The 60,948-nt window shown below is 42.7% G+C and overlaps 2 protein-coding genes across 2 annotated transcripts; one reads left to right on the top strand and one right to left on the bottom strand.

The window, feature by feature from the left end:
* Nucleotides 1-449: 449 nt before the first annotated feature.
* GPALPP1 (GPALPP motifs containing 1) lies at nucleotides 450-17,870 on the bottom strand. Its single transcript, XM_058018408.1, has 8 exons — nucleotides 17,780-17,870; nucleotides 12,200-12,341; nucleotides 11,109-11,204; nucleotides 7,196-7,304; nucleotides 4,535-4,669; nucleotides 4,144-4,308; nucleotides 3,624-3,722; nucleotides 450-1,212 (listed from the first exon to the last, which is right to left on the bottom strand). Exons 1-8 carry the CDS (start codon nucleotides 17,862-17,864, stop codon nucleotides 994-996), a joined length of 1,050 nt encoding a protein of 349 aa, XP_057874391.1. The 5' UTR covers nucleotides 17,865-17,870; the 3' UTR covers nucleotides 450-993.
* A 67-nt stretch (nucleotides 17,871-17,937) lies between these two features.
* On the top strand, nucleotides 17,938-39,120 carry NUFIP1 (nuclear FMR1 interacting protein 1). The gene is given in 13 exon segments (XM_058018964.1): nucleotides 17,938-17,964; nucleotides 17,967-18,018; nucleotides 18,021-18,067; nucleotides 18,070-18,541; nucleotides 18,789-18,877; nucleotides 19,975-20,079; nucleotides 20,700-20,762; nucleotides 21,095-21,171; nucleotides 27,558-27,650; nucleotides 31,249-31,511; nucleotides 32,888-33,016; nucleotides 33,910-34,142; nucleotides 36,909-39,120. Coding segments are annotated over 13 exon segments (1,989 nt in total). The 3' UTR covers nucleotides 37,248-39,120.
* The last annotated feature ends 21,828 nt before the right edge of the window (nucleotides 39,121-60,948 follow it).

Below are 60,948 nucleotides of genomic sequence, written 5' to 3'. Positions count from 1 at the left end.
CCTTTGAGTGATGACCACTGTGTAGACCAAAGCATCGAGTGCCATATCCAGCTGTTTCTTGAACACCTTCAGGGATGCAGACTCCACCACCTCCTTGAGCAGCCCACTGCAAGGTTTAACAACCCCTTTTGCTGCCACAGAAGAGGTAAAGAACTTTACCACAGAAGAGGTAAAGAACTCTAGATATGAATGTAGACTTTTTAAAATGTCAAATTTATTTCCTTCTTTACAAAAGAGCTGCTCTGGTCTGCAAATTAATGGACAAGATAAGCCTTATTTTGATTTTCACATTGTATGTGCTTAAAAAAAGATGGATTTCTGATGACAATCCCTACAAATTGAAACTCAAATTAGATTTTCTCTTCTCATATACTACCATTTTACAACCAACTCTGAAAACCTTGAGGTTTTACTACTCCTGCTACCCCTAGCTCTTCGTGCTACAGCACAGAAACTGTACTGCATACATATAAACCTGTATATATGTACAGACACAGAATTAGAGAAATAAAAGCACTGGGCAAATGTAAAAGCTGCCATTTGAGTTTATACTCCCCAGCAGAAACTCCAGTCAAGCAATGTTCTGAAGACAAATGTAAAAGGGATTTTTCCATGGCCTTCACCTCAGGCTCAGAAAGAGGATCTTAAGCGTGGCAGGAAAAAAGCAAAACTGCCAACTCCATTGCAAGATTAAACCTAGAGCTCCTTAAAATCTACCTATTTTAATTAATCATTTTTATGTGAACAACAAAAAAACATACATATCAGAGCTTTAAAGCAGCAAATTTATATTTTTTTATACCAGGACTTCCCTTTGCTAGTTTAGTTTCAGTACAGATGATCCTCCCTAAGAGAGTATTTACAGACAAGGAAAAATAGTTAAACATTAGGATATTTATTTTGGATACAAATATTTACAGAAAAATACTTATAAAAATTAAGTATTCAAATTTTAATGGACTTCACTTCAAAAAAGCTAAATGCTTTCACATCTTATAAAAACATGTTGCCTTTACTGTGCTCAAATTTACTATTCAGATCTCTGGATTTTCTTATAAGAGCTTTCTTTTGTGCTTCATCAAAGCGATTGACTTTGAGATCCTGCTCTCGGTCAAATGGCCTTCTTTCCTGAGGTTTGCTCTTCTCTTCAGATGCTTTGCTCTTCAGCTTTTTCTGGTGGATGTCCATGAGAGACTCTGACCTCTTTGACTCCTGGGAAAAATGGGGAGGGAGAGGAAGTAAAGTATTAAATAATATCAACAACATACAGAAAATTCAAATTGAAAGACTGAAGTCAGGAAGGCTAAAAATTCCAGAAAAAGAAGACAGCTTAGTAACTGTATATAGAATGATAAATTTAGCATACATGGAGTAGAAAGTGTGAGCAATCTTGGCTAGGCTAAAATAATAATAATTCACTGATGTAGATGGCCACAAATTTGTAGGTAGCCATGATGTTGTTGAATCTCCGCAGACAGCACAGATAAATTATAAACATGTTGCAAAATAAATATAAAAGTTGCTCTGACATTATTGGCAGAATGAAGACACCATGTCAAAAGAAAGATCTCAAAGTACAGGCCAAGTTTCCTATACACATCCCCTAAGCACCTGGATTTGGTGACTGCTAGGGGCAGGAACAAGCTAGACACCCTTTCAATCTTCCATGCAGCAGGATGGGTTTTTACATGTGTGCTCCTAACTTTGGATCATCTGTTGAAAGCCCACAGGACAAAGTCACAGGCTTGAGCTGGAGCATGTGTTTTGCCAACTCACTGGCTTTAGCTGCATTTCTTGGAGAGCATGATCCAGCTCAAACACAACATAGAACTCCAGCTGATTTCACACAGGAGCAGGATTAGCTCTCCCAAGACCATGAGGTCCCACATTTACTCAGGTACAGTGCATTTGTGTATCTGTTGCTATAGGACACAAAAGAACACAAGCACACTACTGTTCTCAAGGTGAAGGAAAAAAGGGAAGTTTATTTTCTGACTCTAATATTTATAGTTTTACAAATTGTAGTGACAGTGGATTGGAGGGTGACAGTGACACCTCTCTAATGACACTGGTTAAACTAACAGTTTATCAATTCTTTCTTTCTCTATCAAAGAATGCAAAACAATAAGTTATTTACAAAAAGTGTGTAAGAAAATATACTACAAAAATGTCAACATCAGAAAGCTTAAAAATCTTAAAAAAACAGAGTGACATGTATCTAAACCAATTCTCTCATCAAAAAGTGCAAAAGTTGAACAGCTGTCTTTTCTCATGATTTTCCTTCACTACCTGTGCAAACACTTACTACATTACACATGCAAATAAAAGCTTATGCATGAGTTAGGAAAAGATTCTCATGGAAATTAGACAATACTTATTCATGATGCAACTGTGCCAGCATTGACAAAATTGCACCAGAGAATGTATGTTGTATCAGCATTGAGAGAAGAAACTACTTTAAGAATGAAATCTATTCTAGTGAAGTATCCTTAGTAAATGTTAGTGGAGAAAGAAATAGGAAAGAATAGAGAAAAAAACTTTAAAAGAAAAATAGCCACAACAACCACCTGAAAACCAGAAAAGAGATTTAACAAAAGAGAGAAAACAAGTAAAAAAACAACCCAAGAAACAATGTTCTTAAACTTTGAGACAACTCCATGAATCTTAGAAACAGCAATGGCCTGTGCATGTTTTATTCCACCAATGGCAGAGAGCAAAACCCATTGTTTTACATGAAAATTATTCTACTATATTCATAGTGACAAGAGAAACAGACACTAAAGAAGAACCTTAAGACAGAATGCTAATAGCTCTGGATTTGCAAGTCTCAAAGTCAGGAGAAACATATCACTTAATGAACTACAAATAAATTATCAGAAGTTAAATTAATTATCAGATAAACATGTAAGATAAGCCAAAGATGTGATTCTCAAGTTAATTTTCCTCTCAAGAGACAAGATGCCTTCTGTAGGAGTTCAGGCCGTACATCAGGGAAGAACTGGAAACAGAAGCTGTAAGGCAGGCAGTGGTCCACACTCTTTGAGGAACAGGGCTGACTGACAGAAAAGTGAGAGGGAATTTGACATGGAGTTCAGATTTCTAGTAATCAACATCTGCCTGTGAACATTATCTGCTCCTGTAGAGACTGAAAAAAACTACATGTGGTGATGTTCCTGTAATGAGTAGTTAATGTAATTAATGACAGGGGGTAATTAATGCAGTGACCATCAACCCTTTTTTAGGTTAGTGCATATGTTGGCCTAAAAGTTAAACCTGCATTGTTGTTTGATTCTTGGGATGTCAGTAATTGGGTGAAGCAAGCTAATATTTGAACTAAGGTCCCAGCAACCATGTCCTGACATCAGAATGATTGAACGAAAGCATCATCTAAAACTGAGGCAATATACACAAACCCAAATTCTGTCACTTTGCAGAGGACCCAGTCCTGCTCTTGTTGATGTCAATGCCAAGCATTCTGATGTCTTAAAACAGCAGTAGGTTTGGGCACTAAAAGGGAAAACTGTAGTGGCATCACCATGGAAACCAGAAGCACTAGAAATGAGAACCAGAAGAAAAGTGAAGAACTAAAAGAAATAAAGGAAGTATTTTGTGATTACACTTACATTGTATGAAGACACCTGCTCAATAAGCCTCTTGTCCCTCCCAGATAATACCATTTCTTCATTATCCTTACTGCTTGACTTTTTTGCCTCTTCTCTTTCCTGGTGAGTAGAAGAAAATCACATGCTACAGTAATCAGAATGTCTGAAGCAAAAAGCAAGCAAATCTATATCTACTTTAATTAAATCTGGAGGGTAAAGGCCATGATAGAGACTATCAGATATTTTCTGCTCAGCTTGATGGAAGAAGAAACTGGACATGCTAATCGGAAAGTCAATGAGCTGATAGAGAGTATCTGATTACTGCAAAAAGGGAGCAGAAATAAATGCATATCAATGATATATAATGCTGTTACTTCATTGCCTTTATCTTTAAACCTGAATTAGTAAATTTTAATAACAAAGAAAAATCTGGGAAAGAAAATTTCACCGACCAACCCACAGTATCTTTACTTTGTTTTCACAGAACATCAGTAACACCTACTGCCTGCAAGTGTATATGAATAAATAAATAAATGCTCACCTTGGCTTTTCTCTCTCTGTCAGCTGGAGTATCTGTCCAAATAGATCTATCACCTGATTTGTCATCAGCTCGTCTCTTGAATGTTCTTGGGCCAAATCCAAAGCTTTTCAGCTCAGGTGGAAGCTCTGTCATCCATGATTCTCTGGTAACTTGTTTGGGTTCATCCTTTGCAAAAGAAGTAGGGGTGGAGAAGAGAGTGAAAAAAGCATAATCAAAAACCACTGCCTGAATCTCTTGGCTTCCAGCAGAAATCACAGACTCTTTTTCTTTACCACCTGCACACACGTAGCATCCCAAGTAGAACTGCAACCAGGTTTACACAGAAATAGGCAAAGAGAAAGACAAATGCACTCCAGCAACAAAATACTATAAATTAAGAAATCCAACTCACGCTGTCTGCTGCAGTAAGCTTTTCTTTCATTCTCTGAGCTCTGCGTTCAAACTCTTTAGCCACATCAGACTCCACTGGTCCTTTTGCAGGCATTGGGCCTATTAAATTGTCTTCATCCTCGCTGCTATCTGTCAGCTTCCAAAAATAAAACATTTCTTTCAAACACAGTGCTAAGAGCATCAAGGAACACTTCAGCTCTATAGAATTACAATGACTTTGTCTAGAAGAGCATATAAACCTAATGTAACGCATTTCCCACACAACAAAAACCTGGATTAGAACTCCAGATTAGACCTGTTCTATCACTTGAACACGGATACTTTGTCTCCATTTTGCCAAAAGCAGCATCTCTTGTCTGAGGCAAGACTGCTGGTAGAGGCAGTGGCAGCACACAAAGCCCTGCTGCTTTACATTGCTCTGCTCACAGCCACGCAGCCTCTGTGGCCGTGGGTGAGTTTGGAACACACAAGCATACAACTTCCTTATTTTGGGCTTTACCATCACCAGCAACACTTGGATGCATTTCCCTAATAAGGATCACAGTTTCACACTGCAAGAACTGTCTTGAGCTCAGATGCTGTAAGGATGTCAGAAAGAATGGAGTGCAAGGTAGGGTACTGGTGGCACACATGATACTATGCCCCTGCAAGTACAGCATCTCCAACTAATCCTTTGGCTCTGTCATTCACTTCTTCGATCCCTCATGGATCCCTTCAGGAGGAATTTCTTCACTGCAAGGGTTATCAAGGGTGATCAAAGAACAGGCTGCCAAGGAAGTGATGGAGTCACCATTCCTGGAAGAGTTCAGAAAATGACAGGATGTGGCCCTTAGTGCCATGGTCTATTTGACAAGGTGGTAATTGGTCAAAGGTTGGACTCAATGATCCTGGAAGTCTTTTCCAACTTAAAGATTCCATGATTCTGACATTGCATTCTAAGGAATTTTTTGAAGAAGGGCTAAAAAATTATAGTTGTTAGGGACTAGATGTCAATAAAAATCTTCCTACTTGCCAGGGGTTGTACAAAAAGGTCACTGGTGCCTCCCTCCAAGTTCAAACAGTACAGATGTGGATGGAAGCAATACTAGACAGAAAATTGTGATGCCACAGTGCCCTGGGTGCAAAACTAACGTGCCCAAAATTTTAAAAAGTGCAACAATATCTACAAAAATGCAAAGATTTTGCTACAGTCTGACTGTGCGTGATAAAGCAATGGGAGTAGGATGACAAGGCTGTGTAGCCAGGAAGCACAAATTGAGAATACACAAGGTGGTGATTCATTAGATTCACTAAAGCAAAGTGAGGAGTCAGCATGCCTCTAAAGATGTACTTGGATACAAAATAATTAAATACATTTTTTAAAAAGCCAACAAGAAATTACTCATATTAAAAAATAAGAAAAAGAGTATTATTAGGAAGAGGTAACAAAAAGATAACTATTAGGGAGAGAAAAAAGGTAAGTTCTGTAATACCTGTAAAAAAGCTAGAAGATGTATTTATGAGAAGAGAGACTTTTTTGTTTGCAAAATATAAAAGCAGACAGCAGACGTCTCTGCCTCAAGAGATTTGTCACTATGATAAATTGCTTAATCATTATTTGGAGTTATAAGACGATGAGTACTTCAGAAATGTCAGATAATCTTTCTGCACGATGAATTACAACACCCCTCACTGTGGGAGGCTGGAGAATTATATGCTTTGCAACTGCTAACCAAAAAAGTGAAGTTTCAGAGCAGTCTTTGCATCCTTCCTTCCTAGTGTGTCTAGCATCTCCCATAGTATCTGGGAGTTACTTGTAAAAATGTGTGTGTTTTTAAAATAAACAGAATAACCATTAATTCTTCCAAGGAATTAACATTCAGTTTAACACAGCACGAGAGAGATTCACTTGCCTAAGCACTGGTATCCAGCACCATTTTTGGTGTCTTAGTGTCTCCTGCCTGACGTAAGAGGTGCTGCTCAAGAAGGGTATGACCTTCTCTTAAAGTGCTACTCCCTACCTGCCAGGCCCTGCCACAGGCAATTTGTATCCCTCAGAACAGTACTGAAAGCCCATGTTCAGGGAGTTCAACCTTCCCCATAGCTGCCTTTTATCACACATCTTGTTCCTCACTGTTCTTTAGGAGCACATGCATTATTCTGCAACCAGAACTTCTACCTAGTTTTTACCTAACAAGACCAGAAAAGTCAAAAATTGTGAACCTAAAAGACAAGTCAGTGTCACTGTCCTGCACCTGACTCCCAGTAACAGGTATTGTCCTGCAGCTGCTAAGAACAATTTAGTGACACTGTAATGCCATTCTTGATTGTATTCTTTTAGATAAACTTATTTAAAGGTTGTAGCCACCAGTAAACATCTTTAAGGAGGTGAAGATGTGTTTTCTGCCTGCAGTTTAGGACGCCAAGATTGCTTGTGTTCAGTGAGTGCACCATCTATTTAACAACAAAGGCAAAACAAACCAGGCCAGTCTTTTTTGTTTCTTTTTTATCAAAGGCTTATTTATGCTCAAGTATTTGACTCCAGCAAAAATATGCCAGACACTTTATGGTCCAAAATTAAACTGTCATCCTGAGAAGTATCTGGCAGTCTCTTTCAGGCTGCAACTTGTTTTACCATTTCAGATAGCTTGTACTAAAACAAAAGGCCTCTCTTTGCACAAACCTGGGGACGGGATTCTGATGGAACAGACGGTCCTATGAAACATCTGCTACTTCTGGTGTCCTCTGAAGCTTTCCTAAAGCCAGGTGGTAATGCAGGACCTATAATGGGCCTTGACAGCGGAGGGAAAAAAAATTTGTTTTTTCAGTTGAGGGGGAAAAATCAGTATAAAAATCAAACATCAATGAGAAGTATGACTTTCCTTCCTCCCCACACCAAGTGTGCCCCTATGCACATATACTGTAGAAATAACTGAATGAGTGTGTCCATTTTCCAGGAGAACCTGTGCAGGCAGATTTGATGCACAAAAAAAAAAAAAAAAAAAACAGAACCAGGAAAGTCCACTTTTTTCTTCCTTAGCTTCTTTCACCAGATTCAAGAGCAATGAAAGGTGATAAGACAAATATACATTCCTCCTTCACAATCAAACCCAATTTCCTTGTTCTTGTCTTGCTCCTCAGTTTCATTGTCCTTTAAGAAGCAGAAACAGCGAACTGCTCTGATTTTATTTTACCTTGGAGTGGGAAAGAGAAAGAAAGTTTTGTAGTCCAGGTAACTTCACTGATTTGTTTTTAAGCAATAGCTCTGCAAGAAATGGTAATCAGCTGTCTCCACAAATACAGAAAGGTGAGAATCTCTTTTCAGTGGTGAAAAGACTACTACAAACTGAGCTCAAAGAAACATTGCTTGCTGTATTGAAAGTCTTTTGAATGCGGGTTCCTCTTAATAATCCACCATAATAGTCTTTAAAGCTAGTAAAAACTAATTAAAAGTTTAATTAGTTTAAAACTGTCACCTGAAGACACATCCAGATGACAGTAATCTCACAATGTAAGAGGAGACTTTGTTTATTGCAACCTTCAGTTGTGAGCTTTAGGTTATTAAATGTAACAACACCTGAACTGAATTTGCTAATTATGGCCTTTACTCAATCCCACTTAATCTAATCAGGACAGCCCTGCTGTAGTGATATTGTTGCCAGGGTGTAAAGAGGGGAAATAAAAGACTCCCTGAAGAACCAACCACAGATACACAGACATGAGCAATAAATATGAGCTCAGGCCAGGACAAGGCCACTGGTAAGGTTTTGAAACCAGGCAAGAAGTCTGGGTTAATTTTGAAGTTCCATCTCCACCTAGCTGCTACAGTTTTATCTTCCTTCCTTCCCGACTACTTTCTTGTTAAGACCATGTTTTAAATTCCTAATGTAATTTAAAGAGTTTAAACTTATACAGATATAGCAAAAAGAATCTTTTATTTTAGTATACAAGTACCTTTAATCTGCATGGAGAGATAGAGAAATCAAACTATAAAGAAAGCTCTCTCCTGAAATTTATTTATATGAACATCTCTGTGGTGGGCTGTATCTTTACAGCCTGTGAAAAAGAACCAGTCCCAAATGCTCTGTCTTGATTCTGTCACAGCTCAAAGGCCCTTTAGGGAACAGAAAAGTTGTTTTCATATCCTTCCTTCCCATCCTTTCCATTCCTTATGCTTTTTCTTTTCCACTACATGAATATCTCCTCAAGTCTTTCCTCAGCAATACAGAGTTGACATGATCCTTGACAGTTTCCTGGATGTCCAAAGGGTCTCTGAATAAGTGAATTGAATCTAAATACTAGTAATATTTTAACTCTGATAATATATTTACTCTAATAATATATTAACTACTAATAAATAACTGGTAAACACATTTTACTGCTGTAGGTAACTTCAGTACCAGTACCATGTCAAAAAATATCCCCAAACCTATGGACTAAGTGTTAATTTAAGGACTATTGCATTTCATACATGGCAAAGACTGTTCTCCTGTAGTTGGACTTGGAAGTCCTTGCTAATGCACATTTCAAGATGGGTGTTTCAGCATTCTTCTGATGTATAACATAAAATTTTTTAAGATCACCTTCACTCTTTACCTTGATGTGTGAACACTTCAGAAATATTTATGAGTGCTGTACTTCTACCTAACACTGATAAACAGCAATATAATCTTCAAAGTTGAAGGAAATCTTTTCACATATATATATTTTATGCTGGAATGATTCAAACCATTCTCAACAAGCTGCAGATTGCCACATGAGCTGCCCCTAATCATGAACACGTTGCTTTGACAAGTCTGGAAAAGATGTAAGAGAATAAAAGCTTTCCTAAAAGAACGAGTATGTCACACAGAGCTGATAAACAGCCTGTCCATACACTGAAACAAACGACCTGCATTTGTTTCAATTATTCATGGCTCAGTTGGCAGCTGGCAATCTGCTCAAGGCTAAGGGCAATGCAGCAGGCAGACAGCAGCCTTGTGTCTGCGCCCGGCACGGCTCACACGCCTCCCAGACTCCCAGGTGTGCGGGGGCGGAAGACAGACAAGGCTCTTCCCACACATCTCACTGTTCCCACCTATTCAGGGAATCAGGCTGGGTGCAAAACAGCTCTCCTCAATCTGCTTTCTCAGGGTGTGCTAGGAGCAATTGTATGGTGAGGTAGGGAAAAGCAATACAGTGAGTGCCAAGTGCCTTCTACTGCTTTAATCTATTGCAGACACAGAGCAGACTCCTGCCTCAATGTCACAGAATACTCCGGGTTGGAAGGGAACCACAGGGACCATCAAGTCCAGCCCTTGAGTGAATGGCCCCTTCCTCTTCCATTTTGCCATGAGTATTCATGTCAAAAATCAAGAAAGTAAGAAGGCTACCTGTGCTGATATTAGAAGTTACAAACATTTATTTTTTTAATAAAGAATACATTATTTTTAATGACCTGCTATATTTTATAATTAAAATAATGCTTAGTGGATACACAAGAAAAAGTAAAAAAAAATTAGTTGTTTATGGGACCATCAAATCACCAAACGATCCCACTGAGCATGATACCCACAACTACAAAAGAGTTTTCTGATTACAGCAAAGTGTGACCAAATGTACATAAGAACGATATTTCCAAATAACCTCAGTTACATAAATTCTTGCTTAGTTACATAAATTTTATGCTGCCAAGTATCATAAAAAATTATGGAAACTTAAAAAAAAAAGAAGAAATAACTTTGAATTTTCTTTTGAGATGGTATATTTCACACATAGCTCAACAGTAAATTGAGACACTTTCCTGGAACTGAACACTCATACCTGACAAGCAAGTATAATTTTATCTACCAACTCCTATTGCTCTGAGGAAGATAAAAGTGATCAAGGGACTCTTGTACTTCTCATCAGGAAGTATCCCCTTGGAAGCACCCATTCCACTATGAACTGTAACTTCAAATTATAGAAGGAAGTGTCCAGATTAATGTGAAGACTAAAAGGCTGTGAGACACTGTTGAGTTCTGTACAGAAAATCAATATATTTTGGGGGGGAAGTATTTTATAATTGTAAGCAATCAAATGGAAAACTTCCTAATAGAGACCATAAATAATGTTTATTTGTGTAGACCTGACAGCTTCTTTTCTAGAAACCTACAGTGTTCATAGTAGTTTTGTACCTGGAGACATGTGAACAATAACCCTTGATGCATTAGCAAAGGACATGGTATTGCACCACACACAAGGTAACTGCCCCAGCCCCTCACAGATCTGAATGAACACCACAGAACTACAGGTCCTTGTACCTATAATTTGTTTTTTCTCCACTGATCTGAGACCTATCAAAAGAAATGGAGGAAATTTGACGTCCAAAATACATCTCAGAAAATTTACATGAGTTCTTTTACTCTCCTTCCAACCTGGTCTAGGAGCACCAGCCCTTGGTACTCTGTTTGAAGGGAATGCTGTTCTTGTTCTCAGAACATGGAGGAAGCATTACCTCTAATAATCTCAATCTCAAGTGCACAACTGAAATGTTCTGTAATAGTGACACAAAACATTTAATCTAAAATAATTGTGTTTTGAGGAAAAGAATCCAAATATAATTCCATTTTAATTACCTCTCTGGAGAATCATCCTGTTTTTTAAATCCAGGAGGAAGAGCTGGCCCAAAAAAGCCATCATCATCATCGTCTTCATGAGTTCTTTTTGGCTTTCTGCAAATACAGATTTCACTTAATAATTACCTTGACAAGCATAGCAATTACCTATGTTTTAAAAAGGAAAAAACCACATAAAATTATTTCATAGGGTCTTCTCTACTAAATATCCTGCTGTTACCATGGAAACAGTGCAAAAGGATCCAAAATGATTTGAAGCAATTAAAAAATTGGGAGTATAAGATTCACTTCAAAAACGTTCTGACATTTAAAAAAGAAAAAAAAATTTAAAAACAACATTAAGAATGCTTTTGCTGTAGAAAGAAGTTTAGTATAATGTTGAAATACCATTCTCTAGTCACAAAGTAATTTAAAATTCAGTACTTTCCCCATTCTTATATGCTGTCTGCATTTTGAGTAGTATTTTTCCTGTTCAATTCTAATTAGCTGAAAAATTATTGACTAAGAAAACAAGAAAAAAAAAGAATAATAATTACTCTAGCACTCATTAAGATGGCATAATGACCTTCAAGTCTCTTGTACAAGGGTTAGAGCAAACACACACAAATTCTTAACACAGCAATTGTAAGCAATCAACCCAACAAATGAGAGTAATTGCAGACTCCTGTTACTTGCTATACAATTCAGTTTTTTTTCATTAGAGTTGACTTAACTGAATGCATAAATCCATAAACAGGTCCTATGGCCTCTCAAAGAAAATCAGTATACCAAAACCAGTGCAAACCCACAAGTAACAAATACTTATGCCCATGGTAAGTGGTGTCTGTCCTTAGCATAAACACGCAAATTTGCAGAACTAAAATAAAACATATAAATATAGAAATCTGGCTGCCCCAAATAACGTAATTACACTGTAGGATGTCAAACAGGTCAGCTGAACATTTCTGGCCATGGAGAACATGGATTCAAAAGTTTTACACAGGTACAGAGTTTACATTTTTTTATACAACATTGTCCCTTCTTCATAAATTGGACACATTACATTTGCAATACAATTTGTAAATATACAAATAACCCAAAAACATACTCACTTGGGTGCTGGATCTTCTGTCTCCTCTTCAGAGTCTCTGTTTGTGTCTCTGGGTAGAGGAAGAGATTCTGAGTCATCATCACTGTCAGGAGTTTCTGAGCTACAGCTGCTTTTGTAGTCTGGAGGCAGTGCTGGTCCTGCAACTGAACATCCAGAGTTATTTGGGATCGTAAAATCACAGAATGGTTTGGATTGGAAAGGACCTTAAAATTTATCTAGTTCCAATCCCCCTGCCATGGGCAGGGAACCTTCTACTAGACCAGGTTAAATAAGGATACCTACCAAATGTTTCAAATAAGTATGATCTACCACGGCATCTCCAAAACACATATTTACTTGGATTTAAGCTTATTTAATCACTGCTCTCTCCAGCATTTAGAGAAGATATCTAAACAAATTTCTAGAAGTTACTTCTTTCAGCACCTTACTTCCATCAACAACCTACACTGAACTGCTCTTAGGACATTACTGATCCATTACTACATAAGCATCCTCTGGAACAGGACTAGAAAGCCCTGATTTGTGTAACAACTAATGTACAATGGATGTGGCATAAACCAGTATATTTAAAAGAAACACTTTTATTAAAGCATTTGAAGCTTACTAGTGAAGAAACACATCATCCTTACATACACAGCGTGGGAGACCATAAATTATTAAATGGGAGCATTTGTGACCATAAAGTATTAAATTAATTGCCAGCCTGCTTTGGGAATGGTTTAATGATTAAGGTTATTATCAGTTCAGCAAAATGTGAAGAGCATGGACAGATTTAAGTACTCTGCTGAAAAAGGGATGATTTAGGCATTCAGAAAATGAATACAAAGAATTGCTGCTGTCAGAAGGCCAGGGCAGTGGATGGAGCTCTCATGCTCCAGTAAAACCTTCATGCTCTATCTCAGCAGAATTACAATTCAGACACTAACACTGCTAACGGGTCTGAGCTGCTTCTGGCACTGTGCCCACCAGCAGACACTGATTTTTAGAGATTTATTTGGCTACAGCACCACGTGCAGTGCGTCCAGAAGCAGCATAGCCACTGACCCTAACAGCAAATGCCCTCCAAAGAAGACCCCTAACACAGATACCCTCACAGGCTCAATCAACAAGGAGTCAGCTGAAGCAAGCAAAAACCAGCAATGGTTCCCAGGTAAGAGGCCTTCCCAATCCAGGGCAAGGCACCATTTACACAAACACAGTGCAAACAGCCCACGTTCCCATGTAATGGAGATTTGATTCTACTGATGATTTAGCATCCTGAGACACAGACACCATTCCCCCTCTTAATATCTCAAGCACTGAGTACAAGACTTGCAGGACAGAGAGGTGCTTTGGTGAGGAAAAGACATTGTTCCCTTTATGAACAGTCAAGGGTCAGATGAAATGATAAATGGTACCAGGAAATTGGATCTGCAGTTGAAGAACTACAATTCTTGATAGTACAAAATACAACCTAATGCATATGATGGTTCCACTGTTAGCTGACAAAGGCTAGGCAGAAATCAAGTCCTTCGAGTGAGCTTCACAAAGCTTTTAATCATGTTTAGCACAAGACTAGTTACAAAGCATCCAGCCACTGGATGCACTTCTTTATTTCCTGTTCTAATGGAAAAGACTTTGCCAGGGACATAGAAATCCATTTCAGCACTAGAAAGGAAAAAAAAAACCAACCAACAAACCACTTCTTACACTCTGAAAAAACCAAACACAACACCCTAGCCTATAAAGGTAAAATAAGTTCAAGATGAAAGAAACAAACAGATAAATGATAAGCAGGAATAAAAACTGCTATCAATAAGTCTCCTCTTCTGGTATGAAAAGCACCACTTGAATAAAAGCACTTAAAGCCCAAACAAAAACCTGCAAAACTGCTTTCTGCAGCCACCTGGTGCCCTGACATCATGCAAGCAGACTTCATTTGCTCTAAATGCGAAAGAAAAGACTTGGAGTGGAAGGAAAAAATGCAGATACAATTTGATGACTCTGATACTAGAGAGGAAGAGAGAAATTAGGAGTAGTTTTGTGAGCTTCACAGATCTAGTAAAACCAAAACTGTTTAAGGAAGGACAGTGGTCCCACTGGCATGTTGTTCAACACCAATACTTTTATCCCAATTCCTCTCTGTTGTGTTGGCAAAACTTTGCATGAGCTATGCAATAAGCTGGATCAGGGAGCTTAAAAAGCATAAAAATAATACTGCAAAACACAGCACTGCCCTGAAAGAACTGTTTGTTAGTGGAACTGCAGCCGAAGCAGGACAACCAGAAATTAAACAGAGACTGAGACTGACTAATGAAGGGAAAATGGCATTTAAAGCCTGAGGAAGAAAAAGTCATTTGACATGGTGAAAAGAAATGGAGGGGAAAGAGACTTGGGATTAAAAATTAATATGATCATGGTACTGACTGAGACTAACAATCAGCACAGGCAAATATACAGCTATGGATCAGGATGGTTTGGGGAGCCACAAGAAAGAGCAGAAAGGAAGGAAAGCAAATTGCTAAGCATAAATTCTGTGAGCAAAGAAAGAAAAGGGTGAGGAGGGAGGCCAAGATCTAATCAGAAGTTTGTAAAATTCACCAAAAGCCACGGAAAAGTGGAAAAATACAGATGAAAGGAGGAGCAGAGGAGAGCTCAAAGAGTTAAGAAACGAAACCTAATGAGGTGAGGAGGATAGACAGAGCAACAGAAAAATAACAAAGTAACCAGATCTCAGAACAATTCAGAACAGAGCAATAGGATAAAAATGTATGTGAAGAAAATGTCTGGGATAGTGAGGAGAGAAACAGGACCAAGTGAGACTGAAGTGAATGTTTCACAACTACTAGAAGTGACCCATCCCACTAATGAGCTGGCTCTGGTGACTATGTGCCTGAAAATTAAGTCAATTCAATTCATAAACCAAATTAAAAGCTACTTTTTGTTTTGTTAGGGTTATTTCTGCTGTATCTGGGGACTCTGAGCAAACTATCACACCATCAGACATATACTGGGAAGCTCTCAAGGACAGACAAGGCCTTTCAGCTCCAGCGCAGTGGTAGATCAACTCAGACATATCAACACATCCGTGTGTGGCCTCAATGCTGAAACACACAAAGCTCCCTTCTGTGCCTCTGCCTATTTTTAGCCATTCCCTAGCATTTCTTTCCTGCTGGAACAAGGACAGCCCAGAGGCAGGGACAAATGGGCCAAAGGAAGTACAATTCTTCCAGCAGGAGCACAGTTAGTCCAGCTTCAAAGCACCATTGTGAAGTGAAGAATCAGCAAATAAGTGTATCCCATGGGCTGGACAATGGAGAAGGTAAAGGATTTACTAGGGATGAGCTTTGGGGTCTGATCAGCTACCATTTGCTTCCACCCTGCTCCTGATTAAGGGTCACAGAAGTATTATTAACAACCTCTCTGACAGCACAGGCAATGTGGTTTGTCTCATGGTAAGAACACCAGTGGGTATCATGGGACAAAGTGAGTGGATGCTTGTATCCAGAGGGGTGGCAGAGTGGGGCTCAGGGAGACTGAGATCTTTGCTGCTGGCTGTGGTGCACATCAGCGTGCACAAGGGTAAAAATGCTGTGGGACACTGGGCCAACTAGTCACCCAAGGCTGCAGACAGCTCCCAGGTGGATTGTCTCCAGAAGGAATGTGTTAGCAATAAATCTGATCATAATCATACACAGTCACTCTCTTATTTCTTGTGTCTGTCTGAGAACCTTCTCTTGTGCCTGAGAGTCTTCTCTGCCACAGACTGCTCAAAGTCCTACTTTCTTGCTGTTGGGAGACAGAAACTATGAAAGTAGACTAAAAAAAACAAGTGCTCTTCAAGAAAAGCAATGAGCAGCTCAAGTATCAGTGAGACTACTGTGACAGGAAAAATATTGGAAAAGCTGCTCAGCTTTCAAAGGTGAAGCATTTCTTAAAATAGTTAGAACACATAGGAGAAGTTGTTACAGAACAAATTCTAGGCCCATTTGACTCAAGACCCAGCAAGTGTTGTAGCACAGAAGGTGCTGGTGGCAGCCACACCGTGTGATTTTTGTCACTCCAGGTGCAGGGCTCCAGATGGAGCTGCAGTTCTGTACAGCAAAGTGTGTTATGCCAAAGTACTTGCTCTCCCTTCTTCCTCTGCACTGCAGCAGTCTGCCTCATGGGGTGAGCAGGGACACTGTGCTGCTGTAAGTCAAAGTCAGAAAAAGTTTGTGAAAATTATAAAAACAAACAACCTGCCAGTAGCTGGAGTTTGGGGGTTTTATTTGTTTGTTTGCAAAGGTAAATAAATTCCTTTACCCACTTCACACAGGAATTTCCAAGCAGATCTTGGATCAGCTGCCAGAGCAACTGTAATACCATGGAACTGATCTACACAGGGACAAAGAGGGGACAAACTCAGCTGATTAACCTAAACTAGACACTGATGAAACACCCAATGTCACAAACCCATGGCCTAAGGACAAGCTTAAGTTGTTTTGTTCATACATGATACAAATACTTGCAGCATGCTCAGTGGGTTGATGGAAAGTGAATAAGGCATTAACACAGATATAGCCAGGAAAGGCAGCACCAGCTCATGCAGCCAGGGCTTCTCCATAAAGCAGAGATCCGGACACAGAGCTTGATGTTGCCATGGTGTCAGCTGATGCAGCAGCTTTGTCCCTCTTGCTACTGCTCCCTCTTCTGGATTAAAACATTAGAGAGCAGACAAGCACAACAAACCTTTCCCATCAAAACTGCTTCCTTTGGAGTAACCGAACGGTCAGTGGCACACTGCTAGAAACTGAATATATGAACTAGCGCCTTGAATCTGGATTAAAGGCAAGGAGTGTAAACGCTCAAAGTGCTGCTTCCAGAGATATTACTGACAGAGGACATGCAAGAATTTCATTGGGGAAACTGAGCTCCACGGCAGAAGAGCCAGCCTGGCCGTCAGCTGGTCCCGGTGGCATCCCACCTCTCATGTGACAGCTCTCAACAGGACAGACCCCGGCAGGTAAGGCACCACAGCCCCACTGACCGGCAGTCTGCTCCACATCCTGAGGTACTGTGCCTGGAAAACCACAGCTGGTGAAGTGGTTTGGCTTGGCAAAGGAAAGCCCGCTGCACAGGCCCGGCCTCCTCCTTTCCTACCCGCTAAGTTCACACTTGGAGCTGCTGAAGAGCACAGGCGTCAAAGAGCACGGGAGACTTGAGCGGGACGAAAGTAAGTGACCGAAAGCAGTATTTTTCTAAAACTAATTTTAGAGCGTTTCATATCTGTAGCATTCCATCGCATACGGCGCTTGTTTTTTGGTTATTTTGGGGTTTTTTTTCCCCTGAAAAAGTGACTGTCATGACCGTCCCGGTGAGTTTAGCTCCATCCAAGCGCCGCACTGGCGGTGTACACCCCGCGCTGTGGAGCCCCGCTCTCCCGCCCACGGAGCATCCCGCTCCCTGGAACACGGGCTGCAGAGCCGCTCTGTCCCCCTCGCAGAGCACCTCCCACTATGGAACACCGGCTGCAGACCCCGCTGTGCCCCCACGGAGCACCCCACGCCGCGGCACAAGGGCCGCAGAGCCCCGCTCTCCCACCGCGTCCCTGTGCTCTCACCCTGGCTGAAGTCCTCGCCCGGCTCGGCCTCGGCGCGGCGCGGGAAGCCGGGCGGCAGCGCGGGGCCGATCAGCTGGCGGGCCATGGCTCGGCGGGCAGCCCGGCCGCGCTCCCCGTCCCGCTCCGCTCCCCTGCTCCCGCCCCTGCGGCGCTCCCGGATGACGCCACGGCCGCCGGGAAGGAGGGAGGGAGGGCTCGCCTTCCTCAGCCCGGACGTGACGCGTTCAGCGGCCGCCACCGGAGGGCCCCACGTGGTGGTGCGGGAGCGTCGCGGAGCGGGGTCTGCACAGCCGGGCGGCCTCTCCGGGCCCGACATGAACCCCTTCGCCTGGTACCCGCCGCCTCCGCCGGGGCTGCCTCCGCCGGGCATGCCCCCACCATTCTTCTGCCCGCCGCCCTCCTGGGACGCGAGCTTCTGGGCTGCTCCCGTGCCCTACCCGCCGCCCGGCCGCTACCCGCCGCCCGACAGCCCCTACGCGTCCGCCGACACCTACTCGCAGCCCAAGAGCTACTCCCAGCCCGCCGAGTCCTACTCGCAACCCGCCGAGAGCTACTCGGATCCCGCCCAGAGCATCCCTCCCGCCGAGAGCTACTCTCAGCCTGCCCAGAACTTCTCGCAGCCCGAGGGCTACCCGCAGCCCGCCGAGGGCTACCCGCCGGCTCAGGGCTACCCGCAGTCCGAGAGCTTCCTTCCCCCTCATGGCTACAGCTCGCCGGGCGCCTGGTTCCCGCCGGCCTACGGAGCGCGGGGCCCGCACCCTGGTGAGGGGCAGGGGCAGGGGCCGTCCCTTGGGCCGTGGGCTCCTTCCCATCCCGTCCGATCCCAACCCATCGGCAGGCAGGGGCTGCAGGACTCTCCTCCAAGCACGTTGGTCATGCAGCCCCTCTCTTATCTCTTCCCTAAATCCTCCTCTGTTGCCCACTGAGGTAGGCGGAGGGGGGGGGGGGTGTTTTGCCACGTGTATCTGTGAATGGCTCATTTTTTTTTTTTTTTCTCTCTGTTCTGAAGGTGGAAATGGTAATTTCTCCCAGAAACGGCAGGGCAAGCAAGCGCCTGCGTTTAGTAAACATTGCCCAGAAGAAAATAACAAGCCAAAGGTATGGAGTGGGGTCCCCAGCGCAAGAGGGACATGTGTGTGTTGGCCAGGGAAAGGCCATGAAAATGATTAGGGGGTGGAGGTGAAGGCTGAGGGAGATGGGGTTGTTCATCCTGGAGAAGAGAAGGCTTTAGGTAGAACCCTGCATCATGATTTCAGTACTTTAAGAGAACTTAGGAGAAAGATGGGAACAGACTTCATAGTACAGCCTGTAGTGGTAGAGCAAGGAGTAATGGTTTTAAACTGAAGCAGAGTAGATTTAGATTCGACATAAGGAAGACTTTTACTGTGAAGGGGATGGGATATTGGCACACATTGCCCAGAGGAGCTGTGACTAGCCTGTTTCTGGAAGTGTTGAAGGCCAGATTGAATGGGGCTTTGAGCAGCCTGATCTGATCTAGTCATAGACTGTCCCTGCCCATGGTGGTGGATTGGAACCAGATGATCTTGGAATGTTCCTTCCCACCCAAACCATTTTGTGATGGTGTCAGTCTGATGGAACTTGTCCCAAGGCACTGTAAGAGATCCCATTCTCCTGTCTGACCTGCTTGCCCTTAGAAGAGAGCAAACATGTGACAGTCTGTAACTCTTGAAAGATACATGTCAACCAAATTGTTACACAGGTTTATGTCACCTTGCTGTGGTGATGCTCAACTGCCTCAAGTAGTGCTCTGTTACAAGGTCAAGAGCAGGCAGCCAGATGGCACTGACGTGTGTAGTGGGAGAAGGCAGGGTCTGTGCTGCCCTCTGAACTTGTGCCTTCATGGGAGAGCAGTCATGGTCTGTCTTGGTAGAGAAGAACATGGGGCTTTAGCCTAAATCTCAGAGCCCTCTGCAAGTCCGTGCCAGCCAACTGGTGTGTTTGCAGAAGCAATAATTGATTAAAACGTGGTAATGGGAAGAGCTGAGTGCAGGGTGCTTTGTTTAGAAGATAAGTAATGGGAACTTAACTTCTGTGTTATGTTACCTTGTCTTTGAAACCTTTGAAACATAACTGCTTGATTAACAAAAATAATAATAGTGTTTCATGACCAACTAAACACAGGAATATCTTGTAACTGCAATCCTGAGATTTCTTCTTCTTTTTTTTTTTTTCAGACCAAAAAGAAAAAAGAGCCAGTTTTCTCTCATTACTGTGATACCTGTGACCGTGGCTATAAAAACCAGGAGAAGTATGATGAACACATTTCACAGCATAAGCAGGTTAATGAGTTTGGCTTCTTTTATTCACACTTTGATTTTTTTCCTTTGTGCCTGACAAACAGCTGTAGTCACTCTTTGAACAGTAGACATAGGGATAAGATTCCAGAGCTTTGTCAAGTATTAGTGGGGTATGAATGCTGTATGTTGGAGAGGCTTCAGCTGTATTTTTGGTTTTATTACTGAAGCCTTTTAAACTGCTTTTCTTGTGAAGTATTACTAAGTCATAGGAATTAATTAATTGACACCCTTATAGCATGTGCAGTTTTTGTGTGTGGAAACATTTAAAAAATTTCCTTTATTGAAAATTATCAAAATTTGCAAGTACCAAAATTTGAAATTGAAGAGTCTTGCAAATTTTTATCTTAGGTAAACTTCACTTTCTCTTCAGTTATCAGATACATTGCCTACACTGGTTATTATAAAACCAGATGAAATTTAAAAGTACATTTTCTTTGTTTGCTGTTTTTACAATCACCTTTGTTGGCAAACAGGGTAACTTAAATAGCCTGTGCAACAAACTGTACATTCAACTGGCACTGAGTTTATTTGAAGTGTGCTCAAAAGCTTGTTTATAATTTGTGTAAATTGGTGTGTTTTAAGTTCTCCCTCTTATCTTGCAGTGCTCAGAAGAAGGTTGCACTTTCAGTGCCCATGAGAAGATCGTTCAGATACACTGGAAGAATGTAGGTAACCCTCTGGGCCCAAAATAGGAGTCTGTGCCATCTTTACCGTGGCCCCTTCTCTCATTCTTCAGTGGTTTCCCTTCATTCATTTGGAAAGAAAATGTATCATCTCTGAGGAGTATGTGTTTCAAGACAATATCGTGGATGAAAATTTGTTAAATACTATGGGGTTTTCTTAATGGATTCATTTTATCATCTCTGTGTACACTCACACCAGTTTTGGAGGTGAAAAGAGTGTGATACCACTATGCCTGACATAATGATGTTTTATTTTTTAATTTGTGGGTTTTTTCCTTCCCCTTTTAAGCGCCTGTAAAATACTTTTTCCTTAGGCACATGCACCTGGTGCAAAAAGAATAAAATTAGATAGTCCAGAAGAGATTGCTAGATGGAGAGAAGAAAGAAAAAGGTAAGACTTGTGGCCTATGGATTTGTTTTGCTGTATTTTCCCTATGTGAGCAGGAGATGACAGCTGAAGGGCAGGAGCAGCACATAACTTGCTGTTTCTGCTGTTACGTTGACCCTGGGAAATTCCTGCAGCAGTGATCTGTGTCAGGATGCATGAGCCAGGAGAGTGTGAGCTGCAGAGATTATAATAACTTAAAAGATTATAATAGAAGGCAAGGTATCAGCTGAGAAGGAAGCAGCTTTCCCAGATGCTTGATGTGGTATCCCAGGTTAGGTGAATGTCTCATTCCTTTTAGCCTCACTACAGGTCACATTTTAGGTCAGAAGTGTTTGTGTGGTGGTTTTTAATAGCTTAAAAATCTGGGACTACTGACTACAACTGTAATACTATGTACACACTTCCTCAGCTAAGTTGTCCCAGTAGACCACAACAGGGAGTTTTCCTAATTCTTTAAGGGCTTGATGCTTTTTTAATGAAAGAGAACAAAAACTGTGAATGATACTGTTCTCGGGTAGTCTAACTTACATTGTATGCAGGGTGCAAGGTAAAATTCTCGTATAAGCAGTATTTCTCACTTTTTCTTATCCTGTGATACAACAGGGTGTAGCTTTTATCTTGACCAGGATTGAAGTATTTATCTCCCAGATTTGTTTTTTTTCCTTCAGAGTTCAATGGGTTAAAATCCACACTTTCCCAGCAGGAGAAAGATGCTGCAGGCTTTTCTCACTTCTATTGATAATTTAGAATATAGTCTTGTAAGTGATCAGTGCAAGAGTTTTGTTTCCACGAGCAAGAGCCCTGTATGCAGAATAGGAAGTGATATAAATTTAATTTTGAGATCAGTGGTGATGAGCTAGGGCAGTGTACTAGTCACATGGGGTTTTTTTAGTGAAAATAAAACCCAGTGGTCTGATGGAATCCTACTGATGTATCTGCCTTGCATCCATGTCAGAAGACAGTTTAACATGTTCTTGCTTTGAACTTCACTTCCCTTAATACATCTTTACACTGTTTTTATTGAAAAAGAAAAATGAATAGAATTTATTGTAGAATTTTTAACTGCCTCCCATCCATTTTTTTCCTGTATGGAGAAGCAAAATTTCTCCCCATGTAATTTCATTCTTGGAGGCTTTAATTTTTCTTTGGACATGGTTTCAGCTTTTTCTGCAAATTTCTCAAAGGCAAAAGGAAATCTTACCACTATGTCAGCACATCACAGCAGTCAACTGTTGCACCTGCTGTTCATTTTTTACAAATGAAAATAATCCATAGGTTCTTAAAAGAAAAACGAAAAGCTTTTTTGATCGAGAAACAAGAGATTTTCTCCCTTTTTTAAAATGCCATCATTAACCAGACAGAAATTGGTTGTGATCTCTGCAAATATAAGTTTGGTGTTAGATTAGGCAAATTTTGGTGCTATATTAGTTCTCCTTCCAAGGTTTCCTTTTATTCAAAAGATGCTTGAGGGCTTGGTTTTTATTTGCTTTCAGTCTACATATTGCTGTTGTGGTTGTTTTTGGTGACCTAATTTTCTAATGGTAACTCCAAGGAAGAAGATCCATACTCGTATGCAGTCTCTGAGAGAGGCTTTACTACTCATTTCCAACTTTTCATACACTTCTCTGTTTTGGGAAGTGTTCAGGAGAGTTTCTGTCTAGTAGCTGAGGCTGAGGTTTAAGTGTTGAAATGATGTTTAAGGTGTATGTGTCAGTATGTGCTCTGCTAGAGCATTGGGGTAGTGGGAATTGAATGTAAAATTATGGATATTGTTTGTGTGGGGAGTGGGTGCTGCAAATCACAGCAGCCTTTATCTACACTTAATTGTAAGGGTGATGCTCTGCCTGGGATGGTTTTGCTGAGCTTCTGAAGGATCTGATGTTGGTTTTAAAGGTGAATATGATTTGGCTGCAATGCAGCATTGCTGAAAGCCTTTGCTCACTGCAGCCCAGTAACACCAGGAGACATAAAGTCGTGTGGTCACAGGCACCAACCAGAAAAGGCAGAATGGGATTAGGACTGTCTGAGCCAAGGCCACTAGATGGAGTAGTGCATTATCTTGGTACTTCAAGCCTTCTTGGGCATCGTATTTAGCCGTGATGGATGGGTGTAGAATGACTACCTGGGTGGCTTTTGTTACTCTTTGTACAGCGAGGAAGCTCTATGAGCATCCTTCTTTCTTTAATTAAAAAAAAAGGGGGGGGGGCATGGGAGGCAGGCAGAGAGAGAAAGCCAGCTGGAACTTTTGTGCAGCATTAATTGGGTCACCAGCAAAGCATCACTTTAGTACTGAAGGTCTGTTGTTGAGTCACAGTAAACACTGCATTGTACAGAAAAGAGGGACACCAGAGGGAGTCTGAGCTATTAAGCAGTTTTGGTTTACAGTGACAGGAAAAAACCTTTTTCATTCTAGAAGCTCCAATCAGAGCTAAGAATGAATCTTTTTAGGTCATTAATAGTTTGTTCCTAATTAGGTTGCCATGATTTAATATGTGTGTTTCCATGCTGCATCCTGTCTTGCTTGTTCTTTCAGCCGTTATAAATAATTACTTGCAGAGTTGAGATTTTTCTTCTTAATTAGCTGCTGTGTTGCTCAATTGTGTATCCTGCTTAAAATCTTCAAGAAAGAGCTTGTGTTTAAAGTGTAGCCTTACTGTCATAGAGGAAGGAGGAGGAGGAGAGCTGGTAAGGACTATCTCTGGATGAAGCATGCTGGATTGGAATGCTGTTTTCCTGTTGAACCTGCTGAGCCAAGAAATCTAATTAAGTAAAGAGCAATAGAGATGAAGTTCCATGGGATCTCAGGGTTTCCCTGTGTTTTGCAGACAGATGGTTGTGAAGTCTGACATCAACTTTTCTTGTTTTGATTTGTCCTGTCCCTTCCAAGTGTTGAGAAATGTGCTGTCTTCAGCATATTTTTTCTTTAACATGAGCTTAAAGAGAATTATCTGCAATGCATTTCCTTAATGTGTCAGAATGAGGTATTGCTGTCTTCCCTACTCCACAAGTGAGATCTGGGTCCTGCCAGCCCATCTGTTTCTCACCAACATTTCTTGAGCAATGGTTATTAGCAAGAATGTGGCAAGGCTGTTTTAGTGTTAAAGCGAATCATTGAATTTACTTTTGCTTAGCTCCTAATATAACATTGAGGGATTTTCTTGAGTTTCTGTGTTGCTTGTAAATTCTTCCCTTTCTGCCCCACTTTCTTTATTTTCTTGGCATTGGTTTGTTCAGATAGGAATTGTCTGTTGTATTTCCTTGCAGTACATCTCACAGGCTGAGCATGTGCTTTGTGCTTGAAGTTCAGTACTGTTAATCACACCACTTGTAATTAATTTGTGGTTTTCTCGTTGCATAATGATAATCCTAGAGTAGTTTGGAATCCTCCCTGGTGTTGTGTTCATAGTAGTGAAGTATGTAATATGGAAAATAATTTCTTGTAACCTGGTAAAAGTAGAGGAGACAAAGCAAAGTAGAAGGGATGTGTCCAACAGATCAAGGTAAACATAGATGCAATAAAGTTTACTCCGATCTGCTGGAATAGATCAGCAATGAAACTGCCTCAGCTAACATATGGTTAAATTAGGTGTGGGAAAGTTAAGCCAAGGTTTTATCAGCTCTCTTGGGTCATTTTTATTCCCTTTGGGCTATCCGTGTCTCCTTTGCTGTTGGCTGTGCATATGCAATTAAGAACAGCTCAAGAAATTTTTGAGGCATTTTGCTCACAGTGCTGTTCCTAATAAAATGATGAACTTGTGTAGCCCTTGACTCAGGAATTTGTTGTATAAACTGCTACAGAAACAGGTCTCTTTTCTGTTAGATGTTGGCAAAGCTCTGTTTCTTCACTGCTTGCTAAGAGCTGCTTTACTCCAATGTTTATGAGAGCAAGATAAAGTATGCTGGCCTATAAAAAAAATGCATGGCTCTGGCCAGTGTGTTCATTTATCAAAAAAAAAAAAAATCCATTCCCTAAGATACATGTGTTATTGATTAGGCTCGGTGTTGCTGTTCCCTGTCTCTAGAAGCTTTAGGGTATCCTTTACCTGCATGTCTCACTTAGTTGGGATATATTTAATATACTCATCTTAACATAAAAATCACTTTTCTGATGCTATCAATTTATTTTGAAAGGTTTTGGATTGTAGAAGTGTGTACTGTTGGGAACTGCAGCTGCTATGAAAGAGGGCTGCCTTCTCAGGCTGTACTGGCTTCATGAAGTCTGCTGTGCCAGACCACCACATCCTGGTTTAACTCTCCCTTTTACAATAAGTTCCTTAGGTTTGTAAAGCCCTGTGGGGATGGATGAAGCTCTTTGTATTCAAGCTCTGACAAGTTGTTTGCAAGGCATAAGTGCTGGGGTGCTTCTACTTCAGCGGTGTTTGAAGGTAACATTTTAGGAACATCATTTTCTTAGGAGAGGTGAAGGGCTTGCCATCTTAGAAGGGTGCAAACCCAAGTCAGCTCTTGGGATTTGAGCATATGGCCTTTTATGTGGAGGGGCTCAGTCAGTAAAGGCATGAGGTAAAGGCAGTGAGTAAATTGCCATTTAACGTTTGAGAAGAGATGGAAAAGATAAACACAGCCACTACAGATGCCTTCAGCTGTGCTTCTGCAGGCATACTGGGACTTGTGACTTGAGCTCTCGCCAGCTGTCAGTTACTGCCTGTGTCAGCTGGAAGGCTGGTTGAGGAGAAATCTGTCAGCCTTGGCAGTTAAATGGAACTGAAAGCCTTGGTGCAGTCCATTACGGTGGCTCGTGGAGGGAGTGGAAACTCACAGGAATGAAGGTGGGAGGCATTCATGTCTCAAATCGTGTTGAGAGAGCATGTCTGAATATGTCCTTAATCAGCATAAGTGCTGGAGCATTTGAAGACTCCTTTGCTCTAGTATTTAGGGTCTTCCCTTATATTTAAAACACCCTCCCCCCCTGCAATCTCTACAGTAAGCTTGAGGATGTTTTGAGCATAGCTACTTGTTTTATGGCTTGCTGTCCTCCTGGGAGCCTTTGTGTTTTGAAGGAAAGCACCTTCTCCTAAAACTGTGGTGCACGGGGGTCTTTGTCAATGCAAAGCTTTTGAGATTAAAGAGTTCATTGCACATTTGCTGTGTGCTGGGAGTGTTGTAACATGGATGAACAAATCTAACTAACAGGGAGGAGCAGAGGTAAAACATCACATCCCTGTGCTCACTTGAGCTATATGGCAGATTTCTGGGAGAAATCCAAAGAAAATACATCTTGACAGCTCATGTTCAAATCCTCTTAAAGAGGACTAGTTCTGTAGTGTGTTTAGGTTTGTCTTGTAGAAAAAGCTTCTCTTTTTCCCTTGGTACGTGGTTGACGCTGTCTTGAATCGATGTGACACTTAGCATTCATGCTGTAGTATGGGGGAAATGCATGTGATAAGATTAAATATTTAAAGAAAGATCCATGTCTTTTTGATAGCTATTTTTAGTGAGAAGCTGTTCTGTGTTTCTCTTTACTCCATTTTAATAGACATCAAATATTTATTCTTTGTGTTTCTATACAGAAGCTGGGGGAGCATGTGCATGTGTTTCTCATTTACCGCTTTTATCTCAAAGCTCTGGCATTTAGCTAACTAATGTTTGCAGAGCAAGTAGTGCAGCCATTTTTGGGCCTTGATGGTAAAAAGCCTGCTGCCCAGGCTCTGCGTGTTAGAACCAGTGAGACATTTGTCTGGAGGGGAGGATGTTAAGGGAGGTGGGGAATGGAAGAGATGGGATGGGTTGGGAGATGGTTGTAACAGTAGGTTTCTTTTCATCTGCATGATCTGGCAATTTTTCTTGAACGTGGAATTAAAAAGGGGCAGTAATTCTGGTGAAGTTGAGGTCAGTGTGCGAGCACAATGCTAAATGTTGCTCAAGAAGGAACTTGTGTGCTTTTTCTTGTCACATTAAAGGAATCTTGTGCACCCAGAAGCTGTTCATATAGCCTTTTTTTTAAGTTTAGAAGAACTCAGCAGTTAGTTTGCTAAAGGCATGTCATTCAAATAATCCAATTGAAGCTCCATAGAAATAATGTAGGAGGACTAAATCATGCTGTAATGTGTTGGGGCAAAGAGAGGGTCCATGACTATAACCCAACTATTTGTCTGTACCTTGCTTGGTGGTTTGGTAAATCTAAGAATGCTAATGGGATATTTTTAATTTTTGTTTTGTTTTGTTCATTGCATCTGGATATGTAAGCCTAAATGCACTCAGGTTTCTTTTCCTCACTAATGCTTTTATAAGAAAGAAACAGTCTGTTGAACTTCATTGAAAAATTTAAAAAATCTGTAATGTTTATAGAGAAAACTGATTTGGTAAAGGGGGAATTGAGAAACTACAGTGAATCCTATAAGAGCCAGTGAAACTACTTTTTTTTCTTCTAGAAATTTTCCTACTTTGGCAAACATTGAAAGGAAGAAGGAAATGCAGACACAGAAGGAGGAAAGAGGAGAAGTGCTGACTACCCAGCAGTTTGGGTAAGTGTTTTGAAGCAAGCTTGTTGCTTTCCTCCCACTGAATTCAAATGTATGCTTTCTTACTGTGGTCTCCCAGCACTTGCTGCTTCCACTGTATGCAGAATCTGGCTGCCCTTTAAGAGAGGACAGGCCATTTGACAAACTGCTGATGTAATATTCTTTTGTTTACTTCATAGTGCTCCAAAGTTCACTTCAGTTAAACGAAACAATAAGTACATGAAAAATCTGGTACTCTGGCTTGTTTGAGAATACCACTTTCTAGTGGCCATTCATTAGATCAGCATAACCTTGGTCTCTGAAGAAGTAGTAATGGGGGCAAGAGTCATGCAACAGAATGATTCCACATGATTTAATTTTTTATTATCTGAAAATGGCCAACAGAGATTTTGTTCTTACTCTCTCTCCTTTCTGATGATAAATCAGTAGTCAAGTGAAGAGGGGAAGAAGATAAAGATGATGGAGGGCAGTAAAAAGAAGCAGCACTACTTAAGTTATAATGAAAACCATATGAAAATAAAGTTAAACCTATCTGCTACCGTTGTTCTGAGCTAGTGCTTACTCGTCTTGGATTTTTATCTGTTCACTGCCTTATAAATTATTTTCCAGCATGGTTTTGTTCTTCTCTCTCAATTTCATTGTTAGGTGGAACCAGCTAACTTCATTAGCTCTGCTTTATGACCTGTGGGAAGATTGGTTTTTAAAAAAAGTTGTTAAAATGAGCCACACTCCTAAAATACTATTTGATTAAACTGGAATGACTGAGCTGGAAGGCAGGAGCAGACTCAGTCCTAAGGGGCTCTTGCTAAATGCCATTTTCTGCCACATGGAAGTGCAGCTGGGGTTTGCCTAGCTTTTTGTGTAGGGGATGACAGCAAACAAACCAAAACTTGCTAACTTGCACCATGGAAAAATGGTTGAGTTAGTGCAGAATAAGAAGTTAGTGTAATTTATTAAATGTGAACAGTGCAAATTACCTTGTTGCAGCATGTTCTTCAGAAGATCCACTTGCCTGCCCCCACTCAACCAGTTGCCTTTCATGCCTGAAAGGAAAGGTTTATAAAAGAGTGAAGTAAAACTTCCTTTAAAGGATATAAAGTTGCAGGAGTGCTTTACACCCAAGGAACCAAACCTGGGCATTGAAACTCAGGCTGCAAACATATATATTGTATATAGAACATATATATTATGACATTTCTTTGTCACAGTAACAAACTGTGGTTTTATTTGCTAACTTTTGTAGCTGTGAGTCAGATGCATCGAGTAGCCTTAAATGTCCATCAGCAATTCCATGCTGTTACATTTGTTAGGAGGTTTGTATCTGGAAAAGTGTTTGGGAAAAAAAGCCCTCAAAATTGCAGGTTCGTCACTTCTATGTAACAACTTTTTATTCTAGTTCATTCTAGAAATCTCTTCTTCTTCTTTTCTCCCTCCCCTTAGCACTCTACGCTTGGTGAGCTGTCCATAATCTGTCATTTCTGCTTTATATATCAGCAGTAAAGATTCTGCAATTGGTGCTTATCTGGCAAATTTACTGATGTGTGAGGAAAAAGTAGAATACAGCTCGTTCCCTGCAAGCTGTACTATTAAAGCAAATGGCTAAGGAAGACTTAGAAAGGATTAGATGCTTAACACTTCCATGGTGCTTTTCATTTGTGGTTGTCTGAAGTGCTTTGCAACTCCTAAGTCTCAGCATCCCTGTGTGTGAGATCAGAGATGCAGAAGGACCACTTTGGAAGCCTGTCTGGTGTCTCACAACACCTGAGTAATAGTGCACAGCTCTCCATGCCCTCTGCATGGAGAGTGAAGGGCAGGATGTCTTCCACAAGGGAATGGCAGAAGGCAGATACCAGGCTGGTGTTTGCTGGGACATGTTTTTGACCTTGAGGTTTCTTTCTGGGTGTTTGAGGCCCCAAAGAATTTAGATGATTGGTTGTAACCCTTGGTCAAGGACAACAGCTTTAATTAACCCCGTATTTGCTCGATGTCTTCTAGGTTGTACAACATGCTGAATTTAGAGTATGGTTGGACAAATTCAGAAATGCAGTTTTCTCTCTTGTTGGAGTTGAATCATAGGAGATAATATTAGCCTTTTGTGGGTGAGGGACTGATGCACAGGAAGGCAGTGGCTTGCCACTTGTACCACAGGAACACTGTGGTGGGTGATGCCATCAGGGATGAGCAATCAGTGTTAGACACTGTCATGAAGTGACTGGAGAATGAAATTAAATATGTTTTGCTGTGATATAAAGTAATTTTGTGTGCTATGACTGGCCTTGTTCTCCTCTAAAGAAGGACTTGATAAATCCAGAAAAGCATGGAAGAGAGGAATGCTGGTAGCAGGAACATTTCTGAACAAAGTAGTGGGTGGCTTGAAAGGGCTGTGTGATGGAGACCTAGAAAGATTGCATAGGTGCAAGAGGTGAATAAAGTGTAGTTATACGCTGATTCTTGTAACTCAAGAAGAATGGGTTACTAAATGACTTGTTTAGACCTCAGAATGAAGACAAACAAAAGTCCTTTGTCAAAAAATATTAACCTTGCTGCAAGATTTTAGCAATGCCAGACATGAACACAGCATCCCACATGAGGGATAATAGGACATCAGCTGTGCTGAAGGTGAGGCTGAGGCAGGGAGGGCTGATCAGAACAAACCATGGGGCTCATTAAGGACAGGAGATCTTGTGTAATTTTTGTTGTTATAATGTACTGATGATTAGTTACAGTCCTGTTTTCCTGAATTAAGTTTCTGTTGCTTGGAAATAAATATTTTCAGAAAGCTTCAGCTGTCCCTTCTATATTTGCTTTTCTCTCTTGGTGACATTGATTCTTATATCTATAGAATTCAACCAGAGTTTAAGCTTTCCAGGTATCTTCCTATAACATGTGTTTATAGGACAAACCTGGAAGATAATGAAGCTGTGAAAGATAAGTGGAACCAGCATGCTGTGCTCTTCCTGTATTTCAGGACTTGTTCTTTTGTTTCAAGTCCTAAAAAATGCATTATTCTGATGGACATTTCTTTTATTCCTTTTCCTTGGAATGGGAAAGATGAATGGCATGTTGGTTGGAGGCGGGAGTAGGTAGTCATTGCAGCTGATGGTGTCAGATGGCTGAATGGATTTGGTGCGGCAAGATGCTTCTCAGAGCTGTAACTGGAAAAAAGGGACTACAGCAGTGAAAGAATGTTTATAGTAGATGCTTTCCTTATAACTTCATGTTGCCTCTGTTTTGAATGGCTTTAATGCTTAAGTGAAGATTTGTTGACTTTGTTATCTGAAATGAGAACGCCCTGTCCTCACACTGCCGGTTATCGAGGAGCTTTCTTAGCCCATGTACCCTTGGCCTTGTTGAAAACTGAAAACTAGAAGTCATGAGATTCAAACTGTTCATTCAGTTCCTGCTTTGTCCCATTGCCCTGCCTGAGATGAGGTGTGACTGATTTTATGGTCTGTCACCTCGTGTTAGCTGAGCTGGTGTAAGTCCTGGCATCATTCTGTGTTGCTGAACCTTAAACAAGGGCCTGAGCCATTTGGTTACATCAGTTGTTTTTATTCTCATAGCTTATCATCTGTATGAGCTTTCTGTTTCTATTCTCCAGCAAAATGAAGGGGATGTGGAAACCTCCAGAAAATGGAGAAGCTCTTGGGCATCAACGAAGACACAGGAGAAGACAATGGCGTCCATTCTGGAAGAAATTTAGAAAAAATGGTGGCGATTGTCATGGACCTAAAACTCAAAATGAAGCCAATGGACCAGAAAACAGCACATGTGAAAAGGAGCATGAAAAACAAAATGCTTTGACAGGCCAAGCATATGAGAAAGACGTGGACCCTCTTGGTCTTCTGGCAAATGGTGATGTCGGTAAGATGAAGGAACTTAGAGAAGTTTTATTTAAATGATTGTTTTAAGTTTAGATGCTGAAACTTTGTGCTTGCTAGTCACCATTTTGGAAGTCTGACATGAAGTTTTGTGCAGCGTTACATGTTCGGATGTAAATATTGTACAATAGTCTAAAGGCCACGCAGCACCAACCTAGGTTGCTAAATTAACATAAAAGAGATAAGAAAATACTTATAAAACCAGAAGAAGATGAAATACTTGAACAGCCAAATTATTTTTAAAGACTGTTAAATATCCCTTTGTGGTTTTGAAAGCAACAGTATTTAGAAAGTGAAAACAAATGGATTTCCTTGTATGAGTTAAGTGAATTACTTAAAATGTCAGTATTTTACTTTTAGTTCTGTTCTTTGCTGTATTATTACTCTTGATATTCTCCATATGTGTGTGTTCTTTGAAGTATTCCTGCTTAGTTTTTCTGAGTTTGGTTTTTTGTTGGGCTTTTTTTTTGTGAGCACGTCTTGTTTCCTCATGCTGGCAGCAATATAAATTCTTCACATCTAACTATTTATAATATAGTCAGCAGTACTCCTAGAATATGGCATGTAAGCTGACTTTGGCTATTTTTAGCAACAAGGGTAGAATAGATTCCCTGGAAAGATGTCTGATGCTGAGTTTTTCCTCTTGAAAACATAATCTTCAATTAGTGAGAACAAGAACTCAGCATCCCTATGCAATTTGTTTACTCCATTAATCTTTGCGTGTTGGGAAACTTAAGTATGCTTAAATATCTCTATATTTCCCTGCAGCATTTGTGTTTTACTTAATGATAAAAGGTCTAATTATGCCAAAGTACAGCTAGTGACCTCTCTTATAGTAGGTAGAAAAGGAATGTGGTCGCCCTTAATTAAACAATATTAAAGCTAGTTGCAACTTTTTATACAATTGAGAAAGATAGCCAGAACGAATAATAACACACACAATATAACTAAGTAGAATTTAAAAAAAATATACAGCCCAAATCTATGATTTTACTGAATAGGTGCATCTTTTTGATTCTCCTTTTTTTTTAATTTCCCCTGATTGGCTTCTAAATCCTTCTCCTCCATCTCAGAACTAAATCCAGCAAGACTTCAAAACGTATTATGAAATCCTCTCTCTCTCTTTACCTACACTCAATAACAAGACTTATAATTCTATTTGGTATGCAGAGGAGGGAGCAGAAAGCTCACCTTTCTGCTGAGCTTCAGGAAAGTTTTTGGGGGGTTTTCTATCAGTCCACGGCACCATTGCGCAATGGTGCCCAGGTGTGTGTGGTGCTGAGATGGGGATTTGGCAGCAAGGCTGGCTGTTGGCAGGATTGTTGGGAAAAATCCCTCTTGCCTTTTCTTTCCCTGCAGAATCTGACAAGGATGAGGCAGCTGAGGAGGATGGAAGGCTGGCAACGACAGTTGTCCCCAGGCAGGTGACCTCTGCCCTTAGCTCGCTGTCGGTCAACTATGGCAGCGCATCCGACAGTGAGCCCGAAGGTGTGTGGAAACAACTTCTGCCCTTCTCCTCTCCCCTTCTGCCCTGTGTCACACTGCAGTGATGGGGACTGCAAGCAGAACTGTGGCTTTTTTTGCTGTCCTTTCCTCAGTAGGACGTCCTGGGTCGAGAGAGGAGGCATAAAATGTCTTTGATTAAGTTGTGTGTGGTCAAATTTCCCAAGTCTTTTCTCCCCTAGTTGGGGGAAAATAAGGAACCTGTTTCCAGTCTTGCTTCAAATCATGTTTGAATAGTGCCAGGAAAAAGCTGTTATTGTCACTCCATGAACTAATTTCCACATCCTTAAGGGCTTTTTCCATAGAAGGCTGCTGGGTGTTGCAATAGGACCTGAACTCTGTTACTTGTATTTTGTGCTTCTCTGAGTGTATCCATCAGTGGATGGTGAGGGATTGCTGCTGCTGCTTGTTTTTGCGAATATTTACTAAGCCCTACTTGCACTGGGTGGCCTACCGAAAGTTAGAGAGCATCTAGCAGACAGTGATTGAACTTGGGCATCCTCTGCCCTAACTGTATGATGATTTTCTCAGCAGCCTAATTTGCAGCAATCTATAATGTGAAGCATGGTACTTCTTAAGTGATAAGAAGGCAGAAGTTTGAAAACCTCAATCAGGTGTTATTCCTTTTATTTTTCTTTTTGTGCTGTAGAATCGAAATACCTTGTTTTCCTTTCTGTGAATATTTAGAGATTATTCTTTGTATTTAGAAAGAAAACCCAAGCCAAACAAAACCCTCCCTTCCTCCAAGTAAACCTTGAATATCTTCACATCAGGTTGTGTGAGCAAGAATAGTACTAACGAACTGCCAGTGCATGGGGATATGAGCGCGTTGAAGAGGCTTTTAAGTTTGAGATGAAAGTGTGTTCTTTTTCTTTAAGAAATCCCTGTCAAGACTGCAACAAAAGCTGAGAGAAACCAGGCTGTGCTCAGAAATACGCCTCAAACTACTCCTGCTCCTCAGAGTCGGAAACCAAATCAGAGCCGCCCAGAGTGCGCAGGCGCGGCGTTAAGGAGCTCGAATTCGAACGCACGTCCCCCCAGAGGGCCTGATAAGCGGGGCAGGAAAACATTGCCTCGCCTTCCCAAGCGCCGTCCAACTCTGCTGGAAATGGTAAGAGGCTAAGATAATGCCTCCTGTGCAAGAGTGGAACCTTTGGGAATGTTTCTCCTCTTCCCTGCGGGAAGTTAGAGCAGTCTGTTAGCACAGGGCCTGGCTTAAGAATAGTAAAGGGAGCGTTTCACTTGGAGGAGGTGAAGATGCTTTAATAGACAAATAGAAATACCCTGGCATGCATTCAGGTAACAACCCACTTTGGTAAGCAAGAGATGACAATGAATCACGTGTCTGAAATGAGCTGCACAAGGAACAAACCCTTCCCTTCCCTTCCCTTCCCTTCCCTTCCCTTCCCTTCCCTTCCCTTCCCTTCCCTTCCCTTCCCTTCCCTTCCCTTCCCTTCCCTTCCCTTCCCTTCCCTTCCCTTCCCTTCCCTTCCCTTCCCTTCCCTTCCCTTCCCTTCCCTTCCCTTCCCTTCCCTTCCCTTCCCTTCCCTTCCCTTCCCTTCCCTTCCCTTCCCTTCCCTTCCCTTCCCTTCCCTTCCCTTCCCTTCCCCTCCCACAGTATCCAGTAGGTTTGGATGTAATCCCAGCAGCCACGATCTGATCTTTTTGCTCCCAGCTTTGCTGTTCAGCCACCTTCCTCTGCTAGAAGACCGTACAGTACTTCTTGCACGTGCAAAGAAATCTAGTTGGGAAGTGTGTTCGTGGCTTAAAATACAGAGTGGTGTTTAGCTGCAACCTGTTTGCAGCAGGGCTTCTTCTCTGGGCATGTTTTGATCAATCTGAGGAAGGGACAGCACCCTGAAGAGCAGCAGGTTGGTGTCTCAGACGGGTAGAAGGAGGTTTGTTGGGGTAAGTCCAAGGTATTCCCAGTAGTAGTGCAGAGCAACCCATTTGGCCACAAAGCTTGGTGTCTTTCTTTAGAAAGCTCTGACAAAACCTTGGAGCTTTTTATTGTATTTATTACTCAAAAGCAGTACTACTCTTGTGATTCTATAAATGGCATAAAGCTCCTCCATCAAGGGAGAACTTGCAGTGGGCAAAAGACAGGAGAAAGCAGAGTGTCACTGACATCAGAGCTCTGAAATAGCACAGGATGTTTCAGCAAGAGATACCTGATAAGGTACAACCCAAGCTGCTGATGTGGGAGAAATCCTTTGTGGGAGAAAATTCTTGGCAGCAATGGTACTCTGTGCTAAAAAGACTAAGTTCCTAGTGACTGAAAAGGAAGTGTTTGTCCCTTGTGTAGCTCCCTAGGCATGCAGTTGCCTTTCTCACTTGCTCTTCAAAACTTTTGGTGATCAAAGCAGTGATGTCTCTGGAAGAAAGTCAGATGAAGTCCCACATACTGAGAGAAGCTGGCAGTACATGGCAAACCTGTGTTGAAGCTTGCCAGTGTAGTCCATTTCCACTAAAATTGCATTTTAGTGAGGTTTTTTACCTTTTCAAATTGCTCAGAGTTGTTTTTAAAGAATGTGTACTGTGGCTGTGAATCACAGAGGAGGGCCTGAGGTTTGTTGGTAGGCTTCCACTGTCATTAAAAATGGTTAGTGTGCAAAAACCTTGAGAGGGAGTGAGGTTGAAATTTTACAAAATGGATCCAAAAACTGCTTTAGAATGCTAAAAAAAGGTTGTTGTATCAATGATGCTTTAAAAAAAAACGAAAAGTGAGGTAGGAGAATAGCTGCAGGTATCTCTTAGCAGTCATTTGGCAGTGAGCTTGGGCACTACAAAAACATGTTTATTGTGGACATGCAAACACTAATGTGTATTTAGTCATTCTCTGTGCTGACAAAATCAAAAGCTTGTGTACTGTCACTCCACTGATACCCATCCCTGCATTAAAAAATCAACTACAAAGATACAGTCTTTGATAGGGTAATTTCTGCCGCCCTGCTGGGCCCTAATTTGGCCGTTTGGGAATTCACCAGTTTCTCCCAGTCAAACAAAGAGAACATCACTCTGTCCCTTGTTTGCCCTGAAGTACATCTCCTAGTTCATATGGAAGATTCCTGAAGGCTCATTTTAGATGTCAGCTGCTTGTAACACCTCTTAGCAACTGATCTAAGTAAAAATACTCAGGCTTAAAAGTGTCTGGTTAAACCACTGTTTAAACTTGTAACAACAAAAAAAGCTTCTTGGTGACATTACTAGCCAAGCTTAGCCAAATCTGCAGTGTGTCATACAGCTCTACTGCAACTGATCAGGTAGTTACAAATTTAGCCTCTTGGCTCAGATTTTGTTTGTTCATACTACTAGTTCTGCTGACACTCGCATTGAAAAAGGTTCATTTGGCTCTCTGGCTGATAGGTTTCTTTTTCCTACTACCAAAGTGAACCTTAATAAGGTTGAAGTCAATGAGGAAGTCCTCTAGCACATTGATTAAGCTACTAGAATTAGGTTGGTGTATGTATTATAGCCCAGACCAGTTACTGCTGTTTAAATCTATGGTCTGGTACCTGATGAAAGATGCCCTTTCCTTGTATTTATCTTTTACTCATAAGGGGTTTAAATTAAAAGTGCATGGGAAATGAAATTGCAGATATGGTATAACTTAGAAAGTGTGAAAAGTGATAATAGACCTGGTACCCTGATGTACTGGAGTGCATGGCCTGGTATCACAGTCTGTGGTTTGAGAACATCATTCTCTGGTATGGCAGTCTCCAGCCCCATGTGTCCAGGGCCTGCGTGAGGGACCCAACTGTTTAATTTGAAAGATGTTGGAAATCACTGAGTAGATCAGTATATGTTGCTATGCTTGTATCAGCTACAGAGCAATAGAGGGAAATGTGCATCATCTTCTCTTTTTTTTAATTTCCAGTTACTGGCCCAGGACATCCGGCACGAGAGGAATGTGATTTTGCAGTGTGTTCGATACCTCATCAGAAATAACATGTTTGGACTTCATCTTAAAACAGAACCACAGGCTGAAGCAGAAACTGTACAGTCCCCTACACCTACAGCAGAGCCTTCTGTGGAAAAACCTGATGAATCTAGTTGTTCTTGTAGCTCTGACCTTCAGTTAGAAGGAGGACAAGAAGATGCATTATTAATAGCCCAGGGTGAGAAGGAACCTGTGGATCAGACTTCACAGATGGCTCAGTTGGCAGATGAGGACACGTGGGAAACCCCATCAATTCACTGTGAAGGGGCACCATAGAGGATGTCTCTTATGGACAGTAAAGGCTCACATTTTCTACTCAATTGATGCTTTTTGAAAGACATCAGTGTAATAAAATATCGTTGAAGTACATACTGAGAGCTGTTAAAACCACTTTCCTAATCTGTTCTGCCCTATGTGGCCATTTCCTTGGAAAACATGTTGAGTAATTCCATATCCACATGGCACAAAGGCAGCAGTGACACAGAGTATGACCTTCCCTAGAGTAGATGCAGATCCCTGCTCTAGAGCTTCAGAGTTCTGAGTCTCTTACCTTCTTATGAAACGTGTGTGAGTCCATCCCCAGAGCCAAGTAGGATGGATTTTCTTCATGTGAAGTCATGGTCCTGTGTGTGTGGAGTACCTTGAGTGTCCAGAAGTATTTCAGTGTACTTTCAAAATGGCAATTCAGTGCACACATTGTTTCACTTCAGGTTTTACAAGATATATCCAATATAAATATAGCCAGTGTAAAATATGGAAGATATACTGACCTGTCTCAAAAAGTACTGCTTCCACCAGGAGCCTCTTCCTCCCTGAATTAAGTTGCTAATTGAGCAGAGGCATGGAAATGAGGGTGAAGGTTTTATTTATTAAAAAAAAAAAGACATACTAAGACATACTATAACTGCTTGCATCAGTGCTGGGTTGCTGGTTGAGCTCAGGTACCCAGTATTGAGCTTTAACTTGTGTTACAGTTATTGCCTGACAAATTAACTCCTGAAGCAAACCCTCAATGTCATTATCAAAGGTTAGAAAGCTTACCAAGAGTTACTGGTTACCTTTTGCGTATACATTGGGAATTTATTGGTTGGCCTTCTGGAAGAATGCCTTGATACATTGTTACAATGCTCCTACAGCACCCAGAGATTGGTTTTCTTCATGGGTTTGTGCATATGTCCATAGTGTTGTGTGCACTAAAAAAGACGCATCAGCCAAGGTTTAGAAACAAATTTAGTCTTTTGATTATATTCTGCATTTGTTTGTTAGAATGCTTCTTATTAGGGGCAGGTGTTAGTTTGTCACATTGACATGGAAAACACACCACAAAAATCATCTGTTCTCAAAACCTCCATTTCAGAACCTGCGCTTTGTCTTTTAGTCATGGTTAAATGTTGCCATTAACTCTCAGGGACTGGCTTATTTTCTTTTTCTTTGGTAGAAGTCTAGCCTTCCATTTCACCACCTGAAATAGGGAGACTCACATGGGGTATTTTTATTGCCTAATAGCTATATTTTCTTTCCTTTAGTTCCTTAATTTGTGCCACACATCTCATTTGTGGAGTGTAGGAAACAAGAGCTAGTTGAAAATTCTATCCTGCTGCTCCTCTATTTATAACTACAACTGCACATTGTGTTTGTAATGCACTGTCTAAATTTATGGAATTATATAAATACCAACACCCTTGTGAAAGTTGTGTGTCTCAAGGATATATGTGCAGAATAGAAGCAGTGATCATAAACATTTATATTTCCAAGGCAGATGATTCATTCTTCCCATGATGATCTCACGAGCCATCTCAATCTCACTGACTTGCCTCTGGCTCTTACAGTTTTACTGCAATGAAAATACCAACGAAGAACACTCAGCCACAGAGATCTGGCACTCGAGCAGAACCTGCTTTCACAGTGGAGTAGTACCAGTGCTGTTGAAAGCATAAGTAACAGCTGCAGGAAGAGAAATGGATGTCTTAAATTTGCTATTAAATTGCACTTTAAACAACCCTGTGTCCTATCAAGGTGATGGCAGAGCTTTCTTTGACTGTACTCTTTGACCTTGTGTTTAAAAAGACAAAACTTTTACCAAGAATTCTTTATACAATATAGTTGTCACTATGACTTAATAATATTAAACTTTCACACAAAACCAAAACCTTTGTCAGAAATTTTTTTTAGTCTGTTTCATATAGATAGAGAGAAGTAGGTTTCTTTATAGGGGGATCTGTACATGGCATAAACCAGAAGTTTTAACCGAGGACTTGTTGCATACATGAAGAACTGCCATTTTTCTCATAACAAGCCATTTCTGCCAACTCATATAGCAGCTATGTGGCGACAGACACTGCAGTGATGTCAAACCCTGAATTGCAGTCTTGGTCAATGGTAGGAGGTCTCTGTCCTTTCCTCTTCCCCCACTTCTGTTTTTGTGCTCTTCCAGACCATGTTCACACTTCACAGACCCCTTCCTGCTCATCAAGATTGTGCTTTCTTAGTACTTTGGATTCAGCCTTTGTATAGGGAAGCTGCCATAATGACCTTCTCTGGTACTCTCAAATGCATGCAGGCTTTTCTGGTCCCTGCAGTTTTATCTGCTCTGGATTAGCAGAGGTGGGTTTTGTTCGCTTGAATAAAATACCTCTCTGTGTCTGTAAGAAGAGCCTGTTGTTTCCGGCATGCTGCTGGAGCCAGTGCTTTGTGTAGCTTTTTGCTTTCTAATTGTCTTGATTTGGGGTGGTAGTTTCTTAAAGGTTTTTTTGCAGTGTTATTAAGAAAAAAAGAATCCTACTGCTCAGTCTTTGTGACTCATTTTAGATAAAAATATTCCAGTGACAACCTTCACACTTCTGAAATTTTATTTTTTATCTTTCTTCTTTTATAACTTAGCTACTGAAAATGTAGTTGTAGGCGTCTAGTTTAAATTCAGTTCCCTTGGGCTTTGCTGGTTTTTGTTTGTTTTAAACCCATCTCACCTACTGAGCTAGAAGAGTGGAGAGAGGGAAGAAAAAAATGAGGACTACTCATTTGTGGAGGTGCAGCTTAGGCAATTGAGGCTTGCCTCTGAGCAAAATCCTTTGTGCTACAACACAGCTGCTCCCGGGAGAGTAAGGGAAACAAGTGGTGTGTGCATTTCTTATCTGTGTGACTCCTTGGTCAGTGAGGGCTTTTGCACTGATTTTGCATGTTGATGTTGCAGTCCTTGCACTGAAAGCTCAGGAGAGGGGGTGGTTTGATTAGCCCTGCACCAAGGGGAGCTGCTGTCCCTGCTGCCAACACTCCGGTCCTCTGTGTCACAACCGGGTGTCCCTCGTGTTTCCCCTTGTTCCTGTGACTGCTAATCCAAGTCATGTGGTGCAGTCATTACTCAGAATGACAGTCAAGCAGTCCTAGCAGATCTTTGGTGTTTGAAAAATGTTGAGGAATAAATACAGGCTCTTTGGGCTCATTGTTTTGTCAAAGGCAGAAGTGTGCACTGGAATGCTGCATTCCCCAAGCTGTCTATCCAGCGTACTGCATTGTTCTGACTATCTGTGAAGGCACAAGACTATTGGAGAAAGTTCATGAGGGCTGGAAAGAGAACAAGTGTCAGTTCAGGAGGATCTCAGGCCCTACAGGCTTATCAGCTTCACATTGACCCCACTGAAGGTCAAACATATGAGCCTAGAAATTATTTCCAGACATAGTAAAGACAGTAATAGAATGGTTTGGGTTGGAAGGAGCTTAAAGATCATCTGGTTCCAACCCTCTGCCATGGGCAAGAACACCTTCCAGTAGACCACATTGCTCAGAGCCCCATCCAACCTGGCCCCTGAACACTTCGACGGATGGGGCATCCACAGCTCTTCTGTGCAAACTATTCTAATGCACACCACCCTCGCAGTAAAGAATTTCTTCCTAATATCTGAAATACAAGAAGGTGGTTGGATTTAGCCAGCAGTGTTTTATGAAGGAGGAATGCTTTATCACATGGCTAGTCTTTTACAGAGAGATTCCTTGCTTGATTGGCTGAGGAGAGGGCATTGGATATTGCTCATTGTAGATTTGACAAGGCTTTAGATGCTGTGTCCTATAAAATCCTTATTGGTAAGGTATGGGTTGGGTAGGTGGATAATGAGGTAGATTGAGCACTTGCTGAAGTGCCAGGCTGAAGGGGTTGTGATGAGTCACCAGCAGGTTGGAAGAAGTGATCCTTTCTCTCTGTTCAGCACTGGTGATGTCCATCTGGAGTGCTGGGTTCAGTGCTGGGCTGCCCAGTGTAGGAGAGACATGGACATACTGCAAGTCCAATGCAGGGCCACAAAGGTGATGAAGGGACTAGAGCATCTTCCTTATGGGGGGAAGCTGAGAGAGCCTGGAGAAGAGAAGGTTCAGGGGGCTTTTATCCATGAGGATAACACCTGATGGGGGAAGTAAAGATGTAGCCAGGATTTCCTCTCTAGTGCCCATGGACAAGACTTGACAAAAGCACCCCTGATGGAAGGAAATGCAGGAAATTTCTTTTAAATATCTGAAGTAATGTTTTTACTGTGAGAGGTGTCAAACACTGAAATGGATTGCCCAGAGATGTTGTGGCATGTCCATCCTTGGGGATATTCAAAACCTGATGGGATGCAGCCCTGAGCAGGTTGTGTGGGTGAGAGTTGGAGGGCTGACCTGCAGAGGTGCTCACCAGCCTCAGCTGTGCTGGGACTCTGCAGGCTGAAGTGGATGTGCTGCTCAGATATTCTTGTTGGTGCAAAGCACTTGCTGTGAAGGCGCTGTCCCTAATGAAATGACAGAGCAGACAGATCCCACGGGCTGCCCTCCCTGCACAAGGCTGATGGACTGCATCAAGCATAGAAGAGAAGCTCCAAGCTCAGCACCTGCGACAGCTGACACAAATCCATGGCTTACATTTGTCCCTAGTGTTTCTCCTTGTGCAACCTTGAACTTCAGCTCTGTGCATCATTTTGCAGAGAGGGATGCTAAATCCAACACTTTAACTTTCCCTGCAGTGCAATTTGATATAGATGAATGAAAAATGCTGTGTAAGTGTTGGGTTTTGCTGTTACTTGGTGAGGTGAAAAAGAGTCGTGTTGGTCTGGGTATTCACTGGTGTAGTCTGGGAGTGCTCAATACCTGAAAGACACTCCCACTCTCCCTACTCTTCATTACTCTTCTGGCTTACGTTGTGTGACTCTCTTCCTAAATTGTCCTCTTATTTCTAAATATACCCTTCAGAGGGTGGCTCTTGTTTGGCAAGGCAGTTTTCTTGGCAAGGCATAAATTTTCCATCCTTTTTGTATACATAAAGGAAGCTGTATAGCCTATGTATGAACATGGGCTCTTGTATGAAAGCAACACCAGCTCAGTAAAATAAAACTTTGTGTGCTGAGGAGTATCTGACATGTCAAAACCTCTAAGTGGTCATAGGAGCAATTATTTTGGGTGAGGAGAAATCCAGAGTAGATTTAATTTTCTTTCAAGTTGACCAAGTCTTAATGAAAACACTGATATGAGTACTTGTTGGGGAAAGAGAAACAAGAAATTGGAACAAGTGCAATGTGTAGTTGGAGGGAAACAACCAGTTTGTTTTCTACTTGTCACAACAAGCCATGTACTGAGTTGTTAAACCTGCTTCCCCCCCTCCAGTCTCAGCATCTTGCTTTCTAAACATGGACTGGTGTGCTTGAATGATGTAAAAGTATATCATTGGCACCAGGGAAGCTGAAAGAAAATTGCACCAATATTTGTCTATACTATATACAAGATCCACACTCTCTTGACTAGTGGATATCTGTTCAGAGCTGGGTGCCTTTTGAACTCTGTTTCCTTGGCAAACAGTTGGGGTGAAATAACTAGATTTCCCACTGGACTGACTTATGGATGGATCTGGGCAAAAAGGATAATTTTTCAGTTCCAGAAATGGCCTGAAACATGCCAAAGTACACCTGTTTATAATGATTTCAGAAGAGATTTCTTTCTTATATTTGTCCAGAGTGTAACTTTTGTGCAATATTGGTTTTATTTCACTTGGGACAAAAGCATGTTGTTTCTGTTAAAACAGAAATGAGGAAACCAGAGCAGATCCTTCTCAGCATAGGAGAAGATGACTCCCCACTCCCAGGCTCCCAAGAGAGCTGCTTGGAGTGGCTCCTTGGAGCACGCAGGGCTGGCTGATCCCATCTCCTGCCTCTCCGTGGCCCCACTTGGCCAGAATGTTTGTCTCCCGATGGAGAGGACCAGGATGCTTTGCTGAGGGGCTGCATCTCTTGCCTGGGGGTCTAGACCTCTGCAAAATAGCATTTTAGAAAAGCAAAGCCAGAGGATGCTGGAGAGAGTCAAGGTGATGTTTGAAGTATTCCTGGTCAGGGACACATGGAGGCTTAATGTCATTGGGATTCCTGTCTCCTGAGCAAGTACTGTTATTAATTTTCTTGTTAATCAAAGCTATCTGCTTCCTCACCTCCTCCTCCTCCTCCTCTGCCAGGGATGGAAAGTGCAGTCCATGCTCTCTCATTTGCTGGAGCTACTTAGTAAACCCAACCTGAATCAGAAAATAGCAGTGGGATTACTTAAAACCACATTTCTCAGCAAGTTCGCGGTTTGTAAAACTCTTAATTCTGCTGTGCTTAACTCTAAACCCTCTTCATTTTTTTTGGTCCCTTAGCAAAGAGATTTTGACTTTCAAGGGCAAGATGTCAGTATTGTACCAGGCAACATTGGAGGGAAGCTGATTGCATCATATAGCAGCAAAATGTCATTGCAGATTTCCAAAAGTAGAGCTGTTGTCCCCACCCTTCTAAAATTCATTCTGAATTTTGGTGCCTGTCTGATCTTTTGTGTTATTAGGCAATACTGTTGATAGACATTTTCTCACAAGAGAGAATAAAATTTGTCTGCCTTTGCACCATGGAGAGAAAATAACAATATGGGAAAAAGAATCTTCTTTAATTGTCCTTTGGTTTCATGGCCAGGAGCACAATTTCCATCTCAGTTTCAGATGACCCTTTCAGAGAACTTGGTGTGTGCGAGCCCATGACTTCCACCCACACATGGGAGCTCAGAGCTGGTGTCTGAGCTTCTGTGACATCCCCTGAGAAAACCCCAAGATGACCAGAATCAAAGTCTGGTGCTCTCCAAGAACAAGAGTGGGTGGAGGGAGCAGCCTTTCACTTCCTGTATGTACTTATTTTTTAAAGTGGATACAAATAGTGTTTGTGTATTGTATTTGAACATATATATTAGTAAAAGAATGTATTTTTTCTATATTTGTGAGATTAATATCCTCATATTGGTGGTTCCAGGGCCATGCCAGCCAGGAATCCCCATCCCCTTTGCCTGCAGGAGTGCTCTGTCATGGAAAATATTGGGGGAACCCTGGCATAAGCATCTTGCTGGAGCCTCTGCTATGCAGTCAGGTGTGGCATAAAAACAGCAGTAATGTGAAAAGTGAGTCTCCTCTTTGGGAAACAACTGATTCATTTTCATTATTAAAGTTAGAGGCAATGTGGAGCACAGACTGTTCTCGGTGGAGAATTACAAGATTCTGTTGGGATTTAGGGACGGAAATACATGCAGGATTTCCTTTAAAAAGCCCTGTGCTTGAGTAGCTGTTTTGTTGCTACACTAAAAACTAAAATCCTCAGGCTAGTGGGCCATTTTCTGAATTTTGGAGGTGTTTTGGCTCACCCTGCATCACGTCAATGGCAGTGTGATGTACCGATGTGCCACATCAAGTGCTGAAAATGCAGCTCTGTATTGGAGTTCCTTGATGAGGGTGCTGCAAAGTGTTCTTAATTGAAGTACCACAGCATGCACAGATAAAAACGTGGGGGCAAGTCACCTGTGGAGGAAAATGCAGGCTGCTGCTACCCGCCTCCTGCCCCTCTGGTTCAGGAGCACGGGCTGCACACAGGCAGCTCAAGGTTTTGGTGGGAGTGCAGGATGGTGCTCCATTCCCATTAAGCAAGGCAGGCCAAGATATCAGCCCACTGACCCATCTGTGTCTCAAGGCCAAGTCAACATCCCTCTGACCCACTTTGAATTTACCACTTAATTCATCTTCTCCAGCGCTATAAATAATTCAGCCCAAGGCAGTCAATGGTGATAAATAGGACAATAAACCTGGTACTGCAGAGAAGGCTACAAAGAGAGCAGCGCTTTTAATTGACTGTTGCACGGTGACTGGGGAAAGCAGAGCAAACTCACTCAAAGCACTGCACACAAATGTCACCCAGCACAAGTTCTTTGATGGCTTTGAAGTTTCCTGGAGTAATTCAGCCCTTGTCAAAGCACTGTGTCTCACGTAATGTTGGGGATTTGAACCAGGAGATTATTTGTGATTCCAAAGTCTTCACACAAAGTAATTTAACCTCGTGGGATCACAGTGAAGGTCCTGTTTTATTTCTGAGTCTCTCCTTGGTCTCCTTCCTTCATTCTGCCCCCATGAGAGGCTGATAAAAAGCCAAAGGATGTAGGTGGGGACAGTTCTTGCTGCCAAGCTCTGTGCTTAGACCACTGCACAAGACTCTCTCAGTTAATAGATGCCTTCTTTGCACTGTTAGGTGGGTGTCCCTCCTGCCTCAGTGAGAGAGAAAAGCAGGACTGACATCAGTGGCTTCACAGGGTTAGACCAGGAGGTCGTCCTGGTGACACCAGCTGTTCAAAAGCTGTCCATGGCTGCCTGTCCTGCTCATCACTGACTGCCACCAAATGAACAGCTCTGTCCTTTGGGGTACCCAGCAGGAGCAGCCATGAAAGCAGGAGTGAGCCTCCGGAGGCTGGAAGGGGTAGCACATCCCTAGGATGCTGTGAGGACTTGCACATGTCTGAGTGTGGAAAATAACCAGGCATGCAGGAAGCTGGGTCTTCTTGGCAGCAAAGCAGAGGCACAGCATCCTCCCTGTGGTTCTGGGCAGATCTGGTTGAAGCTTCCTGTCTCACTGGAGCAGCAGTTGCAGCGTCTGAAGAACATCCCATGCCCTGGGATTTTCTGCTCCCTGATGAATTAGGCACAGAGCTTTAGAGTCACTGTTTTTTTTTCTGTGTGCCTATATTTAGTTTAATTTTAATGGTCTGCTAGACTTCTCTGTAGTTAGCTAACAAGATCTGGTTCAATAGGTTACTGTGCTATATCTGTGTCCGGTTTGACTCGCAGCTATGAGAAAACCTGGGACTAGGGAAGCTTGGAGCCTGCATTTGTACACTGCTTTTTCTGCACTGCTCCCAGAGCAGATGTGTTTCTGCTCTTTTCCCTGATCCCATGCAAGCATGGAGTCCCAGGGTGACTCATGGGAAAGGCGTGTTTAATTTTATAAGCCTGGGATTTCTGCTTAGGGTCACGGGTGGTGGGGATGTAACTGGAGAGGAGCTGAGATCCAGCAAAAACACTCCTTGGCTGTTAACAGCTCCAGGGAGTAATGACAGAGGAGGCTTCTCCAGCCTGCATCTCGTGCTCCCCTGGGAGCTGGGATTGCTGAGTAGGCTGAAATTCGGTCACCTTCAGCAGCATCTTGGCCACTTCCAAGAGAAGCATTATAGGGCATGATGTGGAAGAGGAGGGGAGGGGAAATAAGGAGATGGCACAGTCTCCAGGGCCAGCCCAGCTCTGATAGATGGCTTTGGGAATGTGTTGCCCTATTAAGGGCAAGTGAATGAGAGAGCAGTGACTTATAAATACCCACTATATCTGGGAAGAAAAGACCCAAGAGACAGTTGTGCGACCAGCCATCGGTTTCTGGACTCAAGAAGATGCTGTTTACACCAGCAGTATCTAAATATGCATGTAAATCCCTAACTCCAGCAGTAAGCATCAAAAGGGTTAACTATATTAAAACCCTAGCTTGGCACTGTACCTTTCCACTGAGAGTCACTGAAGGAGAGAGTTTCATCCTGGCCCATGTAGTTGTGTCCATTTCACTTGGAGGTCTCTTTAAATTCAGGCCAACATCCTCCCAAGACAGGGTGGGTGTTTTCTTATAGCTTTTCAATTCGGTGTTAAAAATGCTGTACCTGAAGCCATTTTGATCAACTGATATTTGCTGCATTCCAAAAAAAAGAGAGTAAGGTTGCATCCCACCTGATCCTGGTAAAATGAGACAGTTTAGCTTTTTTCTCCATGGTTTTAGCTGCAGCCCCTTCATCATTGCTTCAGCTACATGTAGCAGTACATCAGAGGAGGGGCATAAATTCAGCAGGCAAACAGGGACAAAGGGTCATGGAAGCAGACCTTGGCAGATAAGCTGATGCGTGGAGCCTGGTCTGTACCTGGGTGGGTAATACATCACAGCTGCTGCAGAGAGAGAGGCCACCCTCTACTGCAGCTGAAATGGAAACCCCTGCAGTAACAGGGCTTCTCCCAGGGATGGTGGTGGGGCAGGTAGATATGGGAGGGTCAGCTGTAGGTGCTTGCAAGTGCATGGGTGGGGGAGGCAGTGCCTCTGCAATTTTTCATTCATGTAAAGCTAATCCCTAAAATCGCCTCCTGATTTCAACTAGAGACACTAAATTCAGTATTGATCTTCAAATAATTTGCTGCCCTCAATGGAGGAGGCTTGGCCTCCCAAAAGTGGGACCTGTTTCTCTTTGGGACAGGAAACCACAGTGTAAGAAGCCAACACCCTGAAATAAACCTTCAGTGCAATGCAACATTAGCCTGGTCCTTTCCCCCTGACAAAGCAAATGTCACACTTTGTGTTTTCTGTGGGAGGTTTGCTCAACTTGGATACACCTTCAGGGGACAGTGTGTGCTCCTTTGAGGACCTTGACTTCCTAATAGAGCTGCTTTGGCTCTCAAAACAAGGGTTCCTTCTTTTGCCTGTGAGTGTTATGACCTTAGAGCTCTTGCATTTATGGGTTCTCAGAAATTAGGCTGGTGAGTGCTCTGTCAGCACCAGTGTAGGCAAGAAGGTCTGATGGGATGGTGTTGATGTAATTTGTAATCAATCACATCATCTGCAAGTGGCTGTGTAGTGTTTGCATGGGTTATGGCACAGAGACATTGCTTGAAAAATCTGTGCTTGGGTCTCTTTCTGGGTGTCTCCACAGCAGTGTGTGTCAGGCAAGCTCATATCACCCTCCACAGATGTTAAGGCTACAATTGAGTGCTGGGTCTGGTTTGCAGGTAGCAGGATCTCAAAAATTCAGGAAATTGTCTTGAAGGCCTTGATCAATGCTGGTGGGAGTTTTTTGTCTCAAGGTAGTGGAGACAGGAGAACACAGCAAATGCCATCAGGCAGCCAGGAAGGGAAGGGATTCAGGGCAATGAAAGACACTCCTGGCTTAGAATGCACTGAGCCTGCAGAGCAGTCCATCAGCTCCTGCAGGGCCATAGCAAGCTGCACTCTGCACCATCACCCTTCTCTAGGAGACCCTGAGAGCAGAAGCAGTTCAAGCTCTTGCCCCTGAATATTAAACTAGAAAATTAATCCATGCAGCTCAAATCAAAGAGAGCTTTATTAGTGGGAAGGATTCTTGGGAAGACCCTAGGAGGGCTTGACTTCCTCCTCCTTCTCCTCTGCTGACTCTTTCCAGCACAGCCAGCATTCATGCAAGAGCTGCCACGTGCCAGCTTCCTCCTTCCTTCCCCCATCAGCGCTGCAGTTGTGTCCAGCCTTGTACCTTCCCATAATAGCAGCTATAACCAGCCCAGCAAATCAGCTCTGTAATTATGGGGCCCAGTGTGGAGTAACAGGATGAATGTGTTGGTCAGCAGCCACTTAGGGAAGCATGCAGATCACCAAGGGGCCCCCGTAGGTGCTGAAAACAGTTTGTACCAAAACCAAGACTGTCCTAACACTGTCTTAGTGATGATTTGTGCTTTTGCTGTCTCCAAATGTAGGGCAGCATCATCTCCCTCTGTCCCATTCTCCTCTGTAAAAGTTCTCAAAGTGCAATTGCAGCAACAACTGCACAGTGAGACATGTCTCTTTGCAAAAAAAAGATTGGAAAATAAAACAGCAGGCAAGGCTTCAGTTTCCCTCTCTGTCCTCTATTACAGACATTTGCAAAAGGGTCCTAATAAAGGCCCAGGTCTGCTGCAGAGTATTGGTGCTGTGCCTGAGATCCCAAACTTTGTGGTTTTAGGCTTTTAGTCATCAATAAACAGAGCGATTACACTCTCCTTCTGGATGGGCTCCCTCCTCTGCAGTGAAATTGTTTGTTGCCATGGATATTGCTTTGTCTTGAGAGACACATAACCAAAATGAATTTAAACAGATGTTTGTGGGTCAATATTTCCATAGGAGCAAATGCACAGCTTGAGGCTTCCTCATATTATTTCACTTATCCCTAATGCAGGGAGAATGAAGCACCCAGAGTTTCAGCTGCAGAGGTAATGGGTACCCCTTAATTGTAAGGAAAGACAAATAAATTCTGTAAATTATTTTACCCAAACCCTGAAAGTTAAAAGAACTTCTCTGATCTCAGCAGCCAGAGAGATCAGGTAGAGGTTTGTCTATTGTTTCTTCTTGACAACTTGAAACTATTTTTTCTTGCCAGTCCTAATCTTTTTTTTTTTCAGAAGTGCCTTTCAGTCTGGGGTTTCCAAGATGTGTCATATTGCAGCTCATAAATGGACTTGTGTTCTGAGTGAACAATAGTTGTTACTGTTTAATGCAGAGATTTGATAAAATTTGCTAATGACTGCTGCAGAAAATGGGCAGATCAAGTGAAGAGAAGTTTTCGGTTTCTACCCAGGAGCAAAACTCCCACTCCCTGACTTATGAATTTCATTAGGTGGAACTAATTAAAGGGATGTTTCTTATTACCAAGATGAGAAGCAGTCCAAGAGGAGTCCAGGGAGGTTTGTACTCCACAGCCCAACTGCTCCGCTTTTAAATCCTGCGAAAGCGTTGCGTCCTATTTAATTTGACATTCCTTGTGTTTGTTTCTCTTCGTGACTCATAGCACAACACTGGCAGCAGGCCTAGGAAGTAGGTTTTGGGATCTGGCGTGGAGACACTGGTGGATTGTATTCCAAGTGTTGTGCTTACATTGCACCACCAGCCATGAGAGCATCCAGCAAACTGTGCTCATGCTGCCCAGCAAGCTGGTGGCTGCAAAAATCAGATTCACAGCTGCAGTGGCGGGTCAAGGCAGGCTTGACTTAGCATTTAATTTGCCACATCTATTAGCCTAGCTTGTTCAATGTGAAGCAATTTTAGTCTGTGAATAAAAAAGCTCTGAAAAAATGCAGTTCTTCTAGCTGTTATACTCTGTTTTTAAGCTATAGGTTGATCCTTCTAGCCTCTCGCCTGTTCACTACAATCACCAGACCTGCACAAAAATAGGGTGATCAAGTAGTTGTTGCTAAAAATTGCACAAAGGTTCTGCTTTCACACACTGATGGGACATAAACACATTGATTTTCACACTGATGGGGACTTGATGGTGAGGGGGGCTATGAGAGGTGGCAGCAGATCTGCCTCAGCTCCTCAGCTCTCACTCTCTCTGGTATAGCCCCAGACCTCAGATCTCTGCTCCCTCTGGCTTAAACTAATTAAAAGGCAAGGGCATCACGCTGCTCTTGTGGACTCTGAATGTGCAAGCGCTAGGAATATGTCTGGAGAAAGACTGAGCAGCTCATCTAGCATTGCTCTACCTTTGGTCTTCTGCAGCATGAAAACTCACAGCAAAGCAAATAAAGTGCTTGGGGGGGTATTTGAGCTTTGCACAGACATTTCACCACCAATAAAGCCAGCAAAGCACAAACTACAGCTGGATGGTAGGCTAAGTCAAACCATACTTCCTTAACACAGCCACTCTCTGTGGGAGGACCAGAGTCAGGATTTAGGTTGTTTGTCTTTCTTTGCAGACTTCTTCTGAGAGAAGACAGATGACTTCTTGCAGCTTGGTGACAGGATAAGAGTAAGATCTGGGGAATGCACCATGAGAAGCAGTCCTTTGCAAGCAGAAGAAATGAAAGCATCATTGAAAGATATTTGCCTGTGGTGCCTGTCAGTTGTGGTAGTGGCTCCTTCTGTCACTGAAAATGCCATGTGTGTGCCTGTTCTGCTGCACACAGAGCTAAGACCTCAACTAAATTAAATTTAGTTTAGTTTTGTAAATTTATGGGGAATTTACAAAGTGTCAGGTCAAGGACAAGATGCAACATTCATTCTGCCTTATGAAGAGCTGAACAGTGACATTAATTTTGAGTGATTCTGGATTGATCTTTTTAAATATTAACCACAATTCAGCTAAGCAATGGAGCAAAACAAAAACTATTCCCTGCTGCCTTCCTTGGGATGTTTTTTAAAGAAAATAATTTCTCAAAAGCTGTCCCGGTCTTCAGAATGACCATCCTAAGATCATCAGGAACAGTACAAATCCACCTTTTCTTCTACTGTGCAGCATCCAGGGCCATGAAGAAACAGGAGTGTGCTTGGGAATCCAAGGCAGCATATACTGATTTTCTCAGGTGTTCCTGGAAATGCTTATTTGCATTTTATTTTGTTCTCAGGCACTTAGGAAAAAAATTCAGAGAACAATAAACTCTCCCTGAAATGAAACGTCTTTTTTTTTTCTTTTATACATGCTGTAGCTGTAGAAGAGCAGAGTGTTATTTGCTATTTTGAACTCACACCAGGCTTCTGTACTCTTCCACAATTACAGAACTCCTTTATTTAGAGTTAGGCAGTGGAACATCTCTGAGGCTGCGCATGTACTGGGATACAGGAACAAAAGTTAAATTAATCAAACCATTAATGCATTATTTAGGTTTTGGGGTTTTTATGGTTATTGTTGCATCTTGGAAACAAAGAAGAAAGCCAGCGCCATACCGTCAGCCAGCTGGAGATGGGCCAACACCTGGATACACACACACACATGCACACTCTCACACCGTCTCCTTCTTCTTTCGAATTCTTGCACAAGGTTTCTTCCAAGGCTCCCTAAACAGCTGCCTGTCTTCCCTTTTGGAGAGAGGAAATGGAGCACAGGAGCCATGGCTGAGGCTGTCAGGAGCGGCTGCAGACCAGCCACAGGGGGCTTTCTGCCCAGGTGATGCAAGAAAACAGGAGCCAGGAATGGCTTCATCTGGTGTCAGAGTGACAGATCCTTCTTATCCAGGGGAGAGAGGATGGAAAACAACAGATCACTGGAGCCTCCCTCTAAGTTTGTGTTTTGTTATATATTACATGTTTCAATAATAATTGTGGTGAAAGGGCAACCTTCTTGGAACTCTTTGGCTTGTAGGGCAGGTTGAGCTCTGTAGATCTTGTTACTTTGATTTTCATGCAGTCCAAATCAGTTTAGCATTGGTAAAGCATTGTTTTGTTCATGAAAAGGGATCTCAGTCTCCAGCCTGGGCTGTCAGCTCTTCATTATGCACTCCTTCTCTGCAATAAATGTTCTTCTCCAAGGCTGTAATTTTCTGTGAGGGGAAGCATTAGATAGAGGTCTGATTTATCAATTATCCTGATAAAAATGATGTGGTTTCCCATGGTAAATTGATATTATTTTTAGAATGACATTTTGCTACTCACTGAAATAATAAACACATTACAACAATGAAGTCTTTTTTTTTTAACCTTGTGCACATGAAATCAATGAGTTATCCAAGTGAGTGAAATTACTTATCTTCTTTCTTAGTCTTCCCTCCTCAAGCACTGCTTCTCCCCCAGGGAAAGGTGGTGTGTCAGCAGGATGCACATTAAAAATGTAAGTGCACTTTCTTCCTGAAATCTTGCAACACGCCAGAAATATGCAAATGGAATAACCTGACTGTGGGGTTAACAACTGAGACCTGTCAAAACATCAACCTAAATCCAGCATTGGCCACTTGACTATGAGAAACATGTCCTGATAATAACTTCTGCTTCCCTGCTGCACAGTGTGTTTTAGAAGTGTGTCTGTGAGACCATCTAATGCCCCATGCATCATTTCCCCCACCTCAGCTCTGGATGGCTACTTGGGAGGAACAGTGATTAGAATTTCCTCAGCCATAAGACCCATCCATCTGCAGTCTTGCTGCTCCATCTTAAATAATGCACATGTCCTTATGTGTGTGTAATTTCTGCATGAGAACAGGATCTATAATAGCTAAGCAGTAAGCTCATAAGAAGCTCTGCCTCACCTGAAAGTATAATCCTTTATTTGTAACATCCCAAATAGTTGCCACTGGAAAGGATTATGGCTCCAAGAGAGAAACGGACAGAACCTGTGGAACCTAAGAGGTTAAGAGGTGGATTTTTTCCCACACATTAAAATGCCTCTGGACATTTACTTAAAAATGAAGGAGGCACTTGGATGTGCTTTGCCTGCAGAAATGCTCCTGAGTAAATTTGCTCCTGGTATGACTTGCTGATGTCTGCCTGTGTTTTACTTTACTGCTGCAGAGAAATGGATAAACTATACAAGTTGTGATACAGGGGGAAATCTTAAATAACAAAAAGTACCCATGCTTTAGTCCTGGGGAAGTAACAATGATGAATGTTATCTGACATGATTTTACCAGTATAACAAAATGGGGGGGAGGGTTCCACTATAACCAAAACAGACAAAACAGCAAAGACTCGAGATCTGACCTGAAGTTAGCGCCAGGCAGTGTTGCCTGTCCCCTGCTGAGCCCTGCTGAGAGGCCCAGCCTTGCCCAAGGAGGGGCTGAGGTGTGCCCCGTGGCAGTGAAGCCACCACGTGTCCCCCCACCCAGCCCTTGTGTGAGGTGCAAGCCTGCAGACCCAGCCCCACAGGACTGGGCTGGCAATTCCTGACTGCCCCAGGGACCACTGAACACCTTTTAGTTTTTCAGAAAAGTGTAGCCTGCCTCACTCACATCTCAGATTATAAGTACAGGCTTGTGTGTACTCATGGCCTGACTCTGTCCTTGCAGTTTGTGCCTGAAGGGTTGGGGTAGAAATAGGATAGGGGGGGATTGCTTGCTAGGACAGGCACCAAAAATAAAAGGCATCTGAGCAACAAGTGGAATCACACAGATGCAGCCTGTGGTTGGCACTTTTATGTGATCTTTTCCTCTTCAGTACACTTGTGGGAGGCTGTTAATATCTAGCCTGTGCAATTGTAACTGTGGAAATGAGGGGTCCCTGTTGCTGTGCTTGGCCTCTGTGGTAAGCACAGGATGCTGGTGTTCTCATGGATGGGTTTGCTGCTGGCTCTGCCTTCCAGCAGCTTAGAGGAGGGAAAAGAGAAGCTTGATGCTTTGAGGTTGGTGCTGCTGTGTGGCACAAGTGAAAGCACTACATAAGGGCAGGAGACATTGTCCTAATTTGGAATTGCAATAGGAGGCTGTTCTGTCTCTCTTCATCCTTGCTCCATCATGGCTTGCACAGAAATCCCAGTGAGCCCATGGCAATGAGTGGCTGGGCCATGACCTGTTCTAAAAAGTGCAGTGAAACATCATCACAAGGCCTGAATTGCCCCAAAATATTCAAGGCTGGACAAGCTTCTGCCCAGAGCTCCTCCCATGTGGCTGTACAAAGGGCACACAAAAATTTGCCTGTGCCTCTCTCACTGGGAATGGCACTTGTTGCTGTGAACAGCACTGCCAGATTAGGGGTGAAATGTAGCCTCTGCTGCTTTTCATGGCACAGGGGTTTCACTTACAGCACTGGGACCTGGATGGCCTGGGCATACCAGGAATGTGCTGCACCATGTATGCCATGGGGCCAGTCATAAAGCAAATCAGGCCCTTGCCTCCAAATGTTAAAGCCCACATTCTGCCCAGAGCTGCTTCATGCTTATGAAATTAATTTTACCAATCCAAGCTGACTCCAGATGAGTTTCTGGTTACGGGGTCCAGGGAGAAGCCAATCAAGCCAGAAGGGTGACCCAGCCCTCTGCCTGCTAACTCTGAGCCTGGAAGATGATACTACCAAGTGGTGGCTATTTACAGGAGGTTGTGACTTTGCACAACACCTGTAAAGTCCCCTGAAACTTGGAAGTGAGGACAGGGAGATTTTGCTCCATGAGCAACTCCTCAGCTCAGCAAAATAGGCCAGGCAGGAAAATAATGATAAATGAAAAATTACAGGGTGAATTTGGCCTCATAATCACACACAGATAATTTGGTGCTTAAACAGAGTCAGCTGAATATAAACAAGTCTACAATGTGCCTCATTAATTGGAGCTATTTTTCTAGCAAGCCCCATGGAAATATGAAGTGGCTTCACTCTGCAATTTGCAATGGAGTTTGCTATTAAACGCGCTCGGTTTAATTGTGGCAATGTGTCTCGTTTTGGAAGCTTTCACAGCCACCATGTAAAAATAGCAGAAGATGGCAGAAGCCAGCTCCCTGGCACAGATGTCCTGCTCCATTTGCTGTGTGCTCTCAGAGCAGACAGGTGTGCTGGGTGAACCTGAGCTGCAAAGCAGAGCAACGCTGATGGCAGTGAGAGGCAGACAAGTGGCTTTCCCCTACCAGTGGCACCGCACAGGGTGGGGTGTCACAGGTTTGGCTGCCCAAACAGCCTGACCTTCATCACGCTTTGGCTTTCTATCCACGATCACAGTGACAGACCCATACATTTTCACACAGATATAGTACCTAATGTGGATCATATCTGACTGTTTCATGCTCTGATCCCATGACCTGCCAAAGATGAGATCATTCTGGGCTGCCATATATCAAACTCTCACATCAGCCTCTTGTTGACTTTGGCCATATGTTGTCAGAGTAATGAAACAAGAACATTTCTAACCTTGACATGCCAGGGCTAAAGATACCAACGTAAAACATTTTTCCCTAATTGGGGTTATAAAGCCTTCTCTTTAAATGTGTGGTTTATTTTAATCTGTGTGCTTTAGGTTGAACAGAAACCTGTAAGTGAAGGCCAAAGCTGATTAGGAAACATGTGAGTGTGCCAAGCCCAGGGCTCTTTGTTTCAATGGCAGAATACAGTCACTGCATCCGCAGCCATAAAATTCTATTGCCTGCCACAACAAAAACTGACTATTGGAGTGGTTTGGTTTGTCAATCACACTGCACAGACCTGGGCTTTCAGCAGTCTGAATATGACCAAAAAGGGATCATCCAATCCGTTCAAAGAGCTCTGGACTTGCTGCTGGTGGGTGACGTGTGGCCAGAAAGAATTCGTGGTAACATGGTCTTGGGAGAAAGATAATAGTTGTGAAATGTTTATCCAGCACCTCTTTCATCCTTGCAGCCGCTGCTAGGGGTGCACACTCACTGTGCCATGCCTGATGCAGCTTCTGGTTATTATGGAGCCTGTGACAGATGATGAAGCTGTGGCTTTGCTCGCTGCCATGAGGAGCACAGGTCTCATTCACAGGGGAAGCAGCAGTGCAGAGCTAGCTGGAGCAGAAGGAGCCCAGAATTCTTATCTTCTTACAAGCAGAGTTCAGTGGTGACCCACGAACTCGGTGCCACGTGCAGCAGGGATCTTCCCCAGCCCATTGTCTGGTTTTCCCCACTGGGACAGACTCGTCTCTTCACCAAGACCTTCTGACTCCTGTCTCTGCACACGTGAGCAGCCCTTCTTGGAGAATGTCAGAGCAATTTCACAGTGCCTGTTTTCCAGGGGCACGTACTGTGATGACACATGTCACCCAGTGTCATCTGCGGCTGAAAAAATATAGCATTCAGGAGTAAACACTTGGCAGGAGCAACAGCACAGGCTCAAATTTAGACAGCAATAATTTATGCTGTGCAGACCCTGGCTTGCTGGAAGGGGGCACGCTCTCTGGAAGGCAGGCAGGAAAACGTGTTGCTAATTTTACTAGACAACTTCTGCCCTCCCCTCCTTTTCCTTTTGTAGTTGCCAGCCTTCCTGGTTATTCTTAAAATAGAAACATCTGACGCCTTGTTTAACTTATTCTGGGGCCTGCAGGGAGGAGGAGGAGGGGATAAATCCCCTCTCCACACTGTGTCCGTCAGACTTGTCTCTGCTGGGAATTGCATCCCGGTTTGCCACCTGCTGCCAGTTTCACACTTTCTCTCGTTCTCCTTTTCCTGCCCCAACTTCGTGATGGCTTGGGAACTCCCCCGCCATTGTCCCACATCACTCCATGACTCCTCTTGTGTGGCAGCGTGCTGTGCAGGCGTGATGCAGGTGACAAGTGGCACATAACGGGGCACTGGTCTGTGCCATGCAGGCAGGGCACCTACTCCTGCAGTGGGGAGAGAAGCTCAAAATGGAGAAGGGGTATTTCAGTGTGCTTAAACAGAGCTCTCCCTGAATTTCAATGAGCCCATTATTGTTGCCTGCTTGCTCATAGTTAATCCCTCCATGTGGTATTAGTGTGCTGCTGAGCACACTGAGCTAGCTGTGAGAGGGGCAGATTGTGCCTCCAAACAGTTTGAGGGCTTCCCAACCCTCACACAATGATCCCCGTGTAAGATTGCAGCTCTCCTCATTTCTCCCTCCCATGGGGGATTGCCTTTCCCTGACTACAGATGAGAAATCCAGTTTGAGTTGTGGGGTTTTTTTCCTGAGAGAAATACATGGAGAAAACCTGCAGGAGACTTCATGAAACATCCCCACGGGGCAGAATTTTTGGTCCCTTTCTCTGGGGAAGATGCAGACAGTACTCAGAGGCAATGGAGCCTTCAGTGGTGGAGAGCCTGTGAGCTCTTTATGGGCCCAAAGCTGCAGAGCATCCCTCCCCAAAGGAGGCAGGAGCACAGCTGGGCACAGAGAAGGAGCTCCAGCCACAGCACCGTGAGGCCATGCCCACCTTCCCTGAAATCACCTCGCAGCTGCATCTGCCCCAGCCCATTTGTCCCAGGGACAATCACAGGACAGTTCTCCAGAGAGGGTGCCCTGCTCCATTGTGATCTGGATGCCTTTTTTGGGGGGGAGAAGGGGCTGTAATCCTTGGTAGCCAGGATGTCATTGGGCTAAATTCCATCCAAACCACATCTTATAAAATTATCTACTCCTTGCTTCCCTGACAGCTCAAAACTTGTCTCATCTTTGAAGAACTTCAATTACAAGGCAATGAGAAATATAATGGAACGTGGAAAACACCAGTGAGAAATACATTCAGATGAAAAAATAAGAAAACTTTCCTGGGGGAAACCTTTTGAACCCTGGAGGTATAAGAAACTTCTCTCCTTCACTTCTCTCTCTTTTTATTGTTTAACAAGCAGTCCCCACCCTCATGTTTGGTCTCAAGCTGCTCAGACCTTGGAAATGTGTATGTTGAGTGGCTGTTTTCTCTTTGTGTATGTTGAGTCTCTGTTTTCTCATGGATTTGCAGTGGAACAAGATACAAGTATTAAGGTCCAGTGCAATATACAAATTAATATTAATTACAAACACTAATGGTGCCTCCATTTGGCTAAGGACAACATCAGTTTTGCAAGAAGTAAGCTGGATCTCTACAGTCTCAGGAATGTTTGTGCATTGTGATGGAGACACATAAAACATTTATATGTGCTAAAGCTGAAATGACCAACATGCCAACTATTTAAAAACCAAAGTAACATTAGAAATTTCTATTTAGATAAATGTGACAATGGCAGAGGCATGTGAGAGGCCCATCCTAGTTTTCCTCCAGGGCTGCAAACATAGTTTGGCCATCTGGCACCTGAGACTAGGAAGTTTAAATTAGATTTTAATAATACATTGCACTGTCTGATACCAAAGAAAGCTCACTCTATTTACATCTTGAAAACTGCAGCCTGTGCTGAATCCCAAAGCATGGAGGAAATCTGCTGTTTCCTTTCAAAAGAGTGTAGAGCACTTTGCTATAAAGAAAAAACCCAACCCCACAATAAAAGTAAGTGCCTTGAGCTTGTCATTTCTGTTTTACAAAGGAAGTGGCAATTGGGTGACAGGTGTGTAAATTCCCCAGCAATACGGCTGAACACAAAGCACACACACTGACTTGAGTCTGTTCTTGGAAATCCTTCCCTTACCCTCCTCCTAGAAGGAAATGATCACATTAAACCCATCATTTCCTCATGGGCTCTGACAAGTTGGAGTTTCCTTCCCTGTTTGTCTCTCCACTGAAACTAAAAGGTTTGGAGATTGAAAACCTAATGATGGCTTTTAAAACAAACTGATTTAAAATTAGAAATGGAAGAAATTTATGATGGTAGTTAGCAAGGTTTGATACTCCTTCCAAACTCGGTATTCCAGCTTTAAACACCTGTAAATCATTTTCCCCTCTGACCTAGGCAAAGCACTAACCCCCAGTGTAGTTTGCATGGCTCCCTTTAACTCCTTCCTGTTATCACCTGTGTAAAGGCTTTGGTTCCTGAATAGCTGTGGTAAATCATTAATCACATGCGTTCTTCAACTAGCACATGATTTTCACCTTCCAAACTGGAACCAGCTCAGTTTTTTCCTTCAAAAAACCCACAATGTCTTGATGCAGGCATGTGGCTTTCTCTGCATCTTTCATAATGTGCTTACTAAAGAAGGCTAAAAAATGTTTCTGTCCACCTGCGTCCTCTGCACTTGTTGCAGCTTGAATTGCAAAGACCACAATGATGCACATTATTTTTAGGAAGTCTCACCAGAGCTCCCTGCAAGAGCAGGAGCTCTACCTGGACAACTCCACCTTGTGTGACAAGTGATACTCCAAGAGTGTTTTGGGACAAGGGGTGCCTGTCTGAAGTCTGAGCCAGAGAACATATCTGCCTAACAGGAGGGATGGAAGAGGATGGGCTCTGAGACAAGGCCATGTTGTCTGAGCACAGAGGTGGCTGCAGGTGACCATCCCCAATCCAGATGTAGAGCCAATCCCATCTTCACTGGCCTGCAGACATTGCCCCTGGATCTGTGCTGAGAAGTGGTGAAATGCAGTGATTAGCTGCACAACAAAAACCCTGTCATGGTGAAAATCATTGCCCAGCAGGTCTGCAGCTGAGTTGGAGAGACACCAACCCTTGTTTTATCCCTGCCTGGGGATCCTCAGCCCCACTCTGCACTGTCAGATTTGGCATCACCAAACTCTTGTGGTGCATCTGGTCTGTAGTTGAATCATCCAGCCTTTGTGCTGCCAGGCAAGAACTTCAGAGTCACTGTTGACACTGCTCTATGGGACATTACAATCCTGCCCAACTTTACATTCTGGGGGAGGTGAACCACTTATCTGCTTCCCTGGAGATTACCCACTGCTTTTCTTTGTCCTGCTGACAGCCCTTCTCCATCAGCAGCTATCTTCTGGAGGTGGTCCATCTATGGAACATGCAGCTGCAGCAGGCTGCATCTGCAGCACATCTGAAGGCAGGGATGGAGAGCTTCTACCACATTTCTAAGACTGGCATTCTGGTTCCCTTGAACCCACACTGTGGCTTCATGCAGTGACCTCTCTGAAATACTGCCTTTCCCAGGACATGCGCCTGCTCTGCAGGGCAAGGGTCTCTGGTCCATCTTCTGCACAAGGGCAATATCATTCCTGGCAGGTGGCTACCCCCCTGTCATTGGTAGGGACCTTCAGTGATGGAGAAACCACAGCTTTCTTGGTCTTCTCCAGTGTTTCCTTACATTCACTTTCAAAATCCTTCCATTCCCTTTGGCCCAATTTCTCAATTTTACCATTAAATAATTTCCTACTAGACCTGACTACCCTTCTTTGACTGCCTTTTTATTCATCCATCCTACAGCTTGTCTTTGCAGTGGTCTTGCCCACACTGTGCAGTTCAGTTTCACTGATGGCTTTGGGAGAGGACCATCAGGTGGAGCAGGGCAGAGTTACCTTGAGTTTCCACACTGGGACACCTGTTCATACATCCAGTACAAGACTTGTCCTTTTTACTGCAACAAGATTTTCTTGAGCTGTGTTCAGCCTGTAGCCCACTTCCACAAAACTCCTCCTGACCTGATAATTCCCTGGTGCGTTTGTGCTGTGCAATGCAGAATTTTGTATTTGACCAGTCAAGTGTGAGCCAGGATATTTCTTAAATTGTTACTTTTTAAAAATTCTTAGTCTATGCATTAACCTAAATGCAACCTCTTCTAGCTTCATGTGTCACTAGCAAAAATCCCTTATTTTCTGTTCCCAGATTGTTACTGAAAATGTGAAGTGCCATCAGACTTGGAACAGACCACTGCCTGAGCATCCTTCAGCATAG

This window comes from Melospiza georgiana, chromosome 2, assembly GCF_028018845.1.
Source record: "Melospiza georgiana isolate bMelGeo1 chromosome 2, bMelGeo1.pri, whole genome shotgun sequence".
NCBI lineage: Eukaryota > Metazoa > Chordata > Aves > Passeriformes > Passerellidae > Melospiza > Melospiza georgiana.
This window is presented reverse-complemented; position numbering and strand designations above follow the sequence as displayed.

Excerpts from the sequence above, each read along its gene's own strand:
- GPALPP1 (XM_058018408.1), bottom strand. The coding sequence starts at position 17,864 with ATGGCCCGCCAGCTGATCGGCCCCGCGCTGCCGCCCGGCTTCCCGCGC. Across the intron at positions 4,309-4,534 it reads AGCTTACTGCAGCAGACAGC|GATGAACCCAAACAAGTTAC; the intron begins GTGAGTTGGATT and ends TCTTTTGCAAAG. Across the intron at positions 3,723-4,143 it reads ACAGAGAGAGAAAAGCCAAG|GAAAGAGAAGAGGCAAAAAA; the intron begins GTGAGCATTTAT and ends TCTACTCACCAG.